We start from the raw sequence: 72,089 nt of genomic DNA, 5'->3' as shown, positions 1-72,089 counted from the left end.
CTGACCCACCACCCATCGTGACCCATGACCCACCGTGACCCACTCTGTCCCACCACCCACCATGAACCACTGTCACACACTGTGACCCAAGACCCACCGAAACCCATTGTCATCAACTCTGACCCACGAATCATGCCCTCTTCTCTACTGACTAAAGAGTTTAAACTTGTAATAAAACAAGGCTATGAAATTATCAATCATTGGATTTTAAATTTCTACGATCAATCACTCAAGCACCGCTCTATTACAATAACGGTGGATCTGACCTTTCTATTATAAATAAAATAGAGTTTGCCTGAGTGTCTGTCTCTCTATCTGTGTGCGGCCCGTGGCCCAGACGAGTGGACGAAAGTTTTTAAAATTTGGTCGCGGGTAGCTTGGTCTAGGCCACAGATCAAGACGAAGAGTTTTTTTCTCAACCGGGACCGGCCTGGGAACCAGACAAGTTGGCCGAAAGTTACCAAATTTTGGACACGGATACCTTGGTTCAGGTCCTAGACCAAGGTGAAGCGTTTTTGACTAAATTCGAACCAGGGGGGTCTCAGGAGGGCGTTAACCCAGACATGTAAAAGTAGTAGAAAATGACCGATATTAGTGTCGATTTCATAGTTTTCGCGGTCGCTGAGATCAATGGTGATACTTTCATTAGCGATGATTTTCTAATTCAGCCACCATTGTATGTGGGCCGGGAGTCACCGGGGTGGAGAATTGCGAGACATGTAAAAATAATGGAAAATGACCGCTATTAGTCTCAAATCAATAGTTTTCACTGTCGCTGAGATGAATGGTGATACTCACACAGGCGTTGACTTCCAAATACTGCCCCCATCGGCTGCTGGCCAGAGGCATGGTTTTTTTTCAAAATTGGAACCAGAGGATCATAGGGGCTTTTATCGGAATATGTAAAAGTAGTAGAAAATGGCAGATTTTAGTGTCACATTCATAGTTTTCGCGGTATCGGCTGGAGGCCAGAGGCGATTTTTTCACAATTCGAACCAAGGGGGTCTCAGGGGGCGTTTGCCGGGACATGTAAAAGTAGTAGAAAATGACCAATATTTGTGTCGAATCCATATTTATCGGGATTGCTCAGATGTATAGTGACAACCCCGATAGTGTTTACGTTCAAATTCAGCCCCCATCGGCCTTCCCAATGAAAACACATGTATATATATATTATTTTGTTTTCCATGTAGTTAACATTAATGTCATAGTAGATTAAATGATAAAATTCGAATTAGTAATTCTGTTTTACATTGCTCCATACATACACTGGAGCAAATCCCGGGGCGATGAAGGGGACATGTCCCCTCCAATCTTGGAACTGGGGAGATTGTCCTTCCCAATAATCCGATTTGAAATGTGTTTTTTGGGAGAGAAATTTGATTATTTGTGTCCGATCGCTAGAAAGGAAAGTGAGATGAAATTAATGTCCACTCAGAATAAGCCTCAAATCTGCCCGCCTCCCAATGTTGAAGACAATTCTGCTCCCCTGATCCTCTACAGCATTGTTTCTCGGCTACAGTAATATTTTGAACATCGCTATATATGTATATATATAATATGGGAACGATCTTACCCGTCCCCCCCCCTCCCCTAATGTTGAAGACAGATTTGCGCTGTTGCATACATACCTGTCGTTTCTCGTTTCTTTTTGTCCATGAACTCAAAATCCTGGACAAGGCTTGCATAAATTTCTCGCCGTGCTTTTTGCTTTTCAATCCTGTCCTTGAAAGAGTCTGTTATCTTATCCCATATGCAAAGTCTACATTCCACAAGTTCAATAACGGTTAAAATATCGAATGGAAAAATTCCTGCCATCTCTAAAAATTTAAGGAAAACTAGAAAGGTAAGAATGCAATAATACACAACCTTTTGATCCAGTCACTGTAGCTAAAATGCAGAACTCTATCAGGGGGTCGATCCCGGTACAAAGGGGAGAGGGAAAACTTGGATACATAGCTTTGGTCTTTGTTTTCAATTGCCATTCTACACATTATTTTTTAAAATGGGAGATTTGGGATAGTTTTGGAAGTGAGAGAAAAAATCTGTAACAAGTGAAGCATGAAGTCACATCCCTATTGTTGAGATCACAATCAAGAAAATGCCAAGTGAGTAACTTGTCCTTGGAGCTTGGGAAAGAGTGTTTGATTGTGTTGGTTTCGTTTCAAAATAATAATTCTACTTTGACTTGTCAAAAAATATTGTATTCAATCACTGCTTATTGAGTGGAACCGGGAAAAGTGATCTGCACACAATTCTAATGAAAATAAAAGGAAGTAATAATAATCAGGATTTTTTCCATATGCTTATGTTCACAGTGTATCAAAATTTGAAAATTACGCTTAAATTAATTTCCAGAATGTATTGAAATTTAAATGCATTAATAGATTAAAAAATATACCATCAAAGAGTGTGTGTGTGTGTGTGAGAGAGAGAGAGAGAGACAGAGAGAGAAAGAACAAAAATTAAAAATTAGTGGAAAATAATCAACTTGGTTATCTAAATTTTCTATATTCTATTTGGTAATAACTATTTAGAGGGAAACCAGTACTCTTCAAACTTCCCACATTTTATACTTATTTAATAAAGGGAATTAGCTACTCCAAAACAGAGACTGTAAAAAAATAATAAGCTGTTCCGAAGTTGTTTATAGGACAAGATAATAATATTATTATTATACAATTATAATAGAAAAAAATGGAAACAACAAAATTCCAAAGACAAGAAACGAAACAAAAATATACAGCGCCTTGTCACTCACTCTCTTCATCTAACCCACTGGCCGGCCGACATTATCGGCCACATGTGCATCCAATCATAAGAAAACATTGCCACCGACAAAATCGGTGTCGGCGATACCGCCGACATTATCTGGGGCTTGGCCGACAGCATCTGCGTGTCGGAGGATCGGCCGATAATATCGGTGGCGTGTGTAAGCTACGATTTGAGTACATTGAAGTCGATTTCACCGCCGACATTATCGATGCTTCCACCGATATTATCGTTGCCGTGTGCAAACGCACTAAGACTTCTCTTTAATCTGTATGTAAACTTTTGTCAGTTGATGCAAAAAATAAGTGAGTTTGTTCTACGCTCTACATTTCGAAACTCATTTTATAAGATGAACAGACTCCCCACACTTGAAAACAACATAGACAGATTTTCTGAAACTTTCGTACGTTGTTAGATGCAATATTCCTGTACAGGTAATTATTCGCGGAGATGTTTACATAGAATCAAGGAAATCTTTACGATCTATGAAGAGAAAGAAAACAGACTTTGCTCTTATTTGCTGTCAATCTGCATTCCATCGGTTTCTTTTTCTCCGCGGACAATCCTAAGTTCAGGCACGTGACCTAGCGAGGGAAGAGAGAGAAAGAAATCTACCTGGTTAGATTCCTATCTGCTGTTCTGCACTGTTGCAAAATGCAGCCAATATCTTAAACAGCTTTTAAATGGAAGAAAATTAATTTTTAATTAGCGCGCTATAATATTACCTTAGCAAGAAAAAGTAAAAGTGAACATGCAATATTAATACTAATAAACATTTGGCCGAATTTTGAACTCTATAAAATAAATAGTTTTTATAAAATTTTGGAAAGAAATATGCTATGTTATTATATATATTAGGGATGGCCAAAAATTTTCGGATCCGGATATCCCGGATCCATTGAGATCCGGATCCGGATCTTGCCGGATCCGGACCTAGATCCGGATCTCGGATCCGAATCGCAGATCCGTATCTCGGATCTTGGTCCGGATCTCGGATCTGGATCCGAAATTCGAATCTCAGATCTTGATTCGTATCCAAACCTACATCTGAAATGAAATGAAATCTGTAAGTTTTACGTCCCACGGTTATGCCGGTTAGGCTAAAGGAGACGGTGATAATGAGAGATGAGTGAAATGGTGGAATGAAGAAAGTGGGAGGAAACAGGAGAACCCCGAGAAAACCCACGAGCACGGTGTTTGTCCACCACAAAGTTCACTTGGCGGGGGCTGGGATCGAACCCGGGACCCCAAGCACCAGAGGTGAACGCTCTACCACTGAGCCACCGCGCCCCCAAACCTACATCTGAAATTGTGATCTTATAAAATTGAATATCTAAAATTCGTTAAAACTTTTTTCGGATTCACTGATATAGTAGGTTGCTGTGCTTTTAAATGTTTCCGTAACACGTTTGTGCTACCTTTGTTCTTTATTTTATTTTAACCTTGCAATATTTACATGTTGCACTTTCTGTCGAAGTCGCTTTAGTAAAATATTTCCAAGTTTGATTTTTTCCCATTTCAGAGTATAGTGAACTGTCTGAAAACTGATGTAAATGGTAACAAATTCTTCTGTTTAGCTCCTCTTCGAAACTTAATGTTAACTTCACATTCATAATATTTATTTTATTCTTAGAAAATAAACTTTCTCCTTTTCTCAGATACAAATGAAATATCTTTTAGATAAGGCCCTTTTAATCGCAGGAATACTAGACAAAACAAACTCTTTATTAATAGGAGTTTCTGACTCACTAGAGTCCAACCATCAACAAATGTAATAATGAATATCTTTCACTTCGAAGGTATATACAACAAAAAATATAGACTGGTTGGCGTGAGAATTTCAGGAGAGCGATATGGTTGTGTTCGTTGTATGACTTTATTACCTAACTTATGGCTTGCCCTTCTGAGGTCGGTCGTTTGTTGAAGGAGTAAATATAAAAGAGATTTTTATTATTTTTTCTTCACCCTCCATGTTTCTTTAAACATACATTGCAGGAGGTAACCAAAACATATCCATGCGTCGTATCATTGAAGCGTTTTGTGTTTTGTATATTAAAGTGTTCAAAAATATTTAACATATTCGCATTTGTTCATGTGATCTCAGGTTCAATTCTCGGTGGAAACATACATGAGAAAATTGAAAGCTGAAACAATATGAAAATAGTATTTAAAAGTCAGGAAATTGATATTAAAACTTTAGCTATATATTGGGACTGTAAGGCTGTAGTTAAATTAACCCGCACGTTTCGTGAAGATATATTACGTCGTTATTGTTTTTTCACTATAAGCTACCAGATATATCCTCAGAGGCTACTTTACACTGTAGTAATCAACAGATGAAAACATTGGAAAAGGAATGGAAGGAAGGTCTCCAGAGCCTTAGATCAAGGTACTAACCTAGCATTTGCCCAGTATAACTGAGAAACAACCCTGGAAAATCCTCAGTCAGGATGGCTGGTCTCCGAATTCAAATCCGGTATTATCCAATTGCGAAGCAAGAATCATAACAAGTGGCCTGAGCTCGCTCCGTATTATTATTATTATTATTTAATTAATGTAATGTTTTAAAATTAGTGCAAATTAAACCGTACTTTATTTATTGCTGATGTTATAGTTAATAAGTCTACATGAGACATCAGTCCGCTATCAAGAAAGAATACTAGAACTGGAATTCAGGAAGCGGGGGTAAAGAGATTAATGAGGATGAGGAAACTATGTACGATGCAAAAACTGAGTAATTATGACTTCGTCACAGATATATTCACTTACATACGTCAATTTATATTTCTCTGATACAGTGCACTCTTACTTTCTATAGTGGCAGGAAAATGGCCCGCTTTTGTAAACGAACACGCTAAGCACGTGGGTATAGGTGCAATGTCCGTGCAAAGAAATATAGGTAAAACTAGAAAAAAATAGGGAAAGCGAGGGGAAATGATAAACCGCCCTTCAACTTAAGAAAAAAACCTAAAAATAACTAAACTTAGAGGTACGAAAGACGCGAGACGAATTTTATTGAATAGATTGTTTTTCCTTAGTGATTAGTTCTTCTAACTATAAACATGAGTTAAAAAGAAAACAAGTAGCTAGCTCCGAGTTTCGCAAACTAGTTGAAAAGAAAATATTGGATAAAATTTAATAATAAAGAAGGCATTTATGATAATTAAAACAAACTAAATTCTTGGCACGACAGTCCTTTGGTTCCTACCAGCGGCCTTACGTTCAAAGTGGGGATGTGTAGTCAACGCATCGACACCCGAAGTCCTTATGCCGGCTTTCTAGACTGGAGTCCGCTACCTCTTACTTAAGATAACTCCCCCACGATGCTGGGTTAACATCGAAATTGTTGAGTGCCTCTCCGGAAATTGAACCCATGACCACGGGCACCGAAGGCAGGCTTTCAGTCTTCTATAGACGAAAAGCTATAGTTACCCACATTATCTAATACACAAATAAGCTCTGATTCTCTAATAGCTGCTGATGGTGATAGTCAAGGTTCACCGAAGCATGAACCCAAACCCAAACTGAGATATTGATGTCACTGGAACGCCTGAAAAGTCATTGTGGGTAAGTGAATTGCCCGGATGTCCGGAATTGTCAGGATGAAGGGCGATGGTGATGTGAAATGCGGGGCTGTCAGAGGTACTACTTATGATAATTGGATTTATAATCTATGTTGCCATAAACCCTCTTCAAGAACATAACTGTTAATCTTAGCTTTGAAAATGTTACATAAGGAGTTTTATTGCTATTATTAGGTTGCATTAGGAACTATCGGATTTATTTTAACGCTTAATTTTTACATCTCTTCTAATTTACAAATATTTAAATCGCAATTATACCCTTAAGGTCAATTAGTGATATTTTAAATCATGAAATGAAATGAAATCTTTAAGTTTATCGTCCCGCGGTTATGCCGGTTAGGCTAAAGAAGACGGTGATAATGAGAAATGAGTGAAATGGTGGAATGAAGGAAGTGGGAGGAAACGGGAGAACCCCGAGAATACCCACGAGCACGATGTTTGTCCACCACAAAGTCCACACAGTGCGTGCTGTGATCGAACCAGGAACCCCAATCACCGGAGGTGAACGCTCTACCACGGAGCCACCGCACCCTTCATTTTAAATCATTTCGAACCAACTTTATATACGGTTAGTCTTACTATATTTGAATAATTGAGACCAGAAGCAGTCTACACGCTAAGTCCAAAAGAATCTTGGCCGACCTCCTGATAAACCACGTCTTTCAGAAAGGTGAATTGTGGCAATCCGATACCCACATGAGGAAATCTTCGGTTCAGTGTGAAAGCTTCCATAAGAACCAGCACTCTAATCAGTGAAATGTGCTTTGGTAATTTTTATTCAATGTGAAAGTACCTAACTTTATTGCTAAAAAATGGCATTTATTTCAAACAAGTCGCCATTACAGTTTTCGTATTTAAACACAACACTCATGAAAAGTCATGTTAAAGCGCGACTTGCCCCTGAAAAAGAATATATATCTGTTTTTAGTTTCTCGTGTTCCCCAAAGTACACCCGGACTTAGTGCAAGTGCCTTCCGCTCGCACTACCTAGGTAACGGCTACGATCTTGGTACTAGCACTTGTTTCGGTTTCCAGATCTCAAATATTTATCTTTCAGCCTGATTCTATGTATATATCCGAAATTTCAAATCTAGGTAAGGGGCACCAAAATTCATAGTTTATTCTCGGTGCTCATATTGTGATTTATTAAATAATTATTAAATCTAATTGTAAGTTATACATTTGATATTTTGAGCAGACTGAGCAAGATAAATATACGTAAAAACTAGTCAATACTTATCTTAACTGTTTATGTTTTCTTAACTGTCGATGAAATAGGTGTATTGAGGAATTTTAAATATTCGTGTTTTGTATTCCGGTTTCAAATATAAATATGTATGTATTTCATCTCGGTCCTGCAACCGGGTGGACTTAGATTCGACATTCGAACTCTCATCCGGATCAAATCAGATTATTTTTTAGTTAGGCAAGCATTTAATCGTTAGTGTAGATTGAAGGAGACAAATAGACTTGCCAGTATTCTTCTTAATTTTCTGTTTTCTTCTTCACTGTCAGGACTTCGTAAAATTTCTTTCGGCGAATTTTTGATATTCAAGTTTATCACAATTTGGGTGGGATGTGGGTTTGGATAAGAATCAAGATTTGATCCGAATTTCGAACCCAGATCCGAATTTCGAATCCAGATCCGGATCCAGATCCGAGATTCGAGATCCGGACCCAGATCCGGATCTTCGAATCCAACCAGATCCGGATCCGGCCATCCCTAATATATATAACGTTACTCTCGCGTTCCCCCTCAGTTTTACCCCTACTATATATGAGAATTAACATTTCCCTTTATACTTATTATGGACATAACAAAATGGATACTCAGAACAGTTTTGGTTTTCAAACAGTAATGCCAAGAAGCAAGCATATCTCCATGAAACAAGCATATCGTTTTGTTTATTTCTTTCTTTCTTGACTCTTCGATCTAGTCGATTGCCTGAAGGCAAAACATCGCACATCAAACAAGCTGCTTCGACACGTGCCAACGACAGAACGAAAGTCTTGATTTTAGTACAAACTACACTCAGGCAAAAAAAAAAGAGCAAAATGCCCGCACGCTTCTGTGCCTTGTAACATTGTGTTAAAAAAAACAAACACAAGGTCAGCCTGATAAGACTTTTATACAAATCGTCGTTGTTTGAAGCCTCTTTATTCCTCATAAAAGCAATATATCCAGATTCGCGAAAGCCCACAGAGATTGTATTAAAAAGTTAAAAAAATATCTTTATCATTCAGATCATTTATTATTATTATTATTATTATTATTATTATTATTATTATTATTATTATTATTAGTAGTAGTAGTAGTAGTAGTAGTAGTAGTAGTAGAATTACCACATAATATTTTTCGTTAGTCCTTACAGCAATTAATACTTAGCAGCAGAGGCAAAAGTGCTTGGGAATGCAGGGGACGTCGTCCCCCACCTCCAAAAAATGTGTACAGCGTCCCCCCAGTTCCTAAGAAATTACAATGGGCAAAGATAGGCATGGGGGACGGCGTGATGTCATGCCGCTACCTACCGTTCCCCTACCTTTTCAGATTCACTTTATCTTTGCTTAGCAGGAAATCGATACAAGAGTTAGTAGGACAGCCACTCTTTATTGATAAAAATCGTAATTTGGCGTTATTAAAAACAAAATTTCTGTGTCTAGAGGTAGAAGAGAGGGGACCATGGAAGTTACTATTGCCACGTACAAAAATGAAACCTGTATTCAACACTGACTACGTATAATTCAAGGATTTTTTTTAAAGCAAAATGCTTACACCTTTTCAAAAGTAAAATTAAAATAATTACTAAGAAATACATTCATTGAAAAACTCAGGGGTGGCAAGTCCACCGTTTTAAATCTGCTGCAGAGCGTTCGAGTCCAAATTCAAGTAAAGTTAACGCATGGAAGACCCAGGTTCGATTCCCGGTGGGAGTTCATGTGATTCGGATTCGACGTTAATTAGTAGGTCCACGTTTTATATAGCTTCGCTGCTGAAAGGGACGTTAAGTTCAAAATCAACTCAAGAAAAGTTAAAACAATGAGAATGTTTTCTACTGTTTTGTCGTATGCAATTCTATGTTAAATAAAACTACATACACTATTTGATAATGGAAGCATCGTCAGAAGTACAGTTTCCAATAAATAAAACTTTTCACGGAGGGTTTATCTGAAGATACATACAAATATTGAAAATAGTTTAAAAAGGTGCATAATGCGGAAATACTATTTTATCGCGTATGAACTTAAGGCTTCTAGAACAGCAAGTTATGACCAGATATTAACACCGCAGAACCAGAATATGATCAAGGGATGGACTAAACCAGCGTTTCCCAACCGGTGTGCCGCGAATTTGTCGCTGGTGTGTCGCGAGGAAATCGGAACAAAATTATTAATTCTATAGCAATCAAATTGCAAGACATACAGAAAAAGGTACATTTGTATTTCAAATTACTACTATGAATCTAAAATTTAAAGTTTCATACTGTGTTACTTTTCTGTAGAACATTTTTCTGTACATTTCTAATTTTGAAAAAAAAGTATTTGTTATCATTGTTATGACCATTATTGCTTCTTTATTGTTGCAGACTATTTCGTAACTTGAAATTTTAAAATATTATTCAATCCTTCCGGCAAAGTAAACATGCATACGAATTACCTATATTTGTGTTTTAAAAGTAAAAGAGATTCGTTTGTTCGTTCGTTATTTAGTGATCCTCCTTCTTAATGAAAGGTTGGATACAGTTTTCGAAAAAAAAGTGTATTTTTAACAACTTGAGCCCTATATCTGATTGTAATTGTTTTCTATTTTTAAATTAAAATGAAAAATAAGCATAATGATTTACCACGGGGAAAAAACAGTGGTCTAGCTTTCTTCTCTGTGAGAAGGATGTCAGTAATCAGAAAAAATACTACAGTATTTTATATTTTCAAATAATAATAATAATAATAATAATAATAATAATAATAATAATAATATGTGTGCCGCGAGAATTCAAGTTACCCTGAAGTGTGACGCAAGTTGAAAAAGGTTGGGAAACGCTGGACTAAACCATAGTTTCCAACTTTACCCAGTGTAAATAAAGTAGGATTGAAACCCACTCTAAACAGTGTACACCTGAGCGTCATGTGGGGGGCTGTATCCCTATCCCCTATAAAATTCCTCTTGGATCCGCGCCTATTGAAACCAATTCATATTTCATAACTTCATACACGGCACGATCAAGCACTGAATCTATTGAAATCTTACTACATAAAATAATTTTCGAGTGTCTACACTTTTTCTATTAAAGCTCATAGTATATTCTATCATAATATAAATTGTCACTCATGTAGTGTGTGCTAATATAACTAGGGATGCGCACGAGACAAGATTTGTGGCTGTCTCGTCTCGAAAATGTTCTGTAAAAGTGATGTCTCGACTCGAAAAATGTATATTTCTCTATTGGAAGTGCCATGTCTCGACTCGAATTTTGTCAGGAAAATCCTGTCTCGATTCGTCTCGTGCGCATCCCTAAATGTAACTCATGACAAAAATGTTTTGTTTTAAAACAAAATTAAACGGTTGAAGTGGACTCTGCCGAGTAGAAGACGTCCAATTTATTAAACCGCCTCGCAACTGACTTGGCAGCACACTTAGGTTACACTCTTCACCTTTTTCCTATGCTATCTAAAGTATCGGCTAATCTTAAATTCGCATTGCCGATTCGGGTTTTCTAACAAGAATTATTATGTTGCAACTTAATTTGGATGTGAAATCCTGACTTAATTAGCATTTAAGAACTTCGAAGTCTGCATTAAAATCATGACAGAAATATAGTTAAATCTCAGTTCTAAATTTTATGTCTACCTTGCATCTAAATACTTATGCTGTCATTTCTTTCAATGTTGGTAGGAGCCGAAGTTCCAATTGATCCCAATTTTTCGCTTTAATTCCCTCTATTTGTTCATAAAATTTTAGAGAAATATTATTATTAACAAGCAACACTTCTGAAGTGTAACACTCCGATCTTGATAAAATTTGGAAGGTAGATACTATACATGAAATAAACGAATACGTGTTTCTTATTTCCTGCGGAGAAAAGGGTTTTAAGGGGCAAGAGACCCCACCCACAATTTTGAAAGTTGACGCCCCAAAGGCAAAAACCAAGGAAACCGAAGTAAACGAAATTTTACACACATATTGCAGATATAAAATGAGGGAACACGTGTTTCGTATTTTCCTGGAAAAAACGGTTAGGTGGGGACCGGATCCCTCCAAAACTTTCATCACGAAATATCGAAAGTGATAATAGCAATATGACAAATGTGTGTAAAGGACACAAAGAATTGCAACGAAACATTGTGTATGAACAACATACCAAAAAATAAAGGCACACGGTTTTTTATTTTGTGCTGAGAAACGATTTCAGGGGGCAAAAGCTATCACCCAAAATTTTGAAAGTTAAGGCCCGGAAGGCCAGAGGAAGTGAACCGAACTGAATGAAATGGTGCACAGATATTGTCGACATAAAATGAGGGAATACGTTTTTCTCATTTTCCTGAGAAAAAAAAGAAAACCGTTTAGGTGGGACACACACGCCTCTAGAACTTTGATCATGAAATATCAAAACTGCTAATAACAGAAGTGTTTGAAGGACATGACGAATTGGAACGACACATTGTGTAGGGACAATACGCAAAAAATAAACGAATACGGTTTTTATTTTATTTTCTGCGGAAAAACGGTTTTAGGGGGCAAAAGCCCCCATCCCAAATTTTGAAATTTGAGGCCCAAAATGCAAGAAGAAGTGCACCGAATTAAATGAAATTGTGCGCAGATATTGTAGACGAAAAACGAGATAATTGGGTTTCGTATTTTCCTGGGAAAAGCGGTTGAGTGAGGCACGGACCTTCTAAACCGTTGATTACGGAATATCAAAAGTGCAAATAAGCATACGCAAAAGTTCCTAAAGAATATGGAGAATTGGAACGAAACTTCGTAAAGGGACTATTTGCAAAACAGTATATGAAACGTGTTTTAATTTTTGCGGAAAAACTGTGTTGGGGCCTAGGTCCCATCCCAAAAAAAAGGAAATATTACCGTAATAGCTCAGAAAGGAGTGGACCCAAGCAAATCAAATTGTGTGTAGACATTATATGTAAAATAAGGGCTCTCGTGTTTCTCAAGTGTTCCTATCCGTTTTGCTTCAAATTTGGCATACCAATAGCAAACTGGAAATAAATCGACACGTGTTTTTCTTTATGCTGAAAAAACATTGCAAGGGTTAAAGGTGCCTCCTGAAATACTATAAAATACGCTATACTGTTTGTGTTTGCTGTTACTTGATCTGCCAAATTTGAAGAAATCGGATGGAGACACGACACTTGTGAAACACGAGAGGCCACATTTTACATATCCAATATCTACATACAATTGCTTTCGCTTCGGTCCACTTCTCCCGCGACTCAACGCCTCGGTTCACTCACATTTTTTTTTCTTTCAGGAAAATACGAAACACGTATTCCCTCACCTTACCTCTACAAGATTAGTGGACATTTCATTCACTTCTGTCCACTTCTTCTTGTCTTTTGGGGTCAAATTCCAAAATTGTAGACGGGGGCTTTTGCCAACCAAAACCGTTTTTAACCAAAATTAAAAAAATGTATTCGTTTATTTTTTGCGTATTGCCCATACTCGCAGAGCTCCTCCGTGGCTAAGCGGTTAGCGTACGCGCCTTTGGCGTGGGAGACCCGGGTTCGATTCCCGGCGGGAGCTCATGTGGTTCGGATTCCACGTTAATCAGTAGGTCCACGTCTCATATAGCCTCGCTGCTGAAAGGGACGCTAAACTAAAATCAACTCAACTCAACCCATACACGCAGTTTGATGCAATTCTTCATGTCCGTTACACGCACCTGATATACTGTTACTAGATATTTTGATATTTCGTGATGAAGGGTTTGGGGGGATCCATGCTCCACCTGGCCGTTTTTTCCAGGAAAATAAGGAAACTTATTCCCTAATTTTGTGTCTACAATATCTGTCCAAATTTCATTCACTTCAGTTCACTTCTTCTTACCTTTCGCGCGTCAACTTTCAAAATTTTGGTTTTGGGTTCTTTTGCCCCTAAAACCGTCTTTCCGCAAAAAGAAAAATATATTCTTTATTTTTTGTCCACACAGAAAGTTTTGTTGCAATTCTTCATGTCTTTTACACACATCTAACATATTGTTACTAGCATTTTTCATTTTTTGTGATCAAAGCTTTGGAGGGGTCGGTGCCCCACCCAACCGATTTCTAAAGGAAAATACGAAACCCGTATTCACTCACTTTATGTCTACAATATCTGTGCACAAAATCACTCCCTTCGGTTCACTTCTTTTTGCCTTTCGGGAGTCTACATTCAAAATTTTGTTTGGGAGGTTTTGCCCCCCAAAAACCGTTTTCCCGCAGAACATAACAAAACCCGTATTCATTTACTTTCTGCGTATTGTCCATACACAAAGTTATGTTGCAATTCTTTATTTCCTTTACACACATCTGACATACTGTTATTATTACTTTTGATTTTTCGGGATCAAAGGTTTGGAGGGGTCTGTGCACCACCCTACTGTTTTTCCCAGGAAAGTACGAAACTCGTACCCTCATTTCACGTCTGCAATATCTGTGCACAATTTCATTCACTTCGGCTCACTTCTTCTTGCCTTTCGGACGTCAACTTTCAAAATTTCGGGTCGTGGCTTTTGCCCCTGAAACCGTTTTTCCGCAGAAGAAAAAAAAAGTATTCATTTTTCTGCGTATTGTTAATACACAAAGTTATGTTGGAATTCTTCAAGTTGTTTGCACACATCTGACATACTGTTGGTAGCACTTTTAATATTTCGTGATCACAGGTTTGGAGGGGTCCATGCAGCACCCAACCCTGTTTTCCAGGAAAATAGAAAACCGTATTCCCTCATTTTACGTCTACAATATCTGTGTAGAAATTCATTCACTTCGGTTCACTTCTTTTTGCCTTTCGGGCGTCAATTTTCAAAATTTTGTGTGGGAGCTTTTGCCCCCTAATACCATTTTTCAACAGAACATAAAAGAACCCGTATTGCTTTATTTCTGGCGTATTATCCATACAAAAAGTCTCATTGCAATTCTTCATGTCCCTTATACACTTTCTACATACTGTTATTAGCATTTTAATTTTTTGTGAGCAAAGGTTTGGAGGGGTCCGTGCCCCACACGACTATTTTCTCCAGGAAAATATGAAACCCGTATCCTTATTTTATGTCTACAATATATGTTCACATTTGCACTCACTTCGATTCACTTCTTGGGGCCGCGGTGGCTCAGTGGTAGAGCGTTCACCTCTGGTGCTTGGGGTCCCGGGTTCGATCCCAGCCCCCGCCAAGTGAACTTTGTGGTGGACAAACACCGTGTGCGTGGGTTTTCTCGGGGTTCTCCCGTTTCCTCCCACTTTCTTCATTCCACCATTTCATTCATTACTCATCATCACCGTCTCCTTTAGCCTAACCGTGGGACGTAAAACTTAAAGATTTCATTTCATTTTTTTTCGATTCACTTCTGTTTGCCTTTCGAGTTCAACTTTCAAAATTTAGGGTGGGAGCTTTTGCCCCCTAAAACCGTTTTTCCGCAGAAAAACCCTTCTCCATTTTTTTTTTTTTTTTTTTTTGCGTATTGCCCGTACATAAAGTTTCATTGGAATTCTTCATGTCCTTTACACAAATCTGATATACTGTTACTAGCACTTTTGATATTTCCTGAGCAAATGTTTGGAGTGGTCCGTGCCCCACCTAACAGTTTTTTCAGGAAATACGGAACTAGAATTCCCACATTTTATTTTCACAATATGTGTGAAAAATTTCATTCACTTCGGTTCACTTCTTCTTGCTTTTTCGGCGTCAAATTTCAAACTTTTGGGGTGGGTTCATTTGCCCCCCTAAAACCGTTTTCCTGCAGAACATTAAGAAAACGTATTCTTTCATTTTTTGCCTATTGTTCATACACAAAGTTTCGTTGCAATTCTTCATGTCCTATACACACATTTGACATATTGTTACAAGAACTTTCACTTTTCGTGGTCAAATATTTGGAGGGGTCCGTGCCCCACGCGGCCGTTTTTTCCAGGGAAATACGACATTCGTATCCTCATTTTACGTATTCAATATCTGTGAAAATTTTTATTCACTTCGGTTTACTTCTGCTTTTCAGGGGCCGCCGTGGCTCAGTGGTAGAGCATTCACCTCTGGTGCTTGGAGTCCTGGGTTCGATCCCAGCCCCCGCCAAGTGAACTTTGTGGTGGACAAACACCGTGTGCGTGGGTTTTCTAGGGGTTCTCCGTTTCCTCCCACTTTCTTCATTCCACCATTTCACTCATTACTCATCATCAACGTCTGTCTCCTTTAGTCTAACCGGCATAACCGTGAGACGTAAAACTGAAAGATTTCATTTTTTCTTCTGCCTTTCGGGCGTCAACTTCCAAAATTTTCCCTCTAAAACCGTTTTTCCGCGGAAAATAAAAAAAACAATATTCATTTATTTATTTTTTTTTTTTTGTCCACACATAAAGTTTCGTTGCAGTTCTTCATGTCCTTTACACACATCTCAGATACGGTTACTAGCACTTTTGATATTTCGTGATCAAAGGTTTGGAGGGGTTAGTGCCCCACCGAACCGTTACTTCCAGAAAAATACTAAAACCGTATTCCCCCATTTTATATCTACAATATCTGTGCACAATTTCATTCACTTCGGTTCACTTCCTTTTGCCTTTCGGGCATCAACTTTCAAAATTTTGGGTTTGGGCTTTTTTCCCTTAAAACTGTTTTTTTTCACAGAAAATTTAAATAAATGTTTTCCTTTATTTTTTGCGTATTGTCCATAGACGCAGTTTGATTAAATTCTTCATGTCCTTTACACACATCTGACATGCTGTTACCAGCACATTTGATTTTCCGTGCCACGTTCCGTGCCCCACCTAACCGTTTTTTCGAGGAAATACGAAACTCGTATCCTCATGTTACGTTTGCAATATCTGCGCTTAATTTCGTTCACTTCGGTTCACTTCTTGCCATTCGGACATCAAGTTTCAAAATTTTGGGTGGGAGCTTTTGCCCCTAAATCCGTTTTTCCGCAGAAAATTTAAAAAGGCCGAATTCCTTTAGTTTTTGCGTATTTTCAATACAAAATGTTCCGTTGCAATTATTCATGTCTTTTACACACTTCTGACATACTGTTACTAGCAGTTTTGATATTTCGTGATAAAAGGTTTGGAGGGGTCCGTGCCCCACCCAACCGTTTTTTCCAGGAAAATACGAAACTCGTATTCCCTCCTTTTACCTCTACAATATCTGTGCACAATTTTATTGACTTCGGTTCAGTTGTTCTTGCCTTTCGGGTGTCAACTTTCACAATATAGAGTGGGGCTTTTATATTAAAACTTACGTAACTGTATGTAACTTTTTCTTTTTTATGAGATTCTTTTTTTGGGATGTGAGGAGAGAAATGTTTTCCTCTGATATGTGTTTTTTGCCATTCATCTTTTTTGAACTGCTTAAGTAAGATCATTTTGTAACTTTTGATGTCATCCATCTCCGTCATGATAATATTATTATCATTTTTAACAATTTGTTTTATTCCCTCATTTGCAGTCTGCCACACTGATATATTTATTACAAAATTGAGGTTTGGTCCAGCGCCTTTCGAATTCGAAACCAACCCAACCGCCGAGCTTTTTGGGTTGCCTGCTATTGCAGGAAAACGAGAATTGCAGGTGGTAATGCACTTTTGGAGTCGTGTATACAAAAAAGGATTTTATTTCTTATGTAGAAATAAATTCTAAGTTGACACACACACATTTTTGTTATCCTTTCCCTACCTTTTCTTTTAAAAATGGGGTGTTTTCAAATAAGTTCCTCTAGTTAGACACATATAATTCAAGAAATATACAACATGTACTTATAATTTAAAAATATATAGCAAAACATGCACTCAAAATTTAAAAAATATACAAGAAAATATACTTATAATTCAAGAAATATACAATACAGTAGGTACTTATAATTCAAGAAATAAGAAAAAAGATCTCCTCCAGTTCCTTACCAGAGGGTAGCGTTCCCAAAACTGATGCAACGTTCACTCTTTGTACTGTCATACCGATGCGTTGCATTAGAAAAGAGATTGCTCTAGCGTCTCCTGACGATAAACAAATGCGGTGCCCGACTTCTTTTATAACGTTAAGACCCTCGGGGCCCCAGGAACCACCTGATTCGATAGCTATAGTGACAAAATGATATTTGTCAAGTAAATTGCTGTACTTTTTGCTTTTTTTTCTGTTTCACGGCGAGCAGCCACGTTGCCAGCCTGTGCTGAAGAAGAATGTAGATTTGATGGGGCGAAGGTATCGGAACAAGTAAAATCACATAGAAGTGCTTTTCCTTTCTTTCACGGTATTAGGGTCATACCATCTGGCCTCTTACCGTCTGCACAACTGCATCCCAACGGTTCGCGTATAGAAGGAACGCCTCTGAAATTAGTGCCCTCATGATAATGTCGTTGACACTGGAGTGGCGTGAATGTCTGACCGCACTATTGGCACAAGAAGTCCGTGAAGGCCCTTCTTGTTTACGATACTTCTACAGGCAGGACATCTGTGTTGCTCGCAAACATCTGCTCCCAAACGTATGCACTGGCAATTCGAAAACTGTCATTAGGAAGATGCAATCCTAAAGAAAGTGATGGGATAGCATGGAGCCAAGCGCCTGCTTCAGGAGATGATGTAGCTAGGAGTCTGGCCTTGTCTTCTGGGTTATCGGATGACAAGTAGAGAAGAAAAGTGATGATTTATAAGGGGATCGTCCCAAGAGAATTGTAATCCTCTCTTATCAAGATCAGGGGGATCTGATCCCACGATAGATGACCACTTAGAGATGCTGTCGTTGACATCCGAATCCGTTACAAGGCTAAGATCGTTGGAGAATGGTGTCCATCAATGGCTTAGCGTCATAGAATGAAGACAGAAACGATGAAATAGCCAGGTCCATGGCACGGCAAATGCCGAGACCTCCGTGGCTAACAGGGAGGGACGCCTGCAACCAAGGGTTATTGCTGAGTGAGCAATTCAGGATAGATTCTAGACCGTTTTTTATGGTGTTGTCATAGCATTCCAGAAGATCAGCATCCCGCCAAGATGGAGCACAGCGAAGAAAGTATAACAGCCTTGGCATAGACAATGAGGAGCGTAGTAGGTAAAAGGTAGGGTGTGCTGAAATCAAGGAAAGGTGTGTAAAGAAGAACCCTAATTTAGAAATTTTGTCTTTTAATATTGTTCGTTTTGGCTCATTAGATAATGCTGCTCCTAGTAAGCTGGCGTTATCTGTCGAAATTCTTTGAATCCCAGGTGCGGCTTCGTCAAACAGCTTGAAGAGGTTATTAGCCTGCTCATTGGAGACTCCGAGAAAGCTGATCTCACATTTGGAGAAATTCATTTGCAATCCGATCTCCTTAGCCTGTCTACGGATCATTTCTAATGTCTCTAGTACTGTATCCTTGTCTCCAGCTACAGTCCCGTCATCCAAATACCATATGTTCAGTTCCGTACTGATACTGTTAACGATGGATTGTAAATTTAGTGGGAACAAACCAGGGCCAAGAGGGTCGCCTTGTTGTACGCCACGCTGACATAGGATTATTTCGTCTCCTAAGTATAAGTTGCTCGGTTGCGAGTAACATTGATAGACGTATCGATAAATTGACGGAAAACTGTTTTTTACCTATATGAGCATAGAATTACGATTCAACTCGTTAAATGCGTTTCTAAAGTCTACCTTCAGAAATACTTTCTCCTGATGGTATGGAAAAGAGTAGTACATACGAGCAGCGTGGACTGCTGCTTCTGCTCCATGTGGGACGCAAACTCTCAGTTGGTGTGGGGATAGAAAATGTGTTAGAAGTTCTCTAATTCTATGGCAAATGATTTTGGCTGACAATCTCCTCCACATATTGCCTACTGCGATGGAACGAATGCCACCACTTTTCTTCCTCAAAGCTATTAGTGATGCTACAAAGAAAATGGGTCTAATTTCACATCACCCGAAATAATCAAGTGGAGAAAATCACAGATGGCGTTAGTCAAGTGGTCTTTAGCTTTGCAGTCTTGGGATAGTAGGAGGTCCTTGAATATTGAAGGACGGAGACTGTCCATACCTCTTGATGACCCGGAGGGAAAGGAATTAAGTGCCTTCGTAAACTCGTCAGCTGATACTCTAGGTGGTGCTGGGTTCAATGAGATCGGGAGGTTCAAAAGGGTGGCTGTGAGCCGGATGTTTATCTTTTAATGCTTCTAATACAGTTCCATTCGGAGAATCTATATTATCTTCTGAGATGAGAAGCCGTACTGCGCTGCAGACATCACCATCTACTAATTTGTTCTCGGCACTCTTGATGTTAACAGTGGAATTTGCTGGTCGTCGAGCTTTGAAGGAATTTTTACTGTTGTTAGGAAGGGCTTCGCAGCGAGAGACCAACATTGCACTCTTTGTTTAACCCATTATTCACTTTGCCAACTTTTGATGGAACGCGGTGTTACGTAAGGAAAAAAGAAGAGATCCATCCAAGCTCCTGAGTGGTTTGTATGTACTATCTGTTGCAATACCACGCACAGAGAGTCAGCCACTGTAGCTCTAGTCCGTCGAGGTACCCTGCGTAACATTGGAGTAGAAGACTTAAATCTTGCTAGAAGCTTATTGCATTTGGAGATCGACCTCTTTTTTGGGTAATCGACATTATCAATGGATGATTGACTTCCGTGAAAGCGAGCATGGTTTGGTTTTATTGATTTCATAATGGCACCTGCTATTGTGAATTGCTAGGCCTTTTAAACTAACACAATTTGTTACAAAGCTTACAGGTAGTCTCATTAGGCCTGTTTGAAAATTCAATGATCTTGTTTAAAGCGGTATCATTTTGGGATTGATTTTTTTGGCTAAATTTTGATCCTGATGCGTTGCTTACATGGGAGATATCAGCATTTAAGGACCTGCAATCTTTATTGATGTCATCACTAATAACAGGTAACGGATTACTGATATCGTTAGAAGAATCACGATCATCTTCCATAGTTATTACAATTTTTTTTTTTTTTAGTTTATATTTTGATCTGCCATATTGAATTTTTTCTTTCGTGTGCACGTGTGTCTTGTCTTAATTCATATAAATGGCGTGTTTTGAGCATGAGCAGATTTCGAGGTTATTTGTTGTGGGGAGATTCTTCTAGGGGCTTGGAATACACCTTGGTCGAGGTGGGGGGGCTTTCCCGCAGGAAATTGTTAATTTAAAACTCGGTTTTTAAGCACTTTCGTGTATAATTCTCTATAATATAACAGAAGGGGATATTCTTTTTATTTTTCCACAAAGTTGTTGGAGGGGATCAAAGTCTCTCCATATCTCCCCCCCCCCACGACGTTACTACAGAGAAACTCTACAATGGTTTTGTCATTATGTAAATAGAAATGCAATCTTTTAGGCAACATATTCTCATCGTATTTCAACATTTAGATAACCGGTATGTCGAGTTAAAATCATAATAAAACATACCGCCTCTGCTTTTCCCCACTTCGAACAATATATATATATATATATATATATATATATATATATATATATATATATATATATATATATATATATAAAATCTTAATTTGCTTTTAATAAATAATTTGTGCGAATGACAGTGAATGTATCGAGCAATATTATCCGGCCTAGCTTATCATAATTTATGTATATATATATATATATATTACATGTGAGAATGAAAGTGGACGGAATATGAGAAAATCGACACACAAATAAGTAATTTAAGAAAAGTTTAGCTTAAGAAAAGTTTCTTAAATATTTAATGTAATATACGGTATAAACCCAAACAGCACTCCTTATATACAAAATTATTACTTCAAGCAGAATAATTAATGTAAGACCTTACAACTGTGCAAAGAAGTATTAGTAATTTACTTTCAACAGTTAGCAATTTAATTTCAAGTGCACATACTACTTACTGTGTACTTGAATTACAATTTTTATACTACAAATTAAAGCAGAGCAGCCATTAACAAGAGCAAAGGATACCTGAAGAAAAAAAAAAAAAAACAATCTTTCAAATATGGTTACATCAATTTCAAGCTTTAGTCCAAACACTTTTAGGGGTGTACTTGCTCTTATTTCTCCTTTCTACATAGCTGTTTTGTATATATTACAATTCTCAGCCTATTCTTTTTTGTTTCTTTGCTGACAGTACTTGGTAGTCTCATTTTCCCATTTAAATCGAACCTTACATTCAAGCATATATCCCACAGTATTCAACTTATTTTCTATGATTCCTAGGTTACAAAATCTTTAAATATTATTTTTTTTTAATGTCCAGTCGTCATCTAGTGCATTTTTCACTCTTTGAACACCACCGAATATATCATGTTATGTACAATAATAAATACATTTTCATCATGTATGTCAAGCAAATACGCGAAAATAAACACTCCAAACATGATTTTTATATATACTAGAACGTTATCTATTAAACTGAACGCTGTTACCACTATTTCTAAGCATCCATCAACAGAATCTAAAATTCATTTCATTTATGAAGAGAAGAGAAAATAGCTTCGAAATATATATATATATACTACGATAGGATATTATACTTCTGCAATTCTCGTAAATTCGTTTATAGTTTACAAAAAAATACTTACAAACTCAAGAAGAAGAAGACAAAAGAAACTATTAAGTTTACACCTATGATACCGTAGAAAATGTTCACACCTATGCTACCGTAGAAAGCAAGACAGACAGAGATACTCGTATGAAATTTTGAGTTGAGTCGATTTAGAGCTTAACGTCCCTTTCAGCAGCGAGGCTATATGAGACGGGACCTACTGATTAAGGTGGAATACGAACCACATGAGCTCCCACCGGAAATCTAACCCGGATCTCCCACGTGAAATGCGCGTACGCTAACCGCTTAGCCATGAAGAAGCTCATATGAAATTTTGTATCATGAAAATACCAGCAGGGGGTGTTATCTAACATGCCCTGCAATAGTACCACATTAACAGAGTTGCTAACCCAATATAGTTATATTTTTAAAGTTATAGTTATTTCAAGTTGTACTACATTATTAGACTATTACAAGTTTCAAATCTACATATCAAAGGGAGACATATAATACAATGCTTCTGGTTCAATATTGCAAACAAGGAAGCTACAGCATCAAAAACATCCAAATTTTAAAGGCCTGTACAACAATAATAACGTAAGACGAGTGGGCAATACACATCCGAGGTTCCTTAGTGTTGAATACTACGATCACGATATGAGGTATTTCCAAAAAGTATTTAGATAAGCATTACATCTAATCACGGAGATAATTGGCAAACGATGTAAAACTCGTAATGCCGCTTACAGCGATTCGGTATCTCTCACTATTCAGAACATATGATAAAGAGTGAGCTTAAAACACTGGTTAAAACTAAGTATTTCCTAGAACCTGCTGTAATTGCAATTTCCAAAAACTGTTTCTGTGATGTTAAAAAACAAAGGAAAGGAAAAGTCGTTTTTAAAATCTCCCATAAATATGTTATTTGTAGCAGATTAATCTCTATGCATGGTTACCATATCTCTGGAATGATCTTAGATATCAAGTTGCTGTAAATTACATTATAATGTTTACGGTTTTTGCAAACCATCTATGTGATTAGGTGTGATAGTTCTCTAAACACTTTTTTCAAATAAAGTCTTTCGAAACAAGTAGAATTTTCAATTCCATGGTATTTTGTATTTCCTCGAAATGCATATCATGATCATAGTACTCTACATTAAAGAATTTAGGATAAGCATTGTCCCGTCCGATTCATTTGCGTTATTACTGTTGTAGAACCTTCCAAAATGTTGGATGTTTTAGGGTGTTTATGATGCTGTAGCGTCCTTAGTTTGCAACACTGAACAAGAAATAGAATATTGTATGTTTTAGTTTGATATATAGATTTGAAATTTGTAAAAATAAAAAAAAAATCACTTTTACGTCCTACGATTATGCCGGCTAGGCTAAACGGGACAATGATGATGAGAAATGAAAGCAATGGTGGAAAGAAAGTGGGAGGAAACGGGAGAATCCCGAGTAAACCTACGAACACGATGTTTCTTCACTACAAAGCCCACTTGCGTGAGCTGGGATCCAACCAGGGACCCCATACAGCAAGGTGAACGTTCTACCACTGAGCCACAGTACCAATTTGAAATTTGTAATCTGGTATAGTGCGATTTGAAAAAACAACTTTGTGTTAGGTTGGCAACATTGTTAATGTGGTAGTATTGCATACTAATGTCCTTTGCCGATATTTGCATGGAACAAAATTTATTCTCTCAGTCTGGCTTGGTTTCTACGATATTATAGGCGTAAACTTTTTTGTGGAACGCACTATACACGCATGTGACATGGCAATCAAATACTCAGATCTGCTGACATATTTAGCCCTGAGCCTGACTGTTGTAATGTAGTTTAAACCGCTATCGATGATGTGTATATGACAAACTAAAGCTATACATTGTGTTATTCATTTAATTTGTAATTTGCTCTTGCTTAGTGTATATATACATATATTATCCAAAATGTGTTATTTTACTGGATATGCTAACATGTAAAATGATTTGTAAAGGCTAATAACATGTAAAATGATTTGTAAAGGCTAATTAATATAACATTACGAACTGTAATGTAGTAATTTTACTACTCTCTTTCTCACGTATCTCTAAATATTCAACTTTAGATACAATATAAGCTTGGCTGAATCTAATTCTTCAATGGTTTCAATAACGCCATATACTAAACATTTCATACAAAAACATATCTCTATACCTCGGTACAAACCAGCAATTAAAGAAAGACATTCTTGGTGACTAGATTACATAAAAACTTGATAGTGATTGTAAGACAACGATGCTTATACCAAATCGGCATAGTAACTACTGGTATCGAGATCAATGTTATTACTTTTCAGTTCTGCTCTGAAATCTGCCAACTGCCGTTTCGTCAACCCATCCCACATTTCTAAATCTGATAAAACCTTTAAGTTCTCGCAATGATCCATAAGTAGTCGTACAGTACGCATGGTAAGATTTGTATCACTATAAGGAATTCTAAACTGTTCTAAGTGCCTTAAAGCGTGTTTGGAGAGCACTTTCTCCATTGTGTCATCATCTATACTGGGTATGGTTTCCAAATGGACACATTTAACGTTGACGCACTGCATCAGCAAGATTTCTAAATGAATTAATGAACAATGCATAAAACAACTTAGAAATTCTAACTTTTGAAATGGTCGCGGTAAACTACACGTTAAGTTGTTACTAAATTCACAGTAATCAAACATAAGCTTTTCCAAATTAGGACAGTAGTAATTTATCAGTATTACTGCTTCTAAATCTAACTGAAAAGCACGAACTAACATTAATGAAGTCAACTGTTGACCAGTGTAAGTTAGTAATATTTCTGAGTCCTGGTTGAAAGAAGAAATTAATTGCAGCTGTTGAAGATTGCGTAACAGTGAAAACGGTGTTAAATCACCATTTATTTTGGAGGAATCCACAGTGGCAAGTTCAATCTTAGGGCACATTCTAGATAATAGCTGGAAATGAAGACCAGATACCACTTCACCTCGAAAATATTTAATATTCAATACGATACTCGATTGTTCGTTTGCATCAATATATTCTAGCACATCTCCAAATTTGTTGTAACTGAAGTTTTCCAAGTGTTGCATGGTTAATAATATACTACCACATGCTGGCACTGTTATAGATGTATTGTAGACTATGAGTTTGCGTAGACCCGTGCAATACAGAAGTGAAGGCACACTACTATCAGTGACAAGAACTGATTCGCCTACATCTAAGCTTTGTAATTTTGGGCAATTTTCACACACTACTGATAGAATTTGGTCTGAGCACTTAAAAAACAGGCAAAGATCAACGAGGTTCGTAAGATTTTGCCATAAATTCACTAGTGAATGTACATTTTTAAAAGCTTGTTTGAGAAACTTTGCTGATTCTAGAATTACAGTCAAGTCTAATATTTCCAATCCAGTGAGTTTATCTAAATTATCATAAAGGTATCTCGTCATAAGAGCAGGCCATTTCCTATGTTCCACAAACTTTATACGTCCCAATATACCAAGTTCTTCAAGGCATGTCATAATATATTGAATTAAATGCTCTTTAGAATAAGGTATACATTTGGCCACTGCCAGAAGTATTTCGTCTATGATTCTATGAAGCAGAAAACGAGAAATATTACTTAAGAACACTTCCTTGATCCAGTCGATGTGGGTCTTTAGGAATACTCTTCTTTCTTGCTCACACCACATTGATGGTGGCACCAGAAGACTTGCATAAGTGCACCTATCACACACTATCTCCCCTATTTTCTGTGCTGTAATATCTTCCAACGTCAATGGTTGCTTCTTTTTCGGCATGTTCGAAGTTGGTTAAAATCTGCTGGGAAGATAGAAGAACATTATATTTCAATGAAAGATAAAAGCATTTTGCAACAAAGAATTTGATTTATAAGGCCATATGTTAATTAATTTTTGACAGGAGCTATTATAATACAATTCCTTATCTATGTATTAATGTTATTAATCTTTAGATAATTTCATCATTGTTAGCTGTATGTTGTCAACTGGCCGCAGTTTAACCTAAATTGTTCCAGATTTTTAAGTAACATGGAAGTAAAGCTAAAGAAAAATCATCGATCCATAATAGATGATTTATAGATTTGAAAATAGTCCAAACTCGGAGTCGATGATTGCTCAGCCATCTCAAACATTACAATTTCTGCTTCAGTTCAAAACTGATATTGTATTTTTCCTTCTATAAATGTCGGACATATATGTACTACAATGCTGGTATTTTAGGATTTACAAGCGTTAATCAAGATATGAAATTTTCAGAGCTCCGGGTGATGTCTGAGAGGTGGAACAAGCACCGTTGTATAAAACTAAGACATACTAACTAGTATGAAAATATTTTGGAGGGCAATAACGATATATTTAATGAATTATAATTTTTCAACAATTTCGAGTGATGATGCTGAACTTAATCTACATGCCATTAATTAATGTATCTGTCTCACAGACTTTATGGTCAATGGAATGTCAACTGTATAAATTACGAGGTTAACGTTTAGAATTTCTACCTTTTAGAGTACGTACTTCTCAATTTAAATGTACTCCCAGGCGCAATAAAAATTGCGCGTATACTGTGACTCACGATTTTTCGCATTTATTCCATTTTCCTTACGTTTATGGGTAAAATTCAGCTATTAGTACGTAGAGATAATAAAAAGCAATCCATCTAAGGAGATATTTCCAAAAAAACATAATAAAATAATAAAAATATAAGCAAAAAACAAAATTATGCTCGGTTTTGTGTATACTGGCAATCATGATTTCTAGGGATTTTTTCAGTAGCAGAGCACGATTGCGGAGGGAATTCAGTAGGGGAGTCGAGGAGTTGGATCAAGGAACTGGATGGTGGAATAAAATGTTGCATTCATTGGTTAAAACCTAGTGTGTAGATTGTCTGCCAAATATAAATTAGCTTCTGTAACCAAGATGTCGTACGGAAATATAGAAACAAAGAGGAAATCTCCTGTCTTGAGGTTGGAAGTGACATGCGCTATGGATATTAGCATTTATTTGTTAAGAAAAAGAGAACAAGCAAAAAGTAGTTTCCGTGGTTAGGTGGTAGCGTGGTGGATTAGTAGTTCTTACATTATTTTGACAAGATCGAATCCCATCCCATCCCATTTTTTTACGAAACATTATAATTTTCATGTAAATAAGAACCGAAGCAATATAATAAGGACATAACTTATTGATATTTTGCTGTAATGATGTATTTATCCAGTATTAGAGTACTATTGGTAATAACTATTGTTTTCAGTTCATCCTGCTGTATAGCTTCTCTCATCCTGTTTCCTTGGGAAAAGAACAATTTTATCTCCAACAAAGTGTGAAATATATATATAGACAGAAAAAAGACATCTTAGTACCAAACGTGATTTATCGTGATGAAATGAACTAGTTTGGCATTATTTAAAAAAATTCAAAAGACTAAAGTAAATTATTGAAGTTGGCTTCTCTTTAGCTTTTAGCTAAAGAATTTTTTTTCTTTATAAGACTATAGTATACTTTATAAGGCAAGGTGTGTGATCATACCCACAAGCTTAGCTAGGGAATGAAAGATAATTGTTTATACAAACATTTTACAGGTTTAGGTTCATGAAACACCAATACACCATGGTCTCGCTTATCCGACCTTCCTTTGTTCCACATACCGTACGATCCGACATATTGCAGATAGCACCAATCGGCAAGAAGAACTGCAAGTTGTGGTCTTAATCTATTTTTCATGCTTTGGAGTCTATCGCCTAGCGCACCCGTCTACACTTTGACTCATATGTCTATCATTCAGTGCAGACACGTATCCAGGTTTTCTATTCGGAGGGGGCTCAACACGAAGCACGTAATTCTAATGTTTCAAAAATATGAATAATAATAATAATAATAATAATAATAATAATAATAATAATAATAATAATAATAATAATAATAATGCAACACTTCTGTATTTCTCTTAAACTTTTTCCTACTTTTCATTTATAAACCGGTTTACTTTGGAAACTGCATTATAGCACAAACCAAATGAAACATTTTCGAGAGAAATGTAACTAAAGAAAACTGTCTACTACGTATATCACATAACAAAAATAGCAAGAAGACACTGAGTGTATCGTTCTGATATATTAAAGTTAAAAACAGAACGGAAACGAAATGTTAATCCTATTTAAAAGTGTTCTTTAATTCCACCTGGTATAATGGCATTATGGTATGTTCTTAGAATTATAATAAGACAAGAGCACATTGCCCAAAGTTTGGACACTGACTCCAAGCAAACTGATATAAAAGAACCTCAAAAGGGTAATAGTAAGTTTATTAAAAAGTGCTTGAGTTTCGGAGGGGGACAGCCCTCACGCTGGATAGGTCCTTGATTCAGTGCAGTGCATTTATTTGTTATAAAACATGATTATTAGATACGTAATATGTAAAATTATATCATAAGTTTTACTTTTAATAGGTCTTTTCTTAACACATCCATATTATCCGGCGTTCTGGCTTTTGTTTATGTCGGATAAGCGAAACTTTACTGTATTTTCAAAGCTAGCATATACATGAGCTAGAATTGTATCGTCCTAGAACAGACAATAGTGTGAAATGGTTATATTAAAACGCTGGAATAAAAAAAAAAACATAAGTACTGTTTTGGAAACGTGAGAAGAAATTAAAAACAATTCAATATATTTCCTAGGAATCAGATTATCATCTTATTGTGTCGATGCGTATTCTTTTTTAAACGTAGTTTTAAGTCATACCATTCGCAATATTCCTAAGGAAATCGAAAGAAAAAATCCTATGTGCCTTTTGTGGCAAAGCGGCTTAAATGCATGGTCCGAAACCGATTCCCACGTTAAGGTATAGATAGAGCTCCCATATTTCAAAAATGCAAATCCGGGACGCTACTAAATTACGACAATCTTTGAAATGCTTAAAATTGAAAGAAGTGTTGAATACTAATTTACTTTCCTCCATTAGATAGAGTTGTTCAAGTATTACGTTATCACATTTTTATTCATTTCACTAAACCTTCTTCCAAGGGCGCCGATTTCTCTGTAAATTTGGGGAGGGCCATTCAAATGCAGAATATATATATGAGGATTTTAAGACAAATTGCATTCAAATTATGCCAAATATTGTATATTCATACATACAATGGAGGCCCACATGAGCTTTGGTGTGCCCAGCCCCCCAGGATCGGCGCCCTTGCCTTGTTCCTAGTTAAGCAAACGTAAGCAGATGATTTACTCCCTCACTCTGGTATGCAATTTTTTCCCCCTCAAGATCTGTTGTGTTTCGTGAAATAACAGCAACAATTTCCTGATTACTTAACCATCTAAATGAATGTTTTCACGTAGAACCATCCCGTCGATTCGCGTTGCCTAGGACTAAAATAAATTAAGGGTCAATAATAAAGATGAGACTTCCATATCAAATATGAAGAGACATGTGGATCGGAAATCTTTCTTTGTTCGAACTTTGATTTTTTCAAATCCATGATAGGAAATTATATTATGAGTACTATTTTCGAAAGTCATAGTATACAATCGTAAAAACGATGGTTTATTGCAAAATACTTTGACTCAAAGAATAAATTTCAAGTAATAAACTTGTTACTTTTCCTGAAGAGTCTAAGTCTTAAAGGAGACGGAGGCTCTCGAGCGTAGTGCTTCGAACGATTGCCCCACTTGTTCTACCTTCCCGTGGGGCAGCCTTGATTCGACTTGATCCTAAATGGATTATTCAGAAGTCGAAGTCGGAAGATGTTCCCCATTTTTCCGAAACACTCTTGATCGATTACACTCTGCCTCATTTGTGAGAGAACAACCCCATGCCGTACGCGTCGGTGGACCACCGATAGGCAACTGGCGACGTCCCCAAAAATTGGCGGTCCCGCAGCTACGATCGGCGGTGGTCTCACTTCCGTTTTGAAAATTATACCACGAGTAGCAGAGAAGCGACGGAACGCTAACGAACCACAAAATTATTCCCCTAAAATACGTCAAATCGCCTATATGCGTAATTTGTTTGCATTAAGATGAGTCTAAAAACATTTTTTAAAAAGGATAAAAAAAAGTGCGCTGAGCTGGGCGCAAACCACCAACCCTAGGGTTACTAGTTGCGTGTACTTTTCCGAATTCGCCACGGAGACAATCATGAAGACACAGCTTGTAGAGTGATAAATCTTCGAAGTCTTTTTAATATTTCTAATCATAGTGCACCTTTAACCGTGTGTATTGGACGATAACTGTTTGGAATCAGATTAAATGCACTCGCCATGTAATTTTATAACAAAATGGCAAGCGTCTATTTACTTTTTCATAGTTCTCCCATATTCACTTGCTAGTGATCGGCGACAGTTGCCATCTAAATTCAAACAATTATACGCACCCATCTCAAGATTTTTCAATTCATGACGTAAAGGCAGGAGTTACTCTTGAACCCCGGAGCTCAAGTATTGTCTTTATAATAACAATTCGTCAGGGAAAAATAATATAAAATAACAACCGCATGCACATGACTGGCAATAGTTCGTGTTGGTCCCTTTGCGATTCTCCGTGACAAATCAAAGGAGCGCGGATCAAAATGAAGTCCTCACTGTTACGCGGTGGTAACTTCAATACCCCCGATTTTTTTTCTTAGACGCGCCTCTTTGGTTTCGGCACTTGAAGATTTGAAACGAAACGGGCTATCATCATTGCAATATCAGTCTTCAACCTTTATTTCCTCATTCATATTCATTTCAGGAACGGGGACAAGGACATGATTGGATTTGACAAACCACAACGTTGAACAAGAAAACAAACAATAAAACTTGAAAAGAAAACATGATTCTAACTACTAATTATTATCTAATAATGATTAGTCTTCCTTTATATAATCTAGCTAATCTACTTTGATTCTGACTCGAGTTGAACTTGATGTCAGTCCTATCATTTTCATCATTCACTGCTTCTGATCTATACTTAGCCTTTCCTGTACTATTTCCTCTTTTTTTTCCGTTTTGTTCAAGTTTTCCCTGTATGATTTGTTTTGGTATCACCTGTATGCAGGGTGCGAATTACCGGGGCGGGTGAGGGGGATTTTCCCCCTCAATCACATTTTATTCCCCCAAAGAAATCTACTGAAATATCCCTACCGGGGATGCTCGCTTCCCCCCCCCCCAACTATGATTAGTATAATGCCAAATTTCACTTAATTTTGTCATTGCTTATAAGTTTAATCTGCTAGCTGTATTTCGAAATTAGTGATGTAAACTATTCAGTTTTGGTCATTTCTTATTTCCTCACTATTTTCATTGTTCAGTTGAACTATATTTCCCACACTGTATGCGTCGGTGGACCACCGATGGGCAACTAGCGACCTCTCGCCAAAAATTGGTGGCCTCACAGCGACGATCCGCGGTGGCCCCACTTCTGTGTTGAAAATTATACCACCAGTGGCCCATCAGTGGCAGAGATGCGACGAAACGCCAATGAACCACAAAATTACCCCCACAAAATGTGTTAAATCGCTTATGTGTGTGATCTGTTTATATTAAGGTGAGTCTAAAAACACCAAAATATATAAAACGGATCCCGAAGTGGGCGCGAACCACCAGAATTCTTACGACTTCGCCACGGAGGTGATGAAGAAAACTTCGCTTGTAGAAGGATAAATCGTTAAAATCTTTTTAATTTGGTCAATCAGAGTGCTTATTTAACCGTGTATATTCGACGATAACCGTTTGGGATCAGATAAAATGTGTTCGCCATGTAATTTTATAACAAAATGACACTCGTCTATTTACTTTATTTCATAGTTCTCCCATATTCTTTCTAATGATCGGCGTCAGTTCCCATCTAAAATCAGGCCCGTATCCAGGGGGTCTAGTGGGTCCGCTCCCCCTAAATTTTTGGTGTCCCCCTAAAAGTTTTACAGTAGGCTTGCAAAAGAACTATAATATGGTGAACTATCATATGGTTGGATCGGGCCCCCCTAAATTCAACCGCCCACCCAAGTTTTGGGACTGGCTACGGGCCTGTCTAAAATCATACAATTATACGCACTCATCTCAATATTTTTCACTTCATGGTATAGAGGCAGAGGTTACTCTTGAACCCAGGAGCCCACTTTAGGAACAATTCATCAGGAAAAAATAATATACTGGATAATAATAACCGCATGCACATGACTGGCGATAGTTCGTGTTAGTCCCTTCGCGATTCTCCGCGACGAATCGAAGGAGTGCGGACCAAAATGAAGTCCTCGCTGCTACGCGGTGGTAACTTCAACATCCCGACTCTAGATCTGTTTCGACTCGACGAAACCCTGCCGCCAGTGGCACACTAATGGCAACCCTTCGACGCGTCGCTATATCGACGATCGACATTTACCGGCAAGCGGGTCACTAGGTGTTGGCGACGTTTTTAGCATGGGGTTATTATGATTACAGTTGTTACTTGCAACCGTATCCTCGTACTCTTCAGTTTGTCGTCGTTCGTGAATTTGAATGTATTAATTGCGCATAACAGTCACATATGAATTTATAAATACTCTTAGCGTTTGGCCAAGAACAATTTGGTCAAGATCGGACATGTCATATTCAACCTCTACATTTGTATCGATTTTCTGTTACATTTCATTTTCCAGCGTATTCTTTGATAGCGCATGGTCCATTCCCTAGTTTGCGTATACACAACTCAAAAGTTGCATTTAATTTGTGGTGATTAGCATAGCAATTATAATGACTATTTGCATTTTTTTGCGTTGCGATACACAAATTTTACGGACACCCATATGGAATGTACCCGTAAATCACAATCATCTTATTCAGGCACTTCGAAGTAATATGTCTGAGACAATTTATTTTTCTTTATTTAAAGAATTCAGTGAATAGCTATTTCTAGAGCAACATTCCGATCCATATCTCCAGAAACTTTGAGTACAGCAAAGGCAATATATATATATATATATATATATATATATATATATATATATATATATATATATATATATATATATATATATATATATATATATATATATGCCTATTACAACAAACTAAAACGTAAATTTTGTGTTGCGTCGACGCAAACGGCTAGAGAAGTAAATGGGTTGAATTATTAAGGAAATAAACCTTGCAGAGCTGTGGACACACGAGTGAATACAACATGTGTTTATATGTTCAGAAACTTTAGGTAGGTATGACGTGGCATGTTAGACAATATATACATAATTGTTGTAAGAAGATTTATTGAATTAATAAATCTTTCATTTATTACAGATGTCATGTCATATTTATGTGTGTGTGTGCGGAGGGTTAGGCATTATTGTCTCATTTTGATATATTGCACCTTCAGACGCTACGTCCTGTTGGCTTAATTTTATCCCCCCAATATAAATTATCTAATTTGCACACTGCCTGTATGTGTAATTTGAGTCTCTCCTGTGCGAGAATTTACCACATTCTTCAATTATAACACTAATCACACACATCGCTTATCACTATTTAGCACTATCCACACTGAATTTTTGTAGTTTGAACACTAGCACACTATCTCACTCCTGTGTGAGAAACATAACTTGCCATTATTTCACTACACTCATTACACTCACTACATTCCTCTGTCGTGCATTCTTCTCTAATCCCTTGTCGTGCATTCCTCTAATCCCTTGTTTATCTCAAGTTTGATGATTGTTTCTAATTTATGTTCCTCGGTTGTTTTGTACGTCCTCGATCCCTCGAGCAACAGCTTGGGGCCTAGGACACACTCAGAGCACTTAGTGTGGGTCCTGCTCAGTAGTGTTCCACCGCCGTTGTACCGGAATCAGAAATGGCGCCTACGCAACTGAGTCACGGAGGGTCACGTTATCTTTCGTATTGATTCGTATCGTTATTTAGTTCCATGAGATCTTATATATTTGTTTATTGAAGAAACACGACGTCCCGCCACCGAAACTCAAAATTCACTCCGGCCCGACGCATCCTGACTTCCATTCCGGTTTGTGGCGGGGATGTGTCGAGCCCAATTCACTCACGCGTTTCCTTCCGGGGCACGCGGAATACCAGCGTTCCAGATGTCCTCCGATCCGAAAAGAAAGACACAAACACACAATTCACACACTCCGTTTCTTTCTCTTTCATATCTGTTGATTTCTTATTGGTTTCCATTTGCTAAATTCCTTTCTTCATATTGTTTTTTACTACGTTCGGAAAAATCAGTAATTTTATTTACCACTTTGAAGTCTCTTTCATCGGAGGTAACATCTTCCATTCTTCTTGTTCTTATGATATTCCTGTCGTTTATTCGATCCTCAAGTAGAGGGCACTACATTATGTGGCACCAAATTCGCCACAATCACAGTTTCCGACTTCTTTTAGTCCAAATCTTTGAAGGTATTGGCCATAGGGGCCATGTCCCGTGAGAAAGTGGACAAGGCCAGCAGATGGATCCCGAGTTGGCGTGGGTCAATGAAAACTTGACCCACGACCCACTGACCCACCACCTACCATGACCCACGACCCACCACCCACCGTGACCCAAAATCCACTGACCCACTACCAACCGTGACCCACTCTGATTCACGACCCACCACCCACCATAAACCACTCTCATCCACTTTGACATACTCTGACTCACCAAAATCCATCGTCATCAACTCTGAACACAATCCACGGCCTCTTCTGAACTGACTAAAGAGTTTACACTTGTAATAAAACAAGACTGTGAAATTGTCACTAATCGGAGTTTAAATTTCTAGTCAATCGCTCAAGCACTACTCTGTTACAATAACAGTGGATCTGACCTTTACGATATAAACTGGCAAAGTGTTTGTCAGTGAGGAAATTGAAACAGTTCGAGGTGGGGAGAAATTAGTATGTGCCTAAAATATATTTGTACTAAGAGAGTATTCTTTCAAGTGTTAATTTCTGAACGCATTCCACAAGAAACTTCTATTCGCAGGAAAATACCCCTGTACAATATGGAAAGGTTATGGTTTCTCAGTTCACAGTATTTTTCTCACAAAAGACTTGAAAAATCGGTTGTTCATAGGGTATAAAGGTGCTCGGGTACCCTCTGTGAGAGCGTCTCAATAAAGTATGCTCATAATTGTAATTTGTGTAATGACTAAAACATGACATTAAATTCAAGTTACAAATATGCATAATTACAATTATTATGAATATTTATTCAAAGTAGTTGACCTAAAGCAAAGAAGAGACTTACTAAAAATTAGGTATAAAGTTGAATAACAAATAAGCCATTAGTAATACAAGTAAACATTTTCCGTAACTGGTAATTTTCCACCTTAAAACAAATCTGAAATCGGATTTATTTCCTGTTGTTAACTTTTTGGCGGTAAATCATCCGCAGTGGAATGATGTCCATCCTTCAGCCAAGAAATAACTAGCTCATCTACTTTGAGCTTGTCTAGCGGTGGGCCATTAACATTGATGAGCAACAAGTTAGACAATGTTTGAGCACTTAGTGTATTTCTAATATCAGTCATCTGTAAATTCATAAGGGGAAATCCCCGTTCCCACTCTGTCGTGGAAATTGATAATATTTCTACCCGATATCTGCAACTTCTCATCGACAATCTGCTTGTTAGACTTAAGTCTGATAACGATTTTTCTTGGTCAGGTTTGAAATACTCAGCAAGAAATATCATCTCTCTATCACCCTACAACATCTTTTCCATATCGACCATGTCAGTTGGTAATGTCGACCCATGTAGAACAGAAATTTCATCTACCACGCTTTTGATAGGGAATCTTGTGAGTAAATTATCAATTAAAGCCTGATAAACTGATGATTTCTTATTTGTTCATAAATTTAATTTTTGTAATTACACATGAAGGTTTGATACCATTACCAAGTTCCCTCCCCCGTCCCTTGTTGAATTACCAATACTTTTCAGTGGAAAAAAGGATGAAATTTCAAAGTTCCAAATCAAAGTAAGTAGACCAACGTAAAGGGAGAAAAAGTGTAAAATTTTCCATACAATTATGCGTACAATCCAAACTTCAAATTTCCGTGTAATTAAGCTTACAGTACAAATTTTATGCCTATTTTTCTCACAACTTTATGGGTTGATTGCCCTGTGCTGTAAGCGCTCCATATAATAAACATAAGCTTCAGCGATTATTATAGCAGAAAGCAACGGATATATGAAGCCAAGCACTGTATTTTTTGTTTCTGACTTTTTTTCTTAAATAACATCGATCGTTTTCGACCATTTTTACAAACCAACTCACTACCAATTTTCCATATATAGAAAGTGCCCCCCCCCCCACACACACACATAAAGGAGAATTATAAAATACTAGGACACACCCTGTTTATTTTCAATAAAGAGTTAATACACTGAATTTCATCTCCGTAAGTTTAACGGTTTGCGAGATACTCATTTTTTTTTCGCAAAAATTCGGATCCTCACTACCTCCTTAGGATATTATGCATTATAATAAAAGCAATATAACATCCCAATTTGGATTAAGGCCTAACTATATACCAAAAGTAATTTCATTTCACTTTGCAATTTGACCGTGATGATCAGGCACACATAGTTACATTCAATTTTTTTTACAGTGATTCAAAAATGTATTTTTTCCAGTAGTTAGCTCTAAAAACTTACAGGTCTCGAAAGACAAGTCCTATTGCTATCATTACTATTAAAAATATCAATATCCAAAAGTGCATGAAGTTCGTTTTTCACTTGGTTAGATTTACTCATCTCAGGTAAGTAGACAGAAACAAGTGGAAAAAAAAAGGGGGGAAATGAAGGTCTTGAAAGTAAAACGGAGACAAATTTACCAGTCCTCAGAAGATACTGACTACAATGCAGTGAGCAGAGGGTCGGTAGATCATACTGAGTCGGTGGGTCACATGCTGTTGACCCACGACCCACTGACCCACCCAGAAAACTTGACCCACCGACCCACTCCATCTCTGGATGGATCAAAGTGGTGCCATTTAAGTCTTTCCCTTATGTTTGGGATTAAGCTATATGTTCTTCTTGCCTTTTCTGAATTATTCCAATCTCTTTGCCACTTGTCTAATATTTCTTTTTCTATATCTTGTATGTTATCCACTTCTATCCCAATTAAGTTCTTTATTCTATTTTTATCCCCTTTTTTGAGCCAGTATGTTCCCGTCCGTTGGATTATTAATAAATGCATCAGCTTTAACCCCATCAGTACAGCTAGCGCATTGTGGGGAGTAGTACCAAAAGCCCCGCTTAATCTGATCATTATATTTCTTTGAGGTCTTTCTACTTTCTGTTTTAACGTGTTATTTTCTAACAGTCTGTGGGCCCACACGCTAGCAGCATAGTTCATGGTTGCCCCTAGAATTAAGACATGATAAATTTTTTATTACTTTTCGTGGGAGCTTGTATTTGTTACTTGCAATATTTATAAGTTTGTTAGTAACCTTATGACCTTTATCAATAATATAGTTTATGTGTTGTCCAAAATTTAATTTATCATCAATTTAAATGCCAAGGTATTTGAATTCATTTACTTTTTCTATTTTTTCTTCTCCAATTTTGATAACTGGATTTCTTACCAATTTTGTTCCGAACATCATACATTTGTTTTTTTTTTTTCTTTGATAATTTTAGTTTACACTGTAAACACCAATCTTGCAATATCCTTATTATTTCTTTCGAGTTCTCTTCTATTTCTCTTCTTGTGTTTGCTGAGGTTATTACTGCCAGATCATCTGCGAAGGCTATTACCCGATCTATGCATTTTTTATTTAATGCTTCCAAACATGGCTGAAATTCAATATCCCACTTTAATGGGCCTAAAATAGATCCCTGTGGGCATCGTTTTTGCATATTAATGATTATATCTCCGTTCTCTTCTTTTATTATTATATTCCTATTTTGAAAATAATCTTTAATTGTATTCACAAAATATTCTGGTATTTTTAGATCTTTTAAATCATCTTACTAGCGACGGAATCCACAGATTGTCGAAAGCCCCTTCTATATCTACGAACAATGCTAATACATATTTTTTGCACTCTGATTTTCTCCACGAAAGTATTGAGAGCGTCCTCAGTTGATTTCCCACTTCTGAAGCCGTATTGCAGATTATCTTCTTCAACGTTTCTATATTTGTTTAATCTGGAAACTATTTTTTCATAAATTTTTGAAATATTCCGGAGGAGGCATATCGGTCTGTAGGAGCCTACATCTGTTGGGTCTCTATCCTTACCTTTCATTAGAATTATTAACTTTGATTCCTTTCAAGAGAGCAGAAACTTCCGTTTCCTTAGTAGATTGTTACATAGTTTAACTAAGTAAGGTATCCACATTTCTTTTTTCTTCTTGTAAATTTCATTTTTTATTCCGTCCAATCCTGGGGTCTTTCCTGATTTCAGTTTCTTAATTATGTGTTCCATCTCTTCATTTGTTACTAAGTCTATATGTTCTTCATTTTCTTATGGAATAATTTGATTATAATCTTCTCTTAATTTCTGTTGTTGATCTGTTTCTTCATTTATATTATCTGTTGGGAAGAATTTACTTGAGTTCTTGTATAGTTTCCTCCCTTGTTTTTGTGAATGAATTATCTTCATTCTTTAGTGTTGTCAGCGTTATATTGTTACTTTTCTGCATAATTAGTTTGTAAGGAAGCGTCCATCCATCCAATTGTATATTATTTTTAAGAAAAGTTTCCCAGCTCTTCTTTTTGGCGATTAATAGTTCTTCTGTGTATTTTTGTTTTGCTAGCCTATAGTTCTCTAATCTTCTTTCCTTAAGTATGGGAATTAATGTGGATTGATAACTCTTTCTTTTTGCTTTTATTTTCTTTAATCTTTCTAGTTTTGGAGACCAAAAGTCGTTATATTTTTTCTTTGATCTGGCTTCTAGAATTGATTTCTCTAGAGAGATCTTTGTTTTATTTTCTATATGTATTACTAATTTTTCTACATCATCGTAGTCGTCAATTTGTGGTGGAGGTAAATTTTTTTCAAAGAGTTTCCAGTCTATTTTTTGTATATTATAATTTTCACTTTTTGTTTCCAGAATAGCATATTCTATGTTAAAAGTTGACTTAATGATCACTTGTTACACTGTCCTGGACTGCCCAATTTACTATTTGTGTTTCTATTTCAGTGGAACTTATAGTTACAACAATGAAGGACTTCCCTCTCGATTCTACGAATGTCGGTCTATTACCTTTGTTTAGAACTACCCCCGATTCTAGATATCTGCTTCCACTCGACGAATCCCTACCACTAGTGGCACACTAGCGGCAATCCTTCGACGCGTCGCTATATCGACGATCGCCATTTACCGGCAAGTGAGCCACTAGGTGTTGACGACGTTTACGGGATGGGGAAGCTAATAAACAAACAAACCAATAAATAAATAAATCTAAGGCCTTATAAAAAAGTTTTCCCAAAATTTACACCTAGCAAAATCATTTGTTGGTATTCCAGAACTGTAAATTCACCTTTATTCATAATTTACTTCTATCGTAGTTTTGATATGAGAATGATATGTATGTCTGAAACTATAACACAGGTCATTAACCTTTTTTTTTTTTTTTTGGCGTTAGTCAGATTTAGCAGTTTTACTTAACAGTCAGTCAATTTGGACCTGTGATTTCAGAGTTTTAGAGATTTTCTTAATTTTTTCATTTCTGTAACAGTTTGCAACTAACACCATTAACGTATCTCTTTCGATATTTCCATAGGTAAGAGCTTGGTCACTTCCAGTATATTTCAAACAATATACTATTTACGGTGTCTTACTCCATTATAGTCTAGCAGCTAGGAGAGTCCTGTTGGGAGTTTGAGAGCCAGAAGGTTTGTTTATTTTACCGAGTTCTACTATCTTTAGTGTTTTAAAAAAAATTGGTCACATGTTCTGAATCATGGTCATTATTGCGCAATGGCCGCCATCTTGAATATTCCTTTCGTATTCACTACATTTTTCTTAAATACATCTACCTCAAGCTGTAATTGTCGCAAAGGTATCAGTTATACCTCGTTCGATTTGCAATAGTATAGGCTTTTAGGTGACGTTATTCACTTGTCAGTAATACACACAAGAGGGAAGTAAAGGAGGGAAATTTGGAAAAATTCCCTCAAACATTTCACTTTTACCGATTTTTTTGCTATTGTTATATGGCAACGCTGGGTTCTAGACGAGAAAGAAAAATTACATACATTTCTTGTAATGTGATAAATATATGCTGAAAGTTTTGTCTTGATTGGTTTACTAGCAGAGGAGTAATAAAATATTTTGTATTTTATGATTTTGGTCGCTCTAACAATCTTTGGATTTAATGAAAGTACTTTTGTCACATAGAAAGACCTCCAGCTCAGACTGTAATTGCCGTAGAGGTACAAATAATATTTTGTTTTATAATTTGTTTGATTAGAGTAATAAATGGTGTGGATTAATCTAACATATGTGCCATTATAACTTATGACAAGGAAGTATAAAGGAAATAAATATAAAATTCACACGAAATATTTTCCTTTAATGATGTGGAAACACTAAAAGATAGAAGTGGAACTACTAGAAATTCACTAAACATTAATACCCAATATTTAATTCACAAGTGAAGACATAGATTTTTTAAAAATCGTAACATTTCATATTTCGTAATTAAGAAATGTGTTCCAAATTTGATATCAAGTGATATTTTCAAACAGCAATTTATCATTATTCTTATATAACAGTCCACAAATGTCTGATAAACTGACACTTTCATCCCACGTTTACACACATATTCTTCACTTTACATTTACAGAATGGACAACACGGTATTTGTTTCACTCTGCAAGGACAAACATTAACTTTGGCACATGTCTTGCACATACAAGGAGAGACAAATTCAGGAGGTCTGAAATATCCAGTCGTTATTATTGGCTTAAGATATCCTGCTTCTTCTATGTAACCATACTCTAGTGGATTCAGTGGTTGGGCTTCATCCAGCACAGTCACCCATATGTAGCACTGAAGATATGCACGCTGTATATGAAAGACTATCGTTGATGATGATGGACATAGTTGAGAAAAGTTGATAGCTTTTGCTTTGTGGTATTGTTCAAATCGTTCAAATCGATGAACCAAGTACTTTTGCAATAAAAAGCTCAGCATTTTGTATCATTCTTCCATCCAAGGGAGCAACCCCAAAATTGTTCAACAGGGTTCCTGATGTCATTACTGTTTTAAGTGCCATAAGTTTTGTCCCAACCTTACTTGTGGTATCGCAACCAGTTAAACTGTGCACAGCAGGAAGAACATATAAAAGTGTGTCGTCCATGTTCTCCGTCATTTTGTGAAGTGGTATGTACCTCATAGATGGTCGTGTGTCTTTGACAACCCACAGTTCTTTCAGGCCACATTTTTTATAACTCTATTTGAAATGATATAGTGCGGAAATCATAACATATGTATCTACTGAGGCAATCATAACTCTTTCAATGGAATCGGTTTCGACCATGTGTTGGATGTGTTTCATGATTCTATTATCAGCTTCCTCACATTCACAGTGAAGATCTGGTACCAAACTAACAGATCCTTCGGTTAATTTCAGGCATAGCTTTGGGTTATGTTTGTGACCTCCTCCCAAATACAAATATTTTATAGAATTTCCTTGATGACAATCCACTCAATGAAGAGTTCTTGCAAACGTGCTTTGTTCTGGCTTGAAGCCCAAAAAGTGTCCATGTTGACAGGAAGAGGTGCATTTGGGTTACTAGGAATCACATCAATAAGATCAACATTTTTTTGTCGCCTCAGTCGCTCCCAGTTTTTGATACTTTTATCTTGATAGAATTCAAACACTATGTCAGTGCGCAAACAACCTTCGGAGAGTTTTAAAAATATTTTCCACAAATAGTCAAAGTAGTCTCCAAACGTTTTACACATAATTCGTTTGACATAGACTTTTCGCGCGTACACCATAAAGTCAATCACCATTGCTGCTCTCGTTTCCTGCTTTGGTAGATAACTAACTACATTATTCTTATTTAGAAAGTGTTTTTCAAGTTCTTTGCTGAGTTGTGCTTTATCTGCTTTCTTTAAGAACCCATCATCTGTTAGATAATACGATGTAAATGTAAGATCGTATTTTAGTACTATCTCAATATCGAAATTTCTTGAACATGCTATTTCTATGAACCGAATAGCATTATTTGTTTCTTGGAGTGCCGTCTCGGTTGCAGATATGTGTTTCTTTGTCTCTGGAAATTGTTTATGTATGGGATCTAGAATACCTTTGGATTTGTCAATGAGCCATTCTTGAACGAAGTTTTTGTAGCTAGTATAGAGAGTTAGTACTCAGCTATTACTTGATCAATTTTTGTTCCACTTATAATGTTAGAAATTCCACGACTTTCGACTTTCGAAAAGGGATTTCCTCTCTCAAGCACAAGAGTTATCATCTCTGAAATATTTTGCTGCTCTTGAATTGTTAAAGACTTTGAAAACTCATGATGAAGAGCATATTCATCGTCTTCATTAAGGCCACAAAACCGTCTCAAAAAGTATGTTATATTTTCTTTCTCATGTTTGATAAGATTGTGTTTTGTCACGGCTTCTTTTTTCTGGTTACTCCGATTATGCCTCCAGATCCCTTGGCTGGCTTATTGTAGTGTTGCTCTAGTGCTTGATCCAATGCAATGCTGCTGAATCTATTGTTACTATGTTGAACTGTGAAATGACCGTTCTTAAACTCATTATAGATCAGAAGATGTTCTTGTTCTAGTTTTAAGCAATCGTGGTAATATAGAGTACAACACTGTGCATAATTTGTTCTGTCAAATGAGAAGAAAAGTGGCAAACACTCTCTAAGGCTGCACACATGCAAATCCCAGTTATTTTCTCTGTCCGCTCGAATTAAGTCTCGGAGAAGAGGAGCAAGTGTGGAGACAAACCGATCCCAATAAGCAAACATTTCACTCTTTTGTGCTCAACTTTCTCTAAATTTTTCAAAGTCCATTCTGATGGCACTCAGGTTTTTGATAGCACATTTAGTTTCTTTAGATAAACTTTGTTCTTCATACACAGATAACTGTATGCGTTTTACTATTGAGAACAATTCGGAATATTTAGTTATGTTAATCTGTTCCATGAACGCCTTCCACTCCAGTGTTTCCATTTCTTCACAAAGCATTCCTATTGCTCTAACTCCCCTGCTATAGTGGTTTCCTTTTAAAGTGTGTGGACCCATGGTTTCAGTCTGAACAAGCATTTCCAAAGCTCCACTGCTCTTGAGGTATAGTCCAATACATGCAAGCACGACTTTCTGAAGATGAAATCCTCCAAGGCCAAAAAATATGTTGGAAAACTTTTCGGGTTGAAGAAGCTGAATTTCTTTAGTTATATGATATACGCCTTCGTCACACCACAGTGAACTCTCTTCGATATTTAACTGGTGCAAGATATCTTGGAAATTACACATTGTTGTATAAATAGAGTCATACTGAGTTGCAGGATAGGGTAATATTGGAGTATATCCCGTAATGGTCCAGTGAGAAGGATGTTCAGACAGTGCACTCGTAAAAGCGTTTCTAGAGGGAATCTCAACTTCCTGAGGGAAATCTAAATGAGGTACGTTAGGAACGAAAGTACTGAGGATACTGCACCTTGTTTTTGGCTTTGTATAGTAAAATAGTTTTTGGGCATCTATATCTTTAGTGAGAGTTCGTGAAGTGACATCAATGCCAAACGTTCCCAGGTATCTCTCGCTAAACACACACAGAGTGTCTCGAAAGTACCCCGATATAGGGTAATTCTGTTATTATCAGAGTTACAGCAAAATGTAAGAGGGAAAACCATCTCCAAATACGATGTTTTCAATCTAAAGTGAAGGTTCTTCTAACAAGACGTTATCACTCAGATGATGGTCTTGAAACAAGACAAGTACTGTGTCGTGTGTTCCATGCATTCCTGAAAATGTAGCTTCTTCTCTGTCGAAATTGTCCATAGCACCTCGAACAGGAATGTTGGGTTTTATTGATGGAGGTATGGAAACACGGTGTCCTTTAGCCTTAATAATAGTCCTGTTTGCTAGCATTTGATCTTGACATAGCACATCATCATAACTGCAGCATAGCCCTTGACGGTTCAACATGGTGATGATAGTTTTGGATCTACTTAAATGGTGTATTGCTTGAGCATTAGCGACATGTAACGATGTTTTTTTAAGCCATTGTGTATTAAGAAATAGGATATCTGAAATAAGGTATCACGTCTACGCTGAGTACTTGATGATTTACAGAATGAGGGTACTAATTCGTGAAGGAGCTTTTCCCATTGCTTTGGCCCTGACTGTTCATAATCTAATTCAGATTTTTGCAGGTCAACTGTATCACCACACCATTTATTACTCTAATCAAACAAATTATAAAACGAAATATTATTTGTACCTCTACGGCAATTACAGTCTGAGCTGGAGGTCTTTCTATGTGACAAAAGTACTTTCATTAAATCCAAAGATTGTTAGAGCGACCAAAATCATAAAATACAAAATATTTTATTACTCCTCTGCTAGTAAACCAATCAAGACAAAACTTTCAGCATATATTTATCACATTACAAGAAATGTATGTAATTTTTCTTTCTCGTCTAGAACCCAGCGTTGCCATATAACAATAGCAAAAAAATCGGTAAAAGTGAAATGTTTGAGGGAATTTTTCCAAATTTCCCTCCTTTACTTCCCTCTTGTGTGTATTACTGACAAGTGAATAACGTCACCTAAAAGCCTATACTATTGCAAATCGAATGAGGTATAACTGATACCTTTGCGACAATTACAGCTTGAGGTAGATGTATTTAAGAAAAATGTAGTGAATACGAAAGGAATATTCAAGATGGCGGCCATTGCGCAATAATGACCATGATTCAGAACATGTGACCAATTTTTTTTAAAACACTAAAGATAGTAGAATTCGGTAAAACAAACAAACCTTCTGGCTCTCAAACTCCCAACAGGACTTTCCTAGCTGCTGGATTAATTAATCCGAACTACGTTTAATATCCTACAATTGTGTGCATTTTCCCTTAAATCTCCAAACTTTCTACTACGTTAAAACTGAGCATTTTCTATTTTCTTCCTTTCTTGCTAAAACAAAAGTGTTCTTTAGACAACCTAGAAATGATTATACTACATTATGTTGCATAGGGCATTTTATGTAGCATATCATTTGATAGTTGGACACTTTCTTCGTATATTGAAAGCAACAGGGATTAAGTCCTTCTACATTTACATGAGAAGTAAACAAATTCTTTTTAATTAGTGGAATTGTGCCAATGCACTAGGTCCAGAGAGTTTAATTTAAGATTATTATTATTATTTTATTATTAACTTAGGTTTTCCTGAATATTAAGAAATATTTCACAAAAAGCTGGCATTTTTAAACAAATGTGTTCGATATCAAGTTTTCATAAAGTAGTTCACTCTCTCCTATAAATAATTTTAGAGGGGCCGCGGTGGCTCAGTGATAAAGTGTTCACCTTTGGTGCATGGGATCCTTGGTTCGATCCCAGCTCGCACCAAGTGAATTTTGTGAACAAACACCATGTTCATGGGTTTTCTCGGGGTTCTCCCGTTTCCTCCCACTTTATTCATTCCACCATTTCATTCATTTCTCAATATCACCGTCTCCTTTAGCCTAGCCGGTATAACCGTGGGTCGTAAAACTTAAAGATTTGATTCCAAATAATTCCAACTCAAACAGTTGCAGGAAGTATGTCATTTCGAATAAAACAAACTTCCCTATAAAATTCTGAGTATTGTTATTTTTTTTATATATACAATTCTAGCGGACCTTATTTCTAAATCGAAGGAAAAAAAAGACTAAATTCACTCTCTTATTATTATAGATTCATATCAATTGAAGCAGTTAAAATAGTTGGGAAAAATTAGAAAGCTATACCCTATATTTCAGTGTGCCACAACCGGATAACACGGCACACTGGCGTGCCCAGCAAAATGAACAGTGTGACGCAAACTTTTACCTATTATTTACAAGAATATTTGCCGAGTTTATTTTATTTATTATTATCAATGATTCTTCCACGGATCAGCTGTCTGTATACAGTTAAACAAACAAGTATCACATTGAGGGAATGAGTGTAATTATTTACTTTAATAGTAATAGAAAGGTATATTTTCTTGTATTTTCTACCGGGAATAACTAGTTCCGGTGCAGAAAGCTGGGAGTAACAACAAAGGAACCCGATGTGCCAACCACACACCACCCTATAGCCGTGAGTGCCACAAGTCCTTTTCTACGTCTTGGCACCCGAAGGGTTGTTGCCTTTAAAGAGAGAGAGAGAGAGAGAGAAATAACTTAAGTCCATTGCACTTACATGCTTAAATAAATAATGTAAATAACTGTTTCGTTTTGTTTATTATTATTATTATTATTATTATTATTATTATTATTATTATTATAAATTTCTTAGGAAGTTGACTACCATATGTATGCACACGGCCATCCCGTGCAGCGCCTCGTGTATGATTTTCCATACACAAAGTATATATTCCAAGTTTGTTGTGTTCGTTCTATAGGTGTGTTTGTAATTAGATGCATATGGCGTAATGTCAAAATTTAATGTCCACGCTACGTATATGCAAAACCATAGACAAAGAATTTTATGAACAAAGACATTTATGGCGCTAAAACAAAGGGCAAAAATAAAGAATTACTGGCCGATTGTTGCCCGTAGTGCACAGGTGATAACGGTTAATAGTGTTAAATTTAAACAAATCGAGTTTTAATTAAGCACGAATTTAACTTATAGTGTACAGTGGGGAAGGCTCAGGAGTTCGCTAGGATCGTTACATTATCAAACCCCGTGAAGTGCGCTGCAAACCTGTCTACAAACCCCCGTAATGTTCAACAGATATTGTGTATTAATGCTCATTTCAGTGCAAACCTATGTAGGCCTACGCACTTCAATACTCAACGAAGGTGCAGACTATTCATGAGTTCCAGTATTAAACTCTCTCACCCACTGTATTCTCCTAACATGTCTCCCAGCGATTACAACATTTTTTTGGTATCTCAATCACTTCCTAGTAGGGTATCTTTACCTAGAGACCACTGGTTAACTTGGTATTGGAAGTTTCACTTTCCTACCTTTGGAGTTGACAGACATCGGTTGGACATTTCACACGCAAATATCTAATATTAACAACGTTTCTTCTATAATTTCGTAATATTGTATTATTTCTTTGCGTTATCCATTAGCTTGGTTAGGCTTGTTTAAATATATTTTTAAATGTTACACCTAATCACAATTTTCCTAACAAAATCGAAACTTCTTTTTAAATGTGCCTTGTTGTGGCCAAATGGTTCAATTGCGTTGGTTCTGGATTTGATTCCCGGTGAGAGCTAGTGTATTTTTATCCAACGTTAAGGTATAGGTAATAACTAGGTGCAAAGAGAAAAGTGTTTAAGAATGGGTACGGATGAAACGCACTGAATTTTCTCGCTCGAATTTCTTAAACTGACTCGTGTTAAGCTGCAGCTATTACTGAAACATTTATTTGGAAAATGTGAATAAAATAATGTTTTGGAAAACTGTTCGAAGCAACTTACGTCCAAAAGTAAAGTACCCATTGGTCATATTTCTGTTAGAAATAACTTATGCCATATATTAGAATTAGTAAGGAAATAACTGTATGTGAACTATGAGCAAAAGCGTCTGAGTACTTTCTGAGAAAATCGTCAAAAAAGTCATCCCCAAGAATATCTCTCGTATATGTTTTCAGGACAAACGAGTTATGCTATTTATGAAATACGAACAAAATTGCCTGAGTCGTTCTCGACAAAATCGTAGGGTAAAACTTACTCCGAAAAGTAATATACCACTTCTGGCTTTTTAGGATGATGGAATTATACCGTTAGGTTATTTATGTAACATTTATTTATGTAATATGAACAAAATTGCGTCAGGCGTTGATGGGAAAATCGTCGGAGAAGAGTAAAGTACCTCTTCTCAATGTTTACAGGACGAACGAATTGTGTTATATTCTTAGGTTATTAATGATACATTTATTTATGAAATGTGATTGAGAAAATTGTTCGAAAAAACGCATCCCATACAGTAAATTACACCTTATGTATTTTTTCAGAGCAATGATTCATACTACGGTGAAAGTTATTAATAAAATATATATTTGTAAAAAAAATAGGCAAAATCTTTACAGCTGTTTTTGAGACAATTTAATTATTTTAAATTTTCATCCTTCAGTAAACTACCCTCATTTTTAGGTGTCGGAATTCGAAACGATATACTTTTATAAAAACTACATGTCTAGAATTCGATCCAGATACGTCGAACAGTATGGCCTCTATTTGAATGCATGTAAAAGCGTGACAAACCGACAGGCGAATAGATGGACAGACATAAAAATCACTTTTTCGCTATGAGGGGGCGTGAAACTTGAATTCATTGAAATCTCGAATTCGATTTTTATCACTATCACTATAATTTTGTCTTTCGTCGCTCGGAGTGAAAACGAATAGGAATACGACACGTAAGGTGATAATTTGTAAACTCCCAAATTTAATGAGTTACGTTTAATGTGTTGCAATGCTAGAAAAAATGCTTATGCCTGTTTGTTATATGATTTTAATACTTTTTTTCACGCTACTATATAATGTAGAAATACGGTATGATTATCGTTCATATTCATGCTATCTTTTGGAAAAATTTGTGTTCCGCATACATAGATCTGTATAATTTAGTTTCGTTCAACGAAAGCATTCTTTATTTCTTACATAGACTTATGATTGCATTTCTTGCACTTGTGGATATGAAAGAAAAAGAAAGTCAATTCTCTAAAAAGAAAAAAACACAAGCACACACACACACACACAAACGATAATTTGACATCAGCATTTTCCTTTCTTTTATGACAACAAGCTATTCATTCGATGTAACGTCATGTCGATGTAACAAGGGGTAAGACTGGAAAGACTGTCAAGGTCGCGTATGTTCTTATTCCTGTTCCTGATACACAAATCCGAAGTGAGTTGTCTGCTGTTCAAAAACGGGCAGGGGAGGTGTAACATACAAGACCATAAACTGAAAGCAATCGCTGTTTCCAATAGTAGGCCTATACGTATTCTAATTTGAATACGTCGATTAAAGGATATTATCAATAAGTTATTTCCTTATTATATTGTTTCGGTTCTTATTAACAACAAAATTATACACTTCCTATAATGTTTTGTAAAAAAAAAAAAAAAACAGAAAAAATATGGGATGGGATTCGATCTGGTGTCACTCTCTGTCCGTGGCTGTGTTAGCGATTTTTTAATGCTTTATTTGGATTTTTTACATTGCGTTACCAAGAACCAGCTTCTTCAAGTGCTTATAAAGTATGTTAACACGAGAAAATGTATTTAGTTAACGTATGATGTGAAGTAACAAAACTACTCATTTCTTGTATGATGGAAGAGGTGGGTGCTTTGGAGTTTCGTATTTTGAAACTTCTGAATGCTATCCCCGTTGAAAACTTTGATTTGCTTTCATCTAATTTTTTTATCTTTCCTATCCACATATGGCGAATAATGATATTAACCAAAGTTGGTTATTGACCATTAATTAATCAACTGGAATGTATGTTATTTCCTTTTCAGCAGGGTTGGCTGGTTTAAACCAGCTGTTTTTTTTTTTTTTTTTTTCAAAAAAATGGTTTAAACCAAAAAACGAAAAATGTTCGTAAAAGTGTAACTATTCTTAAAATCTTGATGAACACACATTTGTGGGTTATCACGTTTCACTCATATATATTATTCGTACTACATTCAGACCTAAATTTCCCATTGTTTACTCAAAGAGATTATATTACAAAAGCAGTTTTTTTATGTAACTTTATGGAAGTCTCTTTTGTACTTTTTTATAGTTTATTATTATTGTTATGCAACCAAAGGAAAATTCTAAACATTGTTTCGTTTTAATGTTTACTATTGATAAAATACATCGAAATGCCGTACTTTTTTTTGGGAGGGAGGTCATACAAATCCCACGAGAAGCAATTATTGAAATAACAAGAATCTTTGGTAACTATTTATGTATAAATGGGTCAGAGCCAAAGTGGACTCAAATAATTCGTATCTTTATTCACTTTTCTTACTGATATGCAAAGTAAGTCGTTACATTTCTTTAACTTGAACTAATAAAAGTAGTAGTGAACTGACTTGGACTAAATTAGTTCTTCTGTACTCTGTAGTACTTTGAAATTGTCCGTATGCAATTTTGTATAATGGTTCCACTTGTGCAATTGTTTATCTTTTTGTCTTTCTGTCCTAATGACTCTTGACGATTATATTAACAAATATGTAAACATCAGTCAACGTATTTTTATTAGGAGTCCTTCGTGAGTGAGTCGGCAGACGTATCGCATTTGTGGCCAATTAGTCCCGGTTTCAAGTTCAAATGGAGGACAATTTCTCTTGGATGTAAGCCGAGAAGCGGTTTGGATTCCGCTTTAAGCTTAGGTGACCCCTTCCAGCATAACTCGGTTGTTGCATACTAACACCAAGGCGAAACAAGCTTATTTCTGTCCGTATGTGATATAAATACATAGAGCAAATTATTTAAACAAAAAAAAAAAAAAGATTTTGGTTTTATCAATAAAAACCATGGTTTTTGCCAACCCTGCTTTTCAGTATGTCCCGGAAAAAACATGAGAGACAAAATCGACCCTTAAGCCTGGTTTACATTGGTGAAGTTAACGAGTGCCCTCCATCAATATTTGTGCGTTGCAATTAACTCGATAACATACTAGGGCTCTTTTAATAGGCAAAAGAAAAAAGATAGTGAATGTAGGGAAAACCATTGAGTTGTGTTTGGTCGTGTTTGTGGAGTTCGGTGTTCTGATGTTTACCACTGCTGTTCTTCTTGATTACTCATTCGTTTCACTGTGCATGTGTAAACGTATTCCTCCCTACTGAGCCAAGTAATGTCCTGGGACCAATACTAGGCCGAGTATACTCGTTCATTTGCTCCACCAACGTAAACCAGGCTTTAGGAGCTTTCACTACATTTGCCAGAGAATCGATAATCCTTGGTGGTAAATAAATGATTCCAGTTCTCGCTTTGGAAGCAGAGGACTTATCTTGGACTCAATGCGACAGGTCATACTCGGATCTCATCACAAACTACAGATCTGTCTCATATAGACACTGAAATGGCACCTAAAAATAAAATGCTAAGGTCCTCCAATTCACAATAATATAACCATACCTTAACTGTCATCAACTTGGACTAAACAGATAAGGAATTCCATGTCAAATCAACAAGTCATCAGACTTGACCAATCTCAGATTTTTGTAAAAATTGATGCACAGCTTTATTACAGTAGGATATGAAAAAATCCCAAATATTACTCCTCTCATCCTGAAAGTGTCTCCATACAGGGTATTCAAAAATTTCAAAAAAGGGCATTTTTAGTTGCAGTAATTATTAAAAATTGTCATAAAATGGTTAATATGTGCACCAGAGACATGGAACAAACACCACTGGAAAGCTTAAAGATTGCTCTACAAGTTGTACTACATTGAAAAAAACCTGTATAATAAAAGGTAACACTTCAAAATTTTAAAAATTTGAATTTTTCAGAGAAATGTCCCCAAGAATTTGTTCAAAATTATCCGGGATCCGATTCAAAATTCAACGTAAATCAAACATCGCAAGATATTGACCATGTGAATATCTGGGTTCAGATCGATAACCATTTGCCTGTAGCTGTTTATTTGCAGCATCAAAGGAATTTATATTCGACTTCATTTGTTTCTTGATATATTCATTTGAATTTACACAATTATCCACCTTTCGAGTTATTTAGACGGATTACGTTTCCGAACATTACTCAATAGAGGTCATTATTCTTGTTAGTCAGTATTCTAAATTTATATTGGCTACATTGATACATGTTATTTTCATTCCTTTGTTTCAGGATTGCTGTTACAGACATGTGGAAGTGCATCATTGAAATAGGAAAAAGAATTTATTGAGTAATTGTTTGTGCTGAAAGTATGTGAAGTGACTGTGAAGTGTGCCACAGTGTTTCGTTTCATTTTTGATACAAATATTCTGAAAGGGAGGAAAATATATCCCTCCCTTTCATAATAAGTTTTGTAACAGCAATCCTGAGACAAAGGAATGAAAATAACATGTATCAATGTAGCCAATATAAATTTTAAAAAATCCGTACTGATTAACAAGAATAATTACCTCTGTTGAGTGATGTTCGAAAACGTAATCCCTGTCTAAATAACTCGAAAGGTGGATAATCGTGTAAATTCAAATGAATACATCAAGAAACAAATGAAGTTGAATATAAATTCCTTTAATGATGCAGGTAAATAGCTACAGGCAAATGGTTATCGATCTGAACCTACATATTCACATGCTCAATATCTCGCAATGTTTGATTTATGTTGAATTTTGAATCGGATCTTATTGAGTGCCCAAAATGTGGTGGTGTTTTAGTACACATATGAGACTACAATCTAGACAATTTTGAACAAATTCATAGGGACATTTCTGTGCGAAATTCAAAATTCAAATTTTAATTTTAATTTTTGGGTCATTCCACGCCAGTTCAACCAAGGCTTTTAACCCACTATCTCAGATTTGGATGAAATTTGGTAGAGTTATAAAACTTTTTATACAGATTGCAAGTATGTAAATTTTATTGCAATAGCATCAGCGGTTCAGAAATTATTGCATTTCGAAAATGAGCAGAAAATCCATTTTTAACAGTCGCGACATGATATTTCCCCGTTTTGTATGAACACTAAAAAAATCATATTTCGGTACCTATTAATGCCAGAAACATGATTCTTTTTTTTATTCAGATTGTCTTAAAGTTGTTTACTATGAACAAAATGAAAACTTTCCGTAGAGCTGATAGGAAATTTATAATGTCATTTGAAAGGTAACATTTTGAGAAAAAAACAAGAACGCCATTTTGTAAACTTCAAACCTTCATTTCTCAAAATCCTCATTATGGATTTCAATGAATTTGTTTTTGTTTGAAAGCTTATTACATCTAGTTTCACATATACAAAAATTGTGATGGGCCATCAAAGCACTGAGGATATATCCCAGCCAGTGTTACCAACTGATTGCGAAATGAACTTTTTCCAATAACTTCCACACGATTTAACATATCCCCCCTAAAATTGGTATAAATACTCTTCTGTATCCTACAAACACGTCTATGAGCATTACGTCTCCTTCCAAGCAACCCAGTTGTCAGGGTTGCCAACCAATTTCAGGGTTGCCTATCTCAGCGTTACACGTATCTGTGCCACACTTTGCAGTAAGCTTATTACATCTATTGTTCACTATACAAAAATTGTGATTGGTCATCCAAGCATGGTGGAAAAATGGGGTTTCGATAATTTATAATTAAGGGGAAAATACAATAATCAGAACAATAAATGGGCATTAGCATTTTTTAATGTTAATCAGAATAACTACCAAAGAATATGATAAGCCTGACAGTATTATAGATTTACATGTTATGGCACTTAAATTAATCTTCGGTTTTGCTGTAATTAGATATTAACATCAAGTGCTTTTGGTAAACGTTTCCCACATTGAAGTAACTACTTTTATATACTTTTTAGATAACTGGTATGTTCTGCCAGTAGCAGTTGTTATATCCACTTCACATAAAATGTGAGTAAACGGAACACAACAGGAATCATTTTCAGCCCAATAGAATGAGGTAGATGGGCCATGGGGATGTAGGAATTTTACTGATGCATCACCTTCATCACTATTCACTAACTAAAATCTTCATCCAGACTTGTACGCTTTGCTCCAATCTTGAATGGCCCATTTTTTCCAAACAATGCATTGCACGTGTTCCTGGAATAATTTTTGCACTCAGAAAGCTTTGTTGAAGTGTGGCACGAACAACAGCCATTTCTTCTTTGTGCACAAAGAAAAAATTGGTGCTAATGATGTTTTCTTCACAGAAATGAAATGAAACATAACGGCATATGTATTTATTGGATCAGACAGTGGTCTCTGAAGGCTTGCTTTTGCCACAACTCGCTTAACAGTCCCACCAATTCCATCGCATGAGTACTTTCCATGGCTGGTTAAAAAAAAAAAAAAAAAAAAAAAGTCACTTGCTTGGAAGTACAGATTTAAGAAGGCTTTGCAATTTTTATATTCGGGTCTACACCCAGCAGTGAAATATTCCAATTTTGTTATGTGAGAAAAATTTTATTTTAAATCTGACATTACCAGTTTCTGTGTTTGAAAGACCGTTGGTAAGTCATGTTCCATATCATCTGAAACAATGGAGTAACTTTTGTGTTGAATAGTCATAATTAGTTTGGAGAATCATTGGGATACAATAGTTTCCTTAATCCTAACATTAACAACCTGTACTACATTAGAACAGCAGCATAAGACTTTGCTTGTTATAGATATACTAGCTGATACGCCCTCCGTTGTGTAGGGTAAGCAATATTTGGAAGATATTCAAATACATTCACTAACTCTGACTTTCGGGAAGATTGGGAGCGTTGAACCATGTAGTATTTTTTCTACTGTCATCGACATTTTTAAAGAAAGAAAGAAAGAAAGAAAAAAAAAAGGAATTTCACTGTTTGAAAATGATAGCAGAGTGATACGGGTCTTAGCCCGAAGTGCAGGTTAGTAGGGTGTCGAACACATAGTGTTCTGTATAACTGAATATATTTATTATGTTTTTACGATATTGGTAGTACAGTAATTAGAAGTATTTAGTCCACACGATTTCGTATATTTGTAATGTCGCAGGTAATAATGCAAAGTGTGGGCACAGATACATCTAACGCCGAGATAGGCAACCCTGATAACTTGGTTGCTTTAACGAGTGGTAATGCTCACAGGCATATTTCCAGGATACCGAAAAGTAATTATACCAATTTAGGGGGAGATATGTTAAATCGTAAGAAAGTTACTGGAAAAAGTTTATTTCTCAATCTGTTGGCAACACTGACTGTGATTATCTCCTCAGTGTTTGGATAGCCTTTCACAATTTCTGTATAGTGAAAATAGATGTAATAAGCTTACTGCAAAATGTGGGACAGATACGTCTAACACTGTGATAAGCAACCCTGAAATTGGTTAGCAACCCCGACAACTGGGTTGCTTGGGAAGAGTCGTAATGCTCACAGACGTGTTTGTAGGATACCGAAGAGTACTTCTACCAATTGTCGGGGATATGTTAAATCGTATGAAAGTTATGAGAAAAAGTTTATTTCGCAATCAGTTGGTAACACTGACTGGGATATCTCCTCAGTACTTGGATGGCCCATCATAATTTTTATATATGTGAAACTAGATGTAGTAAGCTTTCAAACAAAAACTAATTCATTGAAATCCATGATGGGAATTTTGAGAAATGAAGGTTTGAAGTTTACAAAATGGCGTTCTATTTTTTTTTTTTCCCTCAAAATGTTACCTTTTAAATAATTTTATAAATTTCCTAAAAGCTTTACGAAAAGTTTTCATTTTTTTCATGGTAAACAACTTCAAGACAATATGAATTTAAAAAAAGAATCATGTTTCTGGCATTAATAGGAACCGAAATATGATTTATTTAGTGTTTTTACAAAACGGGGAAATAATACATCGCGACTGTTAAAAATGGATTTTCTGCTCATCTTTGAAATGCAATAACTTCTGAACCGCTGATGCTATTGCAATAAAATTTACATACTTGCAATCAGCATAAAAGGTTTTATAACTCTACCAAATTTGCGATAATGGGTTTAAATTTCCCCAAAATTTTGGTCGAATTGACGTGGAATGATCCTTTAGAAGTGTTATTTTTTTATTATACAGGTTTCTTAATATACTATAACTTGTAGAGCAATCTTTAAGCTTTCCAATGGTGTTTGTTCCATGTTTCTAGTGCACATATTAACCATTTTATGACAATTTTTAATGATCACTGTAACTGAAAAAATGGCCTTGTGCCCTTTTTTGAAATTTTTGAACACCCTGTATGGGGATACTTTCAGGAGGAGAGGGGTAATATTTGAGATTTTTCCATCTCCTACTGTAATAAAGCTGTGAACCAATTTTTACAAAAATCTAAAAATCGTCAGGTCAGATTTTGTCATTTCATTGGCTGATTTCACATGGAATGTCCCATAAACGATACTTATCGAATTATGATAGCCTCAAAACTTTCAAACGTACCATTTAATTGAAAAGATTAACCTATGTATAATATGAGACACATTTCATGATAGCAAGGCAGGAGCAAGCAAAATAAACGTCTATCACAAACGTAACGTCTACAATGTATAGCAAGGCAGGAGCAAGCAAAATAAACGTCTATCACAAACGTAACGTCTACAATGTAAAGAGCACCGCTAACCTATGATCATATGTGTAGACAATCGTCTATGTGCACTCGCTAAGGATAATTCTAATACATCTTTCATTCAACAGGAACATCATTCGAAATTTTAGAACACTGAGTTACATTGACTATTTTTTTTACTATGGCTGAGCGGTAGAGGGCTTATCTCTGTGCGTGAAATCCTTGGCTCGATCGCCGTCCAAGAGAAGTTTGTGCTAGACAACACTGTGTCTGTGAGATTTCTCGAGGTACTCCGTTTTCTTCTCACATTCTCATTCTACTCATTAGTTCATCGCCATTCAATTACCTAAAGCACCCGTCTTCTTTAGCCTATAAAGCATAATTATGGGCAGGCACGTAGCCAGGATTTCGTAAAGGGGGGTCCGTGACATGAAATCCTGTGGTCATCACATCAAGGGCTCGATCATTCAAAACTATTTTACTGGCAACATATATTGGTTCGTTTAGCCAGAATTTCGTAATTGCTGAGAGGGGATGGTGACATTAATTACTGTGGTTGTCACACCAGCAGCTCGATCAATCTATAGTATTTCAATAACAAACTATGTAGAAATCTTTAGTACAAGAACAAAAAAAAAAAAAAAAAAAAAAGTATTGAAAAATATTTTACAATATTTACGTTCCTCCTTTTGTTCATTCAAATATAACAATTTTTCTTTCATTATGACCTCAACTATTATAAAAAGTACATATTAAATAATGCTTTGTAAAATATTTTACATCTGCATTCCTTTCTCTATTGAGTTAAATGTTAACAGAATTTTCTTTCTACGTAACTTTTGTTTTCATTATTCCATCAACTACTGTCTGTTCCAAATGACAGGTTCAAGGACCAGTAGAAAACTGTTTCTGAAATACTGCAGAGAAGTGATGACGAAAAATTATGATAAAAAAAATATCCACACTGTTACAGAACGGCACTATGGTTTTGAAAGCTTGAAATTTCCCTGACTAGTAGCAAAAATTCTTAGAATTCCGTAACTTTTCTATAGATTTCAAATTCCCTGACTTTTCCAAGATATTCCGCTCACTCGTCACCGTGTATTGCAAGTAATATAAATCTCCTCATAAGAAAGAATAACCAAAAGCTTGCTGTAGCTTTTTACTTTTAACGCTGATTCTTCTTTTTGTCGTTTCTTTTTGTTTTATTCTTCCTTATTTTTTTCATATCTGGTTTCGAAGGGGGGGGTGGTCCGGACCTCCCCTTGGCTACGTACCTGATCGTGAGACAACAAATTGAGATTTCATTTATCTTTCTCTTATTGCCACAAACAAACAAACAAACTCATATATATATATATATAGCCCAAATGTCATGAAATATGTTTTTCAAAACATTTATTAAAAGATCTTTACAAAAGGTTATTATTCTTCAAAGTACTGTCTATGAACATCTACACATTTTTTCCACCGACCCTCCCATGCCTGGTATGCCCCATCAAAAGCATTAACGAGAATCTCCTTTACAGCTGTTGCCACAGTCGCTTGGATAGCCTGAATGATATCAAAACGGCGTCCTTTGAATACTTTCTCGAACTTGGGGACTAAAAGGAAGTCGGCCGGGGCGAGGTCAGGAATGTAGGGTTGGGTTGCCACATTATGATTCGCCAGGAACTCACGGACGCGCAGAGATGCGCGGATTGGCATACTATCGTGATGCAACAGCGATGTCTTTTCGCACACGGCTGACCCTTTTTGCGCAATATTTTCAGAGCACATACGTAGTAGGCAGCGGCAGTGGTCTTTTCTTGAGGTACGAATTCTTTGTGAACCACACCCTTAGTATCGAAAAAAACAATCAACACTGTCTTCGATTTCGATTTATTCATCCTCGCCTTCTTCTGTTCCAGGGATGCCTAGGGGTAGTATTAAAATGTCCACGTTTCATCACCGGTAATAACGTTGTTCAAATAATCCAGTTCAATTTCCACATGTTCCTTCAGTTCACTCGCGATCAACACTCAATTGGCCTGTTGCTCGTTTGTCAACAGTTTGGTGACCAGCTTAGCGCACACTTTTTGCATGTTCCGTAATAATGCGATGGACAACGTTTTTCGGAATGTTCAGTGCGTCTGCTAACAGCCGAACACTAATTCGACGGTCAGCATTCAACAACCCACGCACACGAATCACATTTTCATCAGTTTGGCTTGTTGATGGCCGTCCACAGCTGTGGTCATCGTCCACCCCTTCCTTCCGCTCCCCCCTCCTTAAATTTCTTCATCCACCTCGTAACTTGTACATACTATAGAAACGGCTCCCTGTTGACTTGTTTAAGCAGAACTTGGGTTTTTGGAGCGGTTTTCTCGACTTTTGTACAGAACTTGATCGTCCAACGTTGTTCGAAAGTACGCGCTATGACGTGGTCTCAAAACAGGGGTGCACTAAATCAGCGATCCTGACCCCAACGATGCTAGTAGCTGATTGACCTAAGGGAAGTTGCAAAACTAAGGGTCTTGCCCACCTTATTATTCAACATGGCCGAACGTGTTGCGACCTGGCGGGCACTTTTTTGAGACACCTTGTACAATTGAAATCTCTAGAACTGGAAACACGTCAGAAGTCTGGGTTGACAACGGTCAGGGCTGTTGGTGGTAATATGTTAGGGCAAAGCCCGCACTAAGTAAGGAGAAGTAGCTCGTCAGTGTGCAGTGAGCATACAGTGATAGTGAAAAATGGGCGGTCTTTCTAATTTCCAAGGCCATGTGATAGACCTAGACACTCATTTATATTTGCGTTGGGATTCATGTGCTGACCATACACTACTCAACTAAAAGTAATCTGGTATCCCTAGAAACAACTTCGTTGGAATCCATGTGCACATCGCTTAATTAAAATTGTTCTCATAGGCGTAGTAATCCAGTAACAACCACGTTGGGGGTCGATGTGGTGACCATATATCTATGACTCAACTACAAGTTGTACTTAGAAACCAGAGGCATGCAGGGACCCAACAAATTACCCAAGCAACATTGTAGTTTTTTTTTTTTTCACTCTTTATGTTTGATACAGGAGCATCATTTAGGGAAGTCAAGGGAGGCAGTTGCTTTCTGAGATTGAGAATCACAAGCTTTTTTATAAGTTATATACCAATAAAAAAGCGAAACTCTTATGTCAATGGACATCTTGTTCCCCTGGCCAAATCTGAAATGACTACTTACAATAGGCTATTACTAATTAAAAAAAAAAAAAAAAAAAAAAACATTGGAACTACTACTTTAACAAAATATTAACAAAGATTTATGTTTCATTTTTCCTGGAGTCCAAAATCGGAAACAGTTACTTCTTGCAAACAGTTTCTACGAAATTTCCTAGTATTTTGCGTTTGTGTTATTTTTCTTCTGTAGTAAGCAATATTTAATTAAGAATTCGTAGAACACTAAACAATACATCAGTTGGCGGAAATATACTCTGAAAAATTAGAGGAAGAAAGCAAAACACAAAGTTTCGTAAATTTGATAAATGTCCCTATAACAGAAAGCCAAAATAGCAAGAAAGATTAGGCGAAGCTCAGCTTTGCATTTTTCATAAACAGTACTGACAAATCGACACGAATAATTTCATCTTATTAAGCAAACATGTGGTAATCGGCAGCCTAGCAATACACCACGAAATTTTGCGCGTTTCGCTGATTTAGAGTAAAATGTTCAAAACCCACTAAAGTAGAAGGAAAAAAAAAAAACATCAGGAACAGTTGAAATACTTTGGGATAGTGTTTGACTCAGAAAGATCGACTACACCACACTGGCATCACTGTGCCTCTTGTAGGTTACCGTATCCTTTAAAGTACAATAGGTACGCACCCAAAAATATTTCTAGATAGGGTTTCAAATTTTGAGGCGCTCTACATTTGGGGACCTTAAGTCTTAGTAGTGAACTTGCATTATTCTGCACTCAAAAAGACGAGAAGTAATTATTAAGTGTTGAAACCTCTTTCAGAAAATATATAGCGGGTGCGTCAGAAAAATCTATACACACTTTGAACCGTCATAGAAACCGTATTTGAAGTGCTACAAGGTTCAATTTCTGGGAGAAAGTAATGTTATCTTTCTTCAACAGGTGACGGCAGAATTGTCTCTCTAGCTACTCAGCCCAGTTAGTGGCAAGCAAGATGGCGGACGTACGTTTGAGCTTCGGAGCGCGGAAGCAGGTAATTAAGTGGTACTGAAAGTTTGAGAATGTTGATGTGGTTCAAAGACGAGGTATACAAACGTAAATCACGTAACTTAGACACACTTTGGAATGAGATTCAAGTGGTGTGCGCAGAAATCCCATTGGACATGTTGGAACGAAGTACAGAATTAGTAGTGACACGTACTGAGAAATGTATTGATGCTGAAGACCGCCAATTTGAAAGGTAATCACATTTACGTGAGAAAGTGCATTTATGTTTCAAATTGGACTTTAGGCTTTCCATTTCTAGCAATTGAACCTTGTAGAACGGAACATAAATTTTCTATGACGGTTCAAAATGTGTATACATTTTTGACGCACCCTGTATATATATATATATATATATATATATATATATATTAGGGATGGCCAGAATTTTCCGGAATCCGGATTCCGGAAATTTTGTTTTCCGGAATCGGAAAATTTACTTTCCGGAATTCGGAAAAATTCCGGAATTCGGAAAAATTCCGGAATTCGGAAAAATTCCGGAATTCAGAAAATTTCCGGATTTCGGAAAAAATCCGGAATTCGGAAAAATTCCGGATTTCGGAAAAATCCGGAATTCGGAAAAATTCCGGAATTCGGAAAAAATCCGGATTTCGGAAAAATTCCGGAATTCAGAAAAATTCCGGAATTCAGTAAAATTCCGGATTTCGGAAAAATTCCGACGTTCGGAAAAATCCGGAATTTAGAAAAATCGGAATTTTTCCGAGATCCGGAATTTTTCCGATTTTACTTTCCGGATTCCGGAAAGTAAAAATTCTGGAATTATCCATCCTTAGCTAATAGCTGTTAAAAGAGAAACACAATAATGAATAGGCTATATATACTGTATTAATTTCTTGTAGTTGGATATGTCTATCATTTACGTAGACAATTTCTACTGCAGTTATTTACTACTTTATGAGAAAGGTCTTATTTTCACACACAAAAAAGTCGCCGGTATGTCTCAAACATTATCGCGTTCCCACCTGCAGCTGCTCCAAAGCACTGCAAACTACTTTCTAACCAGGCGAAAGGCAGTGAAGGAAAATAAATCTCAACAAATATTCTAATAACATTCGCTTATTGTCAACATACCTACAGTGAGCGCAGAAAGTGTTCGTACACCGTGCATACTTTATATTGAAAACAGCTAGCATGAGAACGGGAGGTGGAAAATATATATATAAGCAGAATTAAGACTACACATTCATACATTTTATTTCTATATACAAGAGAAAGGCCAAACAAACACAATCACTGTTTTGTTCAGAAGAAAAGAGAGAATTCCTTTTTTGTAAACGCAAAAAGTCACCGTACACTTATGCTTGAATTAATGCTTATAAAGTATATTACGTTATTTAATATTTTGTGGGATTACCCTGTGCGTTAATGATTGTCTGTAGTCTTCGTGGCATTGATTTCACCTGTAGTAGTTCGTAGTTCTGTAGCTTCGGGACTGATTATGTCCCATTCTTCTTGAATAGCTTTTCTTAGGCCTTCTTTAGTAGACAAGCTGTGCCTTCTGATTCCTGTCTCCAGAACAGATCATAGATGTTCTATGGGGTTCATGTCTGGGGATTGGGGAGGTGTGCGAAGCTGTTTCAAGGTATTAGAGTCAGGGGCGGATCCAGAGGGGGGCGATCGCCCCCCCCCCCACAAGAGGAAACTCTTATTTTATATATAAATAAACCCATCCATAACAAGTTTGGAGCTCTTAAAAGTAGCAGTATTACCGCCGACCGCCCCCCCAGAAGTCCGTCCTGGATCCGCCCCTGGCAAACCTTGCAGACAGGCCTCGTTCAACAGTACAAACAATAATTGCGATGTATAATGTTTCTATCACTGTGCGAAACCATAAAAAAATAATTTAAAAAAATAATAATAATAAAAAAAGAACTGGAAGACCAAGAGTGTTGAGTGAACAAGTTAAACGTTACATTATTAGGGAAAGAAAAAAGGTTCCAAAAAGTAGTGCTGTGCAATTGGCAACGGATCTGGAAACACGCGGTGTTAAAGTATCAGCCAGTACAGTGCGGAATATTTGCAGGGTATCATGGTCGGATAGCCAGGAAAATGTTCTGGGTGAACAAGACAAATCGTATAAAGAGACTAAAGTTTGAAAAAGAGTATAAAGATAAGGGATCAGGCTTCTTTCTGGAATAGGGTCATATTTTCGGACGAAAGTAAATTTAATTTTATCGAGTCCAATGGGAGGCGTATGGTATGGCGCAAGGTGAATACAGAGATGAATCCTCAAAATCTCGTCCCTAAAGTAAGACACGGAGGAGGGTCCGTGCTCGTCTGGGGTTGTATGAGTGCCTCAGGAGTGGGTCGTCTCCACCTTATCGATGGAGTGATGATCCACAAAGTGTATATTAACATATTAAAGGAATATCTCCATACTAGTGCGCAGAAGATGGTTCTTGAAAACAATTTATTGTTCAGCAAGACAAGGACTCCAAACATACAGCGGAAAATACTCGATTGTGGCTACTCTATACAGGGGCGGATCCAGGACGGACTTCTGGGGAAGGGGCGGTCGGCAGTAATACTGCTACTTTTAAGAGCTCCAAACTTGTTATGGATGGGTTTATTTATATATATAAAATAAGAAAGTTTCCTCTTGTGGGGGGGGGGCGATGGCCCCGATCGCCCCCCTCTGGATCTGCCCCTGAGGTTTGCTATCTTTCTCAAAGACTTACCCTTCTTATGCACTTTAATAATTACTTTTCTTGTCTCCTCATTTGTTTCTGTTCGGTTGCTTCCCATTTCGACAGCCCACCGTGCAGTTTTTTCACTCCTATTCACAACTAAACTCATTCTGTTACTCGTCATGCTATACAGAGGTGTATACTCAGGTGAACACTAGTGAACCCCAGTTGTGGTATCTTTGTTTCGTATTCGTACGTCAGGTGTACGATCACTTTTTGCGTCTACTCTATACATTTTCTACGGAATTTATTTACTTTCTGACCATTAAACTTGTCTTTGTGGTTCTTTATTGATATATTCATAAAGCTTAGTTTTCATTATTCATATTGTGTGTGTTATTACACTTCTTAAATTTTCTGTTTCTTTTTCGCAGGCATTCTCGTTTCAATAGCATAGGTGTACGAACACTTTCTGCGCTCATTGTATGTACAGTAAATACAAATTTATAATTTTTGACTTTACGAAGTATACAATGTAATTGTTCAATAATTAACATAAGCAGGCATTCATTAATTTATATTAATATAATAGTTAACAAAACTAATAAGCGGGTGATTGATGACTCAGTGGTAGAGTTTTCATCTATGGTATTCTAACCCAGGACATGTGGGTTTTCGATGGCTAATTTTGTGTTCGAAAATTTTCCCGGTGGTACTCTTGGTTCCCTTTCTTATATTTGTTCCATCATCACTCATTAACGAATTTAGTTTATCAAAACTCTATAGCCATATATTCATTCTGTCCGTCAGTGAAACAAACAGTCTCAAGAACTATCTGATGGATTACCAATCAATTTTGGCCATGATGTACAGAGTCAATAGTTAAGAATCGAGTTCCCTGATGAATGTAATATTCAAACCGGAAGCGGTACAAATCAACCATTTCCGGTTTTAACGTTAATCATTATATAGTAAATATGGTAATAGATAGCGAGAAGCGGTTTCCAGTAATCGACATATATAACATTCATGTAGATAGAATGTTACCCAGTTTGTGCATCTGTTGAAAATAATGCGCTTAGGTATTTAGAGATCATTTTCCGCTTTAGAAAATGTGTGCTTGGTAAAGAATGTAGAGAATTAGCTGAGTCAGGCACGTAGCTAGAATATGGTAATAGGAAGGGGGGGGGGGTCTGTCACGAAATACTGTGGTTATTTACCAGGGGCTCAATCATTCTAAACTATTTTATTGGCAATATATATTGGTTCGTTTAGCCAAGATTTCTAATGGGGGCATGATATGAAATACTGTGGTTACACACCAGAGGCTCGATCAACCTAAATATTTTACTGACAACATACCCATATTGATTGGTTAGGACAATAAAATGAGGATATATTAGTAAGTATTTTAATAAGAAGCTATGAAGAAATCTCGAGTAAAAGAATATAAAAAAAGTATTGAAAAAGATATCGTCTTCCGAGGTCATTCGAACGGTGTCGAGAATTTTGCGTCTGGGAAATTTGCGCCCTACCTCAAGAACAGGCAAAATTGCGCCTGCGATGTACCTCCACCGGGAAGTTTGAGCCCTACGAAATAAAAGAACCTACTGGAGCTTACGCATTTCCTCGGAGGGGCTGACATTACAGCATAAACAATCCTCCCCCCACAACCATGCCATTTGTGATTTATTTTCATTGTGGCTATATAAGGGGAGAATAAACTTCAATATAAGCCAAAAGAACACAACGGATCAACGCAATCACTGCTTCTTCCAGAGATGATTTTGGGGGAACACTGGCCTCCCCACAGCTCTCAGAGTGCCCCCTCGGAGGAGACCAAAATAATACGTCTATAATATAATAATAAATAGAATAGTACCAACAGTGACCCCCCTCCGGAATACTAAATGTGCCCCCCGGAACATTTTTCCTGAAAGAACGACTGAACGCAATTGTGTGTTTGAAGTGTAATTCCAGCAAGTAAACACACTGTACATAGTTTTCTTGATAATATTACTGAACTGATTTTACATTCACTTTACATTTTCTTTTCTATATTTTGTGTCCTGAAAAGCCAAACAACTCGCAAGGATTGTGAACAGAGATATCTGGGTAGAGCCAAACAGCCTTTTGTAGATTAAATTATACTCTTTGATTATATTAATAAATAATTATATATCAGTCATTTATACGTTTATTGTAAATTTTGTAGTATAATGAAAAATTGTATTTGTATGGATTGCCCTTTAGTGAACGAAAATTGTATTTTTTTCATTTGTTCGGAATATTATAACGGATGGAGTAACTCACTGAGACGATGAGAGGCAAGCCTAGTTCAAGTGCGAGTGGAAGTTACTTTACACAATACAATAAGAAGTTGAATTGTAGGGCGTTAACATCCCAGTGCAAATATATAGCCCCCTCTTTTTGGGGTAGGGCGCAAACATCCCAGTGCAAATATATTGCGAGCGCATTTTTTCCTATTTTTGTGGTAGGGCGCAAATTTCCCGGGCGCAAAATTCTCGCATTCAAGGAAAATATAATGTCCGTGAAGTTGACAAGCCACTTATGTCAGACTCCAATTTCGACTTTAAACGTCGCTAGTGCTACGTTAGTGTTCGATAGTGACGCAAATCGTTAGTACTCCAACTGCATGCCAACACGCCCACTTCTAAGAATCATCTCAAAAATGAGGTTAACCGTTAGAGCAAGTAAGTGCTCATTGGTGCCATTAACATTAACGTTAAAGCCTCCATCGTACGGCCCTTTGAGTAATAATAACACCACGTTTTTTGCTAGTCTCAATGCGTCCCTATATTCTCGCGAACATTCTGACGTGCCCAAGTTAGTTACTTTTTTTTTTGGGGGGGGGGACTATTGTTTATCTGTTATTGTTTATTGTTTATTGCTAGTCTGCAGAGTAGTCCTTACATTAATATGCCATTGTCCTTGATAATCATTGCGTATTTACAAGCAATTTGTTATTACTGTTAGAAGATATCAAAAAACAACAGATAAAATCTACTACTTAACGGTTCATATTTTTCTTTTACAGTACATAAACGATTAATAATAATAATAATAAGACTATTCCAGCATAAAAGTTATTAATTGCATCACACTGGCAACAAGCGACGCATATTTTAACTTCATAAAAAATCGTTTCTCACGATTTTCTGGAAAACTACGTATGATAATATCTTCATTATGTCAAGTTGTTTATCTCAGTGTGATTTTCCCTAATTCCGGAATTTTTCCGAATTCCGGATTTTTTCTCTTCCGGATTTTTTCAGAATTCCGAAATTTTCCCGAATTCCGGAATTTTTCCGAATTCCGGATTTTTTCTGAATTCCGGATTTTTCCCCGAAATCCGGAATTTTTCCGAATTCCGGAATTTTTCTGAATTCCGGATTTTTTCCGAAATCCGGAATTTTTCCGAATTCCGGAATTTTCCGATTTTACTTTCCGGATTCCGGAAAGTAAAAATTCCGGAATTGGCCATCCCTAATATATATATATATATATATATATATATATATATATATATATATATATATATATATATATATATATATATATATATATAGAGAGAGAGAGAGAGAGAGAGAGAGAGAGAGATGACGAGAAAGGGTTTGAACCCGTCTAGTAGGATTACAAATCTACTAACACACCCAATAGAGTCAATTTGGTGTTCACACATCACTCAACTACAAACATTCTGGTTGGCCTAGAAACTCAATAACAATCGCGTTTGGGTCAACGCAAGGTCCACATAAAACTCAAGTGAACACAATCTAGTCGGCTTAGAAATCTAGTAAAAATCGCGTAGGGAGTTATGCAATCCTCGAAATACACACCTGAAAGGCGTTTGGTAGACCATAGTTCGGAGTTCTGATGTCAGGGATTTTTATTTTTAATATTATTCGTAAATAAAGTACAAGGTAATGGTTTTAGAAATTGGGTGCTGAAAAAGGATCCTAAACTTCGAATCGACGAACCTATTAATGACGTTCATAGAGGGAGTCAAATCTAGGAGTATGAACACAAAGGCATGGGCTCCAAATTCTAACAAACACATTTATTTTCGTGTCGATTTCGTTAGGAATATTGGTCAATGATATTGTGAATTTGTGAATACTTTCAATTCACAAAACATACAAACTGATAAGCAAGATTCGGATCAATACCCAATAAATTTTATTATTTTGAGTAGCACATTATGATTTTTATTCGTGAACTACAAAAGAGAGGAAGGGGAGGGGTCAACTGCACAGTCGAGCGGTTGCCAAGAGTACATTTATTATCCTCAAGACAAAGGGAAAATATTAATTTCGGGTACACTTTACAATACACGCCTCAGCTGCGCATCCATAAGTAGTGCCTCTTTAAAAGGGTATAATAGAGTAGGGTAGGGTTGAGTCAGTGGCGTAGCACACTTTTGCGCCCCCCCCCCCCCGCAAAGTATAGAGAAGGGGCCCTAGTTGTAAAGCCGACAGAAGTAAGGTTGAAGTTCTACTTCTTTAAATCTTTATTCACCGCAAGACTTCGGGGCCCTCTATACCTCGGGGCCCCCCCGGCACTGCGGGGGTTGCGGGGGCAGCTGCTACGCCACTGGGTTGAGTAGAATAAGTAGAAATAAGGGTGCAGTTTTACTATACGGATCCACAGCTTGGAAAATGTATAGAAAAATTTGGGCAAGTCTTTATTTACCCATTTTATGTCGACAATAGAACACAACCAACCCCTGCAGGGCTTCTAACCCGTTCCTGCTACCACTTATACTATGGATCCGTATAGTAAACTTGCACGAAAATAAGTATGGTAGTGGTAGGAACGGGTTCGCTTGTCAGGAAAATTTTGATCCATTTTTATAAAATTAATAGCCTGTAATTTGCCGTTTCTAAGTATACGAGCTAGAGCGGGCATTGTAAAGTTAACCCTGGGAAGGTTCTAGATTACTGGTCTCCCATGTACGTTAGTAGCTGGGTTGGTTTCTTTCTGTACTTTTTTATACATTTAATTTACACAGTATTGCCGAGCGAGCGTTAGCGAGTGAAGGCGGGTTAGAGCCCCGGAGGGCACGTTGTTTTCTGTCTTTATTACTGCTCAATGGGAAAGGGGACAAGTAATCTAGAACCTTGCCATTAACCCTCAATTTCCACGAGCGTACATTCGTACTGAAGCCAATTCCTGTCACACTGTAAGGTTTAAGTGGTTATATAACTACAGACGTAGAGATGCAAAAAAGCCGGCTTTTTGAATCGATGGTTTTTTTCACATAAAAAGAAAAAAAAACGAGAATTTTGGAAATTTTGGCTTTTTTCATTTTCATGATTTTTCTATTTAAATAGCTTTCTTATAGTGTATTCTATAGTTAGATAAGAATTCCATGACCTAAATGCCATATTTCGCTCTGAAATTCACCATCAAGATGGATCGAGCACATGTTTTACGAATTAAAGCTAACATGAAGAATGTAGTGTTTGAGGGGAATTTTAGAGGCTATTTAGCTTTATTTTAACTTTTGAGTTATCGACATTTTTTTCTTTTCTAGATCATTTTAGTTTGTCATCCGTGTTTCATTTCTAAGAGCTTAGTAATCTAGCTTCTAGTGCAAAAGTTAAACTGACGTTTTTCTATATATCCGTCAAACCGTACTTCCACATTTCTGTTATACTGTAGCTGTGCAATGATTTAGCAATAATTTTCCGGATACAACCTTGAATACCAATTTATACAAATAATCAGTAGCGGATTTAGAAAAGTACTTTGGGAGGGGTTCCTCTGATTGTTTCGTTTTCTAAAAAGTCCTAATTTTATTTGGGAGGTGCTTGAAGTTTATGAGTACAGGCATAACTAATATTTCGTTTCTTTTATATATTTAGCAATAATCTTCCGAATACAACCTTGAAGATCATTTTATACTGAGAAGCAGTGGCGAATTTAAAAAGTGTTTTGGGAGGGGTTTTCTTACTACTAATGTTTAGTTTTTCTAAACATTCGTAATTTTTATTTGACGGGAGCTTAAAGTTTATGAGTAAAGGCATAACTAATAGACATTTCGTTTGTTTTAGATATTCCGTAACTTTGGGGAACACGCTTCAGTCCGAAAGACCGCCCCCCTAACCTCCGCAAAACCGTCACTGCTGGTAATTAGAAATAACAACGATTTAAAAACAATAAGAAAGGAAGTCAGCCAACTCACAGTACACGCACTATTCCTACATTCACAGATGGAATGAAGAAAAGCTTTGTCAGAATGGTCGAATGCTGGGTTGAATCTTGGACTTCCCGATACAAGCGCAAAAGCTAACCACTCAGTCATGTTTGTTGTGCAGTTGTAGTTAGCTTAAATATATTCCGTAGTCTTTTTCTTTTCTTTTCTTTTTTTTTTTTTTTTTTTTGGAGGAACGGGGGGTGGAGTGGGGGTCCGTAATGATATTTTGAATCCCTCTTGTTAAAAATTCAGAAAACTTGAGGATTGGGTAAACTGTGATGTGATGGTGGTTATATAAAACTTAACTGTAGAATTTCAAGAATATACAGAACCAAAAGCTCTAGATGTGCATCCCTTAAGTGTATCATATAAATTTAAGTATTTGTCTTATGTTTTATTTCAATGTTATTTTGTTCCAAAAAAGAGGGTATGGAATATTTTGAAGTAAAAATACTACATAGAATTTTGCTAGTTATTTGTGTATTTTTTAAAGAAGTGTGTACTTTTAGAGTGCTGGTTTACATCAGCTGTTTTTTATAACTGGTTTAAACCAAAAAAAATAAAAAGAACGAAAAATGCGAATCGTGTGAACTTCATGGTGACGTTTCCACATATCAAACTATCTGCAATAGTTTTATTTCCTTTTCACCTTTTAATCAGGGTGTCCCATGTTTAATTCTCTGTCGAACCACAACCCTTTTTCTATGTGTAAACAAAGTACCGGTTGGGATGTCGCTTTAAGCGAAAGTCTTCTTGATACCTCGGTATTACGTAAGGATGTTAAGCCTGAACATACGAAACGAAACCAAATTGTATATTTCTGAATGCCTGTTGTTTTATAAAGAAACTAAGGTTGCTTAAATATATTGATAGAAATTGGCAAAATTTATCGATTGCCTACGTAGCTTCCAACATTAGCTTGGATTGGACTTTCAATGATATCTACGTACTAAATTTATAATTTAATACCTCAGTTTTAGCGTACTGATTATGATACGTTGACCTTTAAATTTTACATGCAAAGCAATAACAGGATTTTCCCGTTATTGTTTTACATTTAAAGTAATGACGGGTTTTTTCCATGGCTAGGGCGGGAGTTTCTCAATTTAAGAAATTTACTGACCGGACTTCTTTAAGCTTATGGGACTTCTTCCAGCATAGCCCCGTTGTTGCATAATAACACCAAGGTGAAACAAAATTATTTCTGTGAATATGTCATATAAATACATAAACAAAATATCTAAATCAAAAAACCTGGTTTAACCCCCCCCCCCAAAAAAAACGGGTTTTTGACATTTTCAAAAACAAACATAGTTCTTGCCAACCCTGGTTACTTTTGTATATATGTTAAAAAATTCTTATATACATTGATTAATCCTTTGGAATTCACAACGTAAATGTGTTGAAGAAAAATTGTTTGAAATGCCTTTTCGAAATTCATGGTTTATTTTCGGTTTTATATTATTATCGGCATCAAATACTAATTAAATGACTTGTTGTGTTATAGAGAAGCGAAATAAAGTCTGCTTTATCAATTTAAAGCACAATTTTGAAAAAAGCCCAAAATTTCCCAAGCAAAAAATCGAAGCAGCAAAAACCGAGTTTTTTTGTAAAAAAAAAAAAAAAGCCGGTTTTTTGAAGCCCCTGCATCTCTATACAGACGTAAGCCCAAACAACGTGTATTGACGTTTAATTGTATCAAATTATTGCAAATGTATTTTAATATTTAAAGCACATACTGTAACTGAAACGATATGGATATAGGAAAAGATTGCCGTGTTAAAGTGAAATCTTTTTAATACTTAAATTGTATACGATTATGGTACTGGTGTTTGTTATATTTTACTTACACTACATACAAAAAATCGTAACAAAATTACAAAGTATAAAGTAAATTTGTTCAAAAGTATTAAAGGTGAATGCAAACTCTCGTACTTAGCTGTTCGCATTTACCAGGGATCCTTCTCTCACTTTCTCTCCCCCTCGTTTTCATGCTCGAGAACGAAATCTATTGAGCATTCCACCTTCAAAAGAAAAAAAAAAATCACGACTATAGTACATATTTCCTATAAGGAAGCATATATCTAAAAATTTTAGGACAAATTCCTAATAATATTTTAGTAGTCCAGTATGTTATCAATTAAATATCGGGTAATAGTATACATGAGAACCCCCTGTCTTCCGTGCGCGAGGATACTTCATATTATATATTTATACGTTACCAAATTAAATCACTGCGTTGTCTTCATTATATGTGCTTAACATTCTATTTTTACTTTCTAGAATAAATTTTGTTGATTTCGATTCGAAAAATGTTAAATATTTTTAAATTTATATCGTGATGCAGACCAAAATCCTTGTTGCATATAATGTAATGCGCTATAGCATATAAAGTACAAGGGCAAATAGGTACGTTCTTTTTTATTTTCGTATCAGTGAATAAGTAAATGAAAGTGGGTTTGTTACCCCCTTTCTAAGTTCGTAGATACTCAATGAATAATCCCTAAAAGTATGAGCGTCCAGCTTCTTCTGGAACTCAGACGGTCTTACGTATACTATATCCAAATATCGTTTGATCCCAAGTCATGTGGGCATACTTATATTTATGAA

At 36.5% G+C, this 72,089-nt stretch overlaps 1 protein-coding gene across 5 annotated transcripts; it reads right to left on the bottom strand.

Annotated features, from left to right (window-relative positions):
• Window positions 1-21,221: 21,221 nt before the first annotated feature.
• Window positions 21,222-71,514, bottom strand: LOC145671699 (uncharacterized). 5 transcript variants are annotated; one of them, XM_081740900.1, is made up of 2 exons: window positions 71,415-71,514; window positions 21,222-25,883 (listed from the first exon to the last, which is right to left on the bottom strand). In XM_081740900.1, the coding sequence occupies exon 2, from the start codon at window positions 25,862-25,864 to the stop codon at window positions 24,335-24,337; it is 1,530 nt and encodes a 509-aa protein (XP_081597026.1). In that variant the 5' UTR covers window positions 25,865-25,883; window positions 71,415-71,514; the 3' UTR covers window positions 21,222-24,334. The 5 variants fall into 5 exon arrangements, with proteins under 5 accessions (XP_081597026.1, XP_081597038.1, XP_081597029.1 ...); XM_081740912.1 differs by having other exon boundaries at window positions 21,222-25,886; window positions 71,415-71,494; XM_081740903.1 differs by having other exon boundaries at window positions 71,330-71,477.
• Window positions 71,515-72,089: the final 575 nt, after the last annotated feature.

The sequence above is a fragment of the Thermobia domestica genome, chromosome 2, assembly GCF_964235325.1.
Source record: "Thermobia domestica chromosome 2, izTheDome1.hap1.1, whole genome shotgun sequence".
Taxonomy (NCBI): Eukaryota; Metazoa; Arthropoda; class Insecta; order Zygentoma; family Lepismatidae; genus Thermobia; species Thermobia domestica.
Note: the sequence above shows the minus strand (reverse complement) of the source record. Positions and strands in the feature narration are given on the sequence as shown.

What these genes read in the sequence shown, in the direction of transcription:
- LOC145671699 (XM_081740900.1), bottom strand. Translation starts at nt 25,864, where the DNA reads ATGCCGAAAAAGAAGCAACCATTGACGTTGGAAGATATTACAGCACAG.